At 41.4% G+C, this 72,089-nt stretch overlaps 1 protein-coding gene across 2 annotated transcripts; it reads right to left on the reverse strand.

Moving 5' to 3' along the window:
- Nucleotides 1–22,305: 22,305 nt before the first annotated feature.
- LOC109745231 (elongation factor G, mitochondrial) lies at nucleotides 22,306–39,316 on the reverse strand. 2 transcript variants are annotated; one of them, XR_006665975.2, is made up of 21 exons: nucleotides 38,740–39,309; nucleotides 36,949–37,170; nucleotides 36,070–36,191; nucleotides 35,835–35,985; nucleotides 35,516–35,587; nucleotides 33,040–33,135; nucleotides 32,696–32,784; nucleotides 32,513–32,579; nucleotides 31,702–31,740; nucleotides 31,517–31,577; nucleotides 31,292–31,401; nucleotides 31,133–31,207; nucleotides 30,987–31,055; nucleotides 27,744–27,865; nucleotides 25,762–25,887; nucleotides 25,557–25,677; nucleotides 25,352–25,452; nucleotides 24,942–25,002; nucleotides 24,576–24,714; nucleotides 24,427–24,480; nucleotides 22,306–22,644 (listed from the first exon to the last, which is right to left on the reverse strand). XR_006665975.2 is itself a non-coding variant. In XM_020304373.4 (20 exons), the coding sequence occupies exons 1-20, from the start codon at nucleotides 39,151–39,153 to the stop codon at nucleotides 22,540–22,542; spliced, it is 2,277 nt and encodes a 758-aa protein (XP_020159962.1). In that variant the 5' UTR covers nucleotides 39,154–39,316; the 3' UTR covers nucleotides 22,306–22,539. The 2 variants fall into 2 exon arrangements, 1 of the variants encoding a protein (XP_020159962.1); XM_020304373.4 differs by lacking the exon at nucleotides 24,576–24,714 and having other exon boundaries at nucleotides 38,740–39,316.
- Between the last annotated feature and the right edge of the window lie 32,773 nt (nucleotides 39,317–72,089).

The raw sequence follows: 72,089 nt of genomic DNA on the forward strand, positions 1-72,089 counted from the left end.
AAACAGAACAGTCTGTAGTAATCTGTAAATATTGAATACTTCTGTAACTGCACAAATTCTGAAAAATTAGGACAACCTGGGCAATTTCTTTACCAACCTTCTGCAAAAAGAATCAGTACTTTACCATGCTTCTGTTAAAAATTAGAATTGTTTTCCTGAGCGCAAAAGTTTCTGTTTTTTAGCAAGATCAAACAACTATCACCGTAAGCTATCCCAAAGGTCTTAATTGGCACAAACACTAATTAAAATACAAAAACACATCTAACCAGAGGCTAGATGAATTATTTATTTTCAAAACTACAAGGAAAAATATTGGGTTGTCTCCCAACAAAAGCTTTTCTTTAAAGCCTTTTACCTAGGCATTGATAATTTTAATGTTGCTCACATAAAAAATAGCAATTGAAACACGAAGAGAGCATCATGTAGCATGTGAAGATCAAGTTTAAGTCTAACATACTTCCTATGCATATGTATTTTATAAGAAAACAAATTATCAAGACAAGCAAAAACTAGCATATGCAAGGAATAAGAAAGAAACAATAGCAATATCAACATAACGAGAGTTAATTTAGTGACATGAAAATTTCTACAACCATATTTTCCTCTCTCATAATAATTACATGTAGGATCATAACCAAATTCAAGAATATAGCTATCACATAAAATTTTCTCTTGATGATCCACATGCATGCAAAGTTGACACTCTTCTGAAATAGTGGGATTATCATAAAATTAAGTCACGACCTCTCCGAACCCACTTTTATCAAAAACTTCATGAGATTGAACATTATCCAAATATGTGAGATCTAAAGTTGACACTCTTCCAAACACACTTTTAGTATTATTGCAAACATTATTATCAATCTCATATTCATCATGGGGCTTAAATAAATTTTCAAGATTGTAAGAAGAATCACCCCAATCATGATCATTGCAACAAGTAGTGGACATAGCAAAACTAGCATCCCCAAGCTTCGGGTTTTGCATATCATTAACACAATTGACATTAATAGAATTTATAATAATATCATTGCAATCATGCTTTTCTTTCAAGGTGCTATCGTGAATCACTTCATAAATTTCTTCTTTCAACACTTCATCACAATTTTCAGATTCACGAATTTCAAGCAAAACCTCATAAAGATAATCTAGTCCACTCAACTCACTAGCAATGGGTTCATCATAATTGGATCTCTTAAAAAGATTAGCAAGTGGATGAGGATCCATAAACTCGTTGCTTCTGATTTTCAATAAACACACAATTATACCAAGCAAACAAGCAAACAAACCAAGACATAAGGGCAAACGAAAAGACGAACGGAAGAAGGGAGAATAAAAGGGCAAATCTTTTCGAAAATCGTTTTAGAAGTGGGGGAGAGGAAAATGAGAGGCAAATGGCGAATAATTTAATGCAAGAGATGAGAGTTTATGATGGGTACTTGGTAGGCTTGACTTGGCGTAGATCTCCCCGGCAACGGCGCTAGAAATTATTCCTGCTACTTCTTGAGCTTACGTTGGTTTTTCCCTTGAAGAGGAAAGGGTGATGCAGCAAAGTAGAGATAAGTATTTCCCTCAGTTAGAGAACCCAAATATAACATTCTTGCATAAGGTCGGAAAATAGTAACAATTACTAAGCTCTAATATAAATCCTGAAGGTGGATGTAGAGGTCGTAAGACACCGATGTCTTGCACAACAACTCTTACTCTGTTCCTAGCACGCATCAACACCACATCCTTTGTCAGTCATTTAGCATTTGTAGTTCTTGAATCGAGATTCAAATATTAGCAATTGATCTCATACCCAATACCCAAAAATCACATTGTGGACTAGCAAGGAAATGTATAACACTCATACCCCAACTGAACTTTCCAGTATTCTTCTTTTATGCCAGATACTTGTTGCAGTTCCTCTTCCACTATCTCTTCTCCTTTGTAGAAGAAACATTCAACATTAGGAGTGGTGCCAGTATTGGACTTCCTAGGCATGGTAGTCTCACTAACACCCTTGGCCTTTCCCTTTTTATTAGACTTATATAGCCTCTTGAAGTTGGTTGTTTTATTCACCATCATCACATGACTAGCGTCCGTCTGGATCCCACTCTCAGTAGTCTTAAGCACAGTGAACACTCCACTTATACTCCTTTACTTAACCATTTTACAAGAAAAGCAAGAATTTGGATATCCCATATCTTTCAGTCCTTGCCTGTATCCAAAATAAACCTTTTTGCTTCTGGGTTATCTCATAAGGACCCCAATTCTCATAACACTTTCGAACATTAGGTTCCATGAAGGCAAGTATGGCATCTTGTAACTATGATGGAATAGTCACTTTTGGATCATCTGTAGAATTACTGGAGAGAGCATCAAGAGTTTGCAATAGGATGTGTTCCTTCTTGGCACTCTTGAGGACAATCCTCACATTACAGTATCAGTTTGTAAAGTTATTATCAGATGTATAAAAAAGTTCTATCTCAAACAAGCACCAAGTAGGAGGAATTTTGTGCCATGGATCTACAACATAAATGCATATACACTTTAGACATTGTCCATGATTAATGCAACTCAAATTAACACTTAATTAGCCTATGCTCCCACTAAAACCAATATCTCTCATAATTGATTACTAGTGATTCAAGATCCATGACTCACTTACTCTGCCATTGATGTGACATCACCCATGATAGAATAATGAGACCGGTAGGTCAACATGCCAATCACATCCCCATATGAGTCTTGTTTGTCTTTTGATGGGTGTGTTTCGAGCCCAAGATGAGCTTGCAAAGCTCGTCAAGATAGTCGAGTGCCTTGTTGCGCAAATTGTTCGCATCCGTCTCATACATGTCAAGCCGATCATGCCCATGTGACATGGCGCACCTTAGAATGGCAAGTATTCCAGGTGGTACTACACTTGGATGAACTAGTTTATATTTTCTGTGAGAGATCACCCTATTTAATAACATTTACCATGCGTCAAACAAGGTGTGAAATGGCATTAACATCACATGCGATTCATAATATATTGATAGGGTACAGCAATTATTGTCAAAGAAGGCCGGATCATCGCTATTTTGCGAATATACTCCCATGGCAACATTCATGGTTTTGATGTCATGGTAGCAATTTAACAAGAAAACTCAGTTGTGGCAATACTTTCCTACAGCAGTGGGTTTTAAACAGGAAAACTCTATCGTGGTAGTAGTTTCGATTTGTCTAGCATGGCAACAGCTTTTCAACATAAAACTCTGTCGTAGAACAACTTTTCTGTTGTCGTTGTGCAACCTTATGCCATGGATTCTCTTCAACATCTTTTGTTTTAGAACTCATTCGGTATGGTGTTGTGTTGATGTCCATCGATGCACAGTTTTCACCAGCATGTCCTTCAAAATTCTACTAATGCATTACATGGCCTTCTAGTTGACACGCAAGTCAATACAATAAATTATGACAATCATATTGGCTCCTGCTTTTTGCGTACTCATGTCACGTAGGTCATGACAAAAATATCACTACTACAAAACTCATGATCATTAGTGATGAAAACCCTCTTGACAGGGAAAGGACCATCACATTAAGATCATTTTTGGTGAAGGTCGCCGTCACAAATGGACCCCCCCCCCACCCACCGGGCGGCATCTTTGGTGATGGTCCAATCTGATTTGAGGTGAAGCAAATGAGAGTCACAAGGCATGTGCATATTGGGTGACAATTTTGACTGTCACCCAAAATGTTGGATGGGTCTTTATTTAATATAATTAGGAAGATATATCGATACGTGAAGGAGGCAGCCTCGTGAAAGGATTAACAGGCCCGAAACTGCCCCCTCCCTCCCCGGGGTGCTCACGCGGGTGTTGACCCACAAGTATAGGGGATCTATCATAGTACTTTCGATAAGTAAGAGTGTCGAACCCAACGAGGAGCAGAAGGAAATGACAAGCGGTTTTCAGCAAGGTATTCTCTGCAAGCACTGAAATTATCGGTAACAGATAGTTTTGTGATAAGGTAAATCGTAACAGGTAACAAGTAAATAAAGTAACTAAGATGCAGCAAGGTGGCCCAATCCTTTTTGTAGCAAAGGACAAGCCTGGACAAACTCTTATATAAAGCAAAGCGCTCCCGAGGACACATGGGAATTGTTGTCAAGTTAGTTTTCATCATGCTCATATGATTCGCGTTCGTTGGACAAGTCTCCCACTTATGATTAACCCCTCTCACAAGCATCCGCAACTACGAAAGAAGTATTAAGGTAAACCTAACCGTAGCATGAAACATATGGATCCAAATCAGCCCCTTGCGAAGCAACACATAAAGTAGGGTTTAAGCTTCTGTCACTCTAGCAACCCATCATCTACTTATTACTTCCCAATGCCTTCCCCTAGGCCCAAATAATGGTGAAGTGTCATGTAGTCGACGTTCACATAACACCACTAGAGGAGAGACAACATACATCTCATCAAAATATCGAACGAATACCAAATTCACATGATTACTTATAACAAGACTTCTCTCATGTCCTGAGGAACAAACATAACTACTCACAAAGCATATTCATAATCAAAATCATAGGAGTATTAATTATCATTAAGAATATGAAAATATAATCTTCCACCGGATAAACCAACTAGCATCAACTACAAGGAGTAATCAACACTACTAGCAACACACAGGTACCAATCTGAGGTTTTGGGACCAAGATCGAATACAAGAGATGAACTAGGGTTTGAGAGGAGATGGTGCTGGTGAAGATGTTGATGGAGATTGACCCCCTCTCGATGAGAGGATCGATGGTGATGATGATGGCGATGATTTCCCCCTCCTGGAGGGATGTTTCCCCGGCAGAACAGCTCCGTCGGAGCCCTAGATTGGTTATGCCCAGGTTCCGCCTCGAGACGGCGGCGCTTCGTCCCGAAAGCTTCTTCTTTATTTTTTCCAGGGTAAAATACACCATATAGCCAAAGATGGGCACTGGAGGCCTGCCAGGGGGCCCACAAGGTCGGGGGGCGCCTAGGGGGTAGGGCGCGCCCTCCACCCTTCTGCCTGGCTGGTGGGCCCCCTCTGGTTCTTTCTTCGCCCAATATTTTTTTTATTCCAAAAATAGGCTCCGTGAAGTTTCAGGACTTTTGGAGTTGTGCAGAATAGGTCTCTAATATTTGTTGTTTTTCCAGTCCAAAATTCCAGCTGCCAGCATTCTCCCTCCTCATGTAAACCTTATAAAATAAGAGAGAATAGGCATAAGTATTGTGACATAATGTGTAGTAACAGCCCATAATGCAATATATATCAATATAAAAGCATGATGCAAAATGGACGTATCAACTACCCCAAGCTTAGACCTCGCTTTTCCTCAAGCGAAAGCCGATAACGAAAAATATGTCCACATGATTAGAGATAGAGGTGTCGATAAAAGTAAAATACGGACATGAGGGCATCATGATCATCTTTAGAACAGCAACATATATTGTCATATAATTTCTTATGCTAAAGTAACAATTCGTTCACAAAGTAAAGTATGAATCCGAAACTTCATGAAAACTAACAAACTATGATCTCAGTCATTGGAGCAATTACAATTTATCATAACATCGGAAAGAGTCAATTAAAGAGCTTTTCAGCAAGTGCACATACTCAACTATCATATAATCTTTCACAATTGCTGACACTCACGTGATACTTATGGGTTTAAAGTTTCAATCGGACACAGAGAAAGATAGGGGTTTATAGTTTTGCCTCCCAACCTTTTACCTCAAGGGTAATGTCAACAATAATACTTTATGAAAACCTACATCCGAGTGGATATATATATCCGGATCTCTCCAACACATAGGGCTTGCCAAAGGAAAAAGTATAAAAAGGAAATGTGATGATCACCATGACTCTTGTATAAGGGTAGAAGATAAAAGTAAAAGATAGGCCGTTCGCAGAGGGAGGCAGAGGTTATCATGCGCTTTTATGGTTGGATGCACAAAATCTTAATGCAAAAGAACGTCACTTTATATTGTCGCTTGTGATAAGGACCTTTATTATGCAGTTCGTCGCTTTTATTTCTTCCATATCACAAGTTCGTATAAAGCTTATTTTCTTCACACTAATAGATCATACATATTTAAAGAGCAATTTTTATTGCTTACCGATGACAACTTACTTGAAGGATCTTACTCAATCCATAGGTAGGTATGGTGGACTCTCATGGCAAAACTGGGTTTAGGGATGTTTGGAAGCACAAGTAGTATCTCTACTTGGTGCAAAGAATTTGGCTAGCATGAGAGGGAAAGGCAAGCTCAACATGTTGGATGATCCATGAAAATATAACTTCTATTCGGATATAAGAAAACATAACATATTATGTTGTCTTCCTTGTCCAACATCATCTTTTTATCATGTCATATTTTAATGAGTGCTCACAATTACAAAAGATGTCCAAGATAGTATATTTATATGTGAGGCCTCTCTTTCTTTATTACTTCCTATCAATTGCAACAATGACCAAAACTATGTTTGTCAACTCTCAACAACTTTTATTAATCATACTCTTTATATGTGAAGTCATTACTCTCCATAAGATCAATATATGCTCTTTTTATTTCTATTTATACTTTCTTTTATTTAATTCCCTCAAGATCATAGCAAGAAAGCAAAGCCCTCAACTCAAAACTACTCTTTATTATATATCTCACGAACACGATTACATGGATAGAGCATAAGGCAAAACTCAAAGCTAGATCATACTAAAAACTTTATTCTACTAGATCAAGATATAACCAAAAGGATCGAACTAAGAAAAACAATAATGATAAAGATAAAGATGGTGATACGATACCGGGGCACTCCCCCAAGCTTGGCAGTTTCCACGGGGAGTGCCCATACCCATGTAATTATATCTCTTTCTTCGGGGGTGGTGATGACGGAGTTGTTGCATTCTTCTTCTCTAGCTTGCGTCTGAGGCTAAAATTTTCCTCCCTCAGATCCTCATTCTCGAGCTCGAGTTTCATTATCTTTTTGAATAATGTCGCCTTGCTGTCCTACGAAAAACGTGGTGGGATAGATCGGACCTTAGGGAGGCTTGACTTATTGAACTCCACATGCGTCGCCAGGTTGGGGTAGTGGACCGTCCTCTTCATCGGAGCTTGTCTCCTCCTTCCCCTTTGGCTCATAGTCTTCTTCTTCCTCCGTGGTCCAACCATACTGTTCCACATCCCCATATGTTTTTGGGTTTGTGATGTAATCATCCATGTAGCTTTCTTCCTCTGAATCCTAAGACGACATCTTGCTCCAAATCTGCTGCAGAAACAACTCAAATGAAAACAGAGGATTTTGCCGTCGTACGGTGGTCAAAACCTTCGGGAGACTATATAATGATTTTTACTGACCGTAAGAAGTATCGTGCAAGAAAACGGAGTCCAGAGGGCACACGAGGTGGCCACAATGTCGGGGGCGCGCCCTCCACCCTTGTGGTGGCCTCGTGTCTCTTTCGGACTACTTTTAATTTTCCTAATTTTTTAAATATTCCAAAATGGAGAAAATTTATCATTGGAAATGTTTTGGAGTTGGTTTTCTTACCGTACCACATACCTATTCCTTTTCGAAGTCTGAAACGTTCTGGAAAGTGTCCCTTATGGACTCCTCCGGGGTTACGGTATCAATTATATTGGTCTCAACATTTATGGTAGTACCTGGGATATAATGTTTGAGTCTTTGACCGTTTACCACCTTCAGAATTTTGCCTTCAGCATTGTTAATTTTTATGGCACCGGAACGATAGACCTCCTCAATAATGTAATGACCTTCCCATTTAGAGAGAATTTTTCCTGCAAAAAATCTTAAACGAGAGTTGTATAGCAAAATATAATCACCTACATTAAACTCACGCTTTTGTATCCTTTTATCATGCCATCTTTTAACTGTTTCTTTAAACAACTTGTCATTCTCATAGGCTTGGGTTCTCCATTCATCAAGTGAGCTAATGTCAAATAACCTCTTCTCACCGACAAGTTTGAAATCATAATTGAGCTCTTTAATAACCCAACATGCCTTATGTTCTAGCTCAAGAGGTAAGTGACATGCTTTTCCATAAACCATTTTATATGGAGACATACCCATAGGATTTTTATAAGCAGTTCTATAAGCCCATAATGCATCATCAAGTTTCTTAGACCAATTCTTTCTAGATCTATTAACAGTCTTTTGCAAAATTAATTTAATCTCTCTATTGCTCAATTCTACTTGACCACTAGACTGAGGATGATATGGAGATGCAATTCTATGATTAACATCATATTTAGCAAGCATTTTACGGAAAGCACCATGAATAAAATGTGAACCACCATCAGTCATTAAATATCCAGGGACTCCAAACCTCGGAAAAATAACTTCTTTAAGCATCTTAATAGAAGTGTTATGATCAGCACTACTAGTTGGAATAGCTTCTACCCACTTAGTAACGTAATCAACAACAACTAAAATATGTGTACACCCGTTAGAGGAAGGAAAAGGTCCCATATAATCAAAGCCCCAAACATCAAATGGTTCAATAACAAGTGAATAGTTCATTGGCATTTCCTGACGTCTACAATATTACCAATCCTTTGACATTGATCACAAGACAAGACAAACTTACGAGCATCCTTAAAAAGAGTGGGCCAATAGAAATCGGATTGCAATACCTTATGTGCAGTTCTATCTCCAGTGTGGTGTCCTCCGTAAGACTCGGAGTGGCACTTGCATAGGATCTGTTCCTGTTCATGCTCAGGTACACAACATCTAATAACACCATCTACTCCTTCTTTATAAAGTTGTGGGTCGTCCCAAAAGTAATGTCTCAAATCATAGAAAAACTTTTTCTTTTGCTGGTATGTGAAACTAGGTGGTATAAATTTAGCAACACTATAATTAGCATAATCAGCATACCATGGAGTATTATGAGAAGCATTAATGACATTTAATTGCTCATTAGGAAAGCTATCATCAATAGGTAGTGGGTCATCAAGAACATTTGCTAACCTAGACAAGTTGTCTGCAACGGGGTTCTCAGCTCCCTTTCTATCAATAATATGCAAATCAAATTCTTGTAGCAAGAGAACCCATCTTATGAGTCTAGGTTTAGCATCTTTCTTTTCCATAAGATATTTAATAGCAGCATGATCAGTGTGAACAGTTACTTTGGAATCAACAATATAAGGTCTGAACCTATCACATGCAAATACAACTGCTAAAAATTATTTTTCAGTGGTGGCATAATTTCTCTGGGCATTGTCTAGAGTCTTACTAGCATACTGAATAACATTTAATCTCTTATCTACTCTTTGTCCTAGAACAGCACCAACAGCATAATCACTAGCATCACACATAATTTCAAATGGTAAATTCCAATCAGGTGGCTGAACAATAGGTGCAGAAATCAAGGCTTTCTTAAGTATTTCAAAGGCTTCTACACAATCGTCATCAAAAACAAAGGGAACATCTTTTTGCAAGAGATTCGTGAGAGGCCTAGAAATTTTAGAGAAGTCTTTAATAAACCTCCTATAGGAACCAGCATGACCAAGGAAACTTCTTATACATTTGATATCTTTAGGACATGGCATCTTTGCAATAGCATCTACTTTAGCTTTATCAACTTCAATACCTCTTTTAGAAATTTTATGCCCCAAGAAAATACCTTCATTAACCATAAAGTGGCACTTCTCCCAATTCAGGACAAGATTAGTTTCTTCACATCTCTGCAAAACTCGATCAAGGTTGCTTAAGCAATCATCAAAAGAAGTTTCGTAAACGGAGAAATCATCCATGAAAACCTCAAAAATCTTTTCACAAAAATCAGAGAATATAGCAGTCATACATCTTTGAAAGGTAGCAGGTGCATTGCATAACCAAAAGGCATACGTCTATAAGCAAAGGTATAGAAAGGGCAAGTAGAAGTGGTTTTCTCTTGATCCTCTTTTGACACAGGTATTTGAGAGAAACCAGAATAACCATCTAGAAAGCAAAAATGTGTATGCTTGGGTAATCTTTCTAGCATTTGATCAAAAAAAGGTAGAGGGTAATGATATTTTCTAGTAGCTTTATTTAATTTGCGGAAATCAATTACCATTCTATAACCTGTAACAATCTTTGAGGAAATCAAATCATTCTTATCATTAGGAACAACACTAATACCTCCCTTCTTAGGGACACAATGGACAAGACTTACCCATTGACTATCAGCAATAGGATAAATTATACATGCCTCCAGAAGTTTTAGTATTTCATTTCTTACCACTTCTTTCATCTTAGGATTTAACCGTCGTTGATGATCAACAACCGGTTTAGCATCTTTCTCCAATTTAATTTTGTGCTGACATAGAGTGGGACTAATGTCCTTAAGATCATCGGGAGTATATCCAATAGCGGCATGGTGCTTCTTCAGAGTTTTCAATAATCTCTTTTCTTCATGCTCTGAAAGGTTAGCACTAATAATAACAGGATATATCTTCTTTTCATCAAGATAAGCATATTTCAGAGTACCAGGTAATGGTTTAAGCTCAAACACTGGATCTCCCTTAGGTGGAGGAGGATCCCCAAGGATTTCAACAGGCAAATTGTGTTTCAAAATAGGACCCTGATTAAAGAATACTTCCTCTATTTCCCTTCTTTCATTCATAAACATATCGTTTTCATGGTCTAGCAAATATTGTTCTAAAGGATCAGCAGGAGGAACGGCAATAGAAGCAAGACCAATAATTTCATCCTTACTAGGCAATTCTTTATCATGGGGTTGTCTACGAAATTTAGAGAAATTAAAATCATGAGACATATCCCCTAAACCAACAGTAACAATATCTTTCTCGCAGTCTATCTTAGCATTAACGGTATTCAAGAAGGGTCTACCAAATATAATGCGACAAAAATTATCTTGTGGGGAACCAAGAACAAGAAAATCAGTAGGATATTTAATTTTCCCACACAAGACTTCAACATCTCTAACAATCCCAATTGGTGATATAGTATGTCTATTAGCAAGCTTAATAGTAACATCAATATCTTCTATCTCAGCAGGTGCAATATCATTCATAATTTCTTTATATAAGGTATAAGTAATTGCACTTACACTAGCACCCACATCACATAAGCCATGATAACAATGATCTCCTATTTTAACAGAAACAACATGCATGCCAACAACAGGTCTATGTTTATCTTTCATATCAGGTTTAGCAATTCTAGCAGCTTCATCGCAGAAGTAAATAACATGTCCATCAATATTATCGACCAAGAGATCTTTAACCATAGCAATACTAGGTTCAACTTTAATTTGCTCAGGGGGTGTAGGCATTTTACTATAGCTCTTACGAACCACAGTTGAAGTTTTAGCATAATCCTTTGTTCTAACAGGAAAAGGTGGTTTCTCAATATAAGTTGTAGGAACAATAGGATCAACATTATAAGTAATAGTTTCTTCTTCAACTTTGATAGGTTCAACTGCTTTAACTTCAATGGGAGGATGATATTTAAACCACTTCTCCTTTGGGAGATCAACATGAGTAGCAAAAGATTCACAAAAAGAAGCTACTATCTGATAGTCAAGTCCATATTTAGTGCTAAAATCATGAAAGGCATAGGTATCCATAAAAGATTTAACACAATCGAACTTAAGGTTTATACCTAACTCCTTACCTTCGTCGATATCCCAATCTTCGGAGTTGTGTTTAATTATTTCCAATAAATCCCATTTGAATTCAATATCCTTCTTCATATAGGAACCAGTACAAGAAGTATCGAGCATGGATCGATCATTATGAGAAAGCCGAGCATAAATTTTTTAAATAATAATTTCTCTTGAGAGCTCATGATTGGGGCATGAATATAACATTGACTTAAGCCTCCCCCAAGCTTGAGCGATACTTTCTCCTTCACGAGGCCAAAAATTATAAATATAATTCTGATCACGATGAACCAGATGCATAGGATAAAACTTCTGATGAAATTCCAATTTCAGTCGGTTGTAGTTCCATGATCCAATATCATCCAATAGCCTATACCATGTCAATGCCTTTCCCTTCAAAGATAAAGGGAATACCTCTTCTTGACAACATCATCGGGCATACCTGCAAACTTAAATAATCCACAAACTTCATCCACATAGATTAGGTGCATATCGGGATATAATGTTCCATCTCCTGCATAAGGATTATCTAGCAGTTTCTCTATCATAACCAAAGGAATTTCATAATAAATATTTTCAGTAGGTGCAGTAGGTTGAGGAGAAACTAATTGTGGTTCCGGACGAGGTGAAGATACCCCAAACAAACCCCTCAAAGGATTACTTTCGATAGTAACAAGTGACAGTAAATTTCAGCACTATATAAAAATGTTTCCTTACCAAATTCCACATACCAAAGGTGCTTCACTCCCCGGCAACGGCGCCAGAAAAGAGTCTTGATGACCCGCAAGTATAGGGGATCTATCATAGTCCTTTCAATAAGTAAGAGTGTCAAACCCAACGAGGAGCAGAAGGAAATGACAAGCGGTTTTCAGCAAGGTATTCTCTGCAAGCACTGAAATTGTCGGTAACAGATAGTTTTGTGATAAGATAAATCGTAACGGGTAACAAGTAAATAAAGTAACTAAGGTGCAGCAAGGTGGCCCAATCCTTTTTGTAGCAAAGGACAAGCCTGGACAAACTCTTATATAAAGCAAAGCGCTCCCGAGGACACATGGGAATTGTTGTCAAGTTAGTTTTCATCATTGTCATATGATTCACGTTCGTTACTTTCATAATTTGATATGTGGGTGGACCAGTGCTTGGGTGCTGCGCTTCCTTGGACAAGCCTCCCACTTATGATTAACCCCTCTCGCAAGCATCCGCAACTACGAAAGAAGTATTAAGGTAAACCTAACCATAGCATGAAACATATGGATCCAAATCAGCCCCTTGCGAAGCAATGCATAAAGTAGGGTTTAAGCTTCTGTCACTCTAGCAACCCATCATCTACTTATTACTTCCCAATGCCTTCCCCTAGGCCCAAATAATGGTGAAGTGTCATGTAGTCGACGTTCACATAACACCACTAGAGGACAGACAACATACATCTCATCAAAATATCGAACGAATACCAAATTCACATGATTACTTATAACAAGACTTCTCCCATGTCCTCAGGAACAAACGTAACTACTCACAAAGCATATTCATAATCATAATCAGAGGAGTATTAATTATCATTAAGGATCTAAAAATATAATCTTCTACCAGATAAACCAACTAGCATCAACTACAAGGAGTAATCAACACTACTAGCAACCCACAAGTACCAATCTGAGGTTTTGGGACCAAGATCGAATACAAGAGATGAACTAGGGTTTGAGAGAAGATGGTGCTGGTGAGGATGTTGATGGAGATTGACCCCCTCTCGATGAGAGGATCGATGGGTGTTGATGATGGCGATGATTTCCCCCTCCCGGAGGGATGTTTCCCCGGCATAATAGCTCCGCCGCAGCCCTAGATTAGTTCTGCCCAGGTTCCGCCTCGAGACGGCGGCGCGTCATCCCGGAAGCTTCTTCTTTATTTTTTTCGAGGGTAAAAGACACCATATAGCCAAAGATGGGCACCGGAGGCCTGCCAGGGGCCCACAAGGTCGGGGGGCATGCCGTGGGGGTAGGGCGCGCCCTCCACCCTTGTGGCTGGCTGGTGGCCCCCTCTGGTTCTTCCTTCACCCAATATTTTTTATATATTCCAAAAATAAGCTCCGTGAAGTTTCAGGACTTTTGGAGTTGTGCAGAATAGGTCTCTAATATTTGTTGCTTTTCCAGTCCAGAATTCCAGCTGCCGGCCTTCTCCCTCTTCATGTAAACCTTATAAAATAAGAGAGAATATGCATAAGTATTTTGATATAATGTGTAGTAACAGCCCATAATGCAATAAATATCAATATAAAATCATGATGCAAAATGGACGTATCAGCGGGTGTCCCGGGGAGGAAAGTTAAAGGTATTGCAATGTTGTGTACTGAGCTTGGGCGTTAGCTAGTCCAACTGTTTATGGTGCGGGCTGGTGGTGGATCTGGCCCCCTGCCCCGTTCTAGATGGTGATGGGTGTCGGGGGCTGCGGATCTGGGATTCCCTACCCAGATCCGATGGATGGCAAGGGTTGGTGTTGGCAGCAGTGGCCGGCGGCCCTGATGAGGTGGTGGTGATGCGGCTAGTGTCTCGGCTGCTCCGGGCGGGGTGGCAGGGCTCCGAACGGATCTGGCCAGGGCATGGACACGCTGGTGTTGTGGTGGTGGCAGATTGGTTGCGGCGGCAGCTGGTTTTTTCTAGCGTCGGCCGTCTGTAGGCGGTCTGTGTCGGCCTTCGGCCCCTTCCCGCGTAGTCCGGGCGCTAACTCCGTAGAAGGGTCGGTCCGATCCCAGCTGCGGTCCATCGCTCGTCTCGCCCCCGGTGCCGCAGGATTGAGCTCGTCTTGCGCCTAGCAGCAAGACTGACCTTGTCTCGCGCCCGGCAGCAGGACCGAGCTCGCCTAGCGCCTGACAACAGGACTATGCTCGTCTCGCGCCTGGCGGCAGGACCGAGCTCGTCTCGCGCCCGGTGCAGCAGGATGGGTCGATGGAGGCCAGTTTTGGCCGGCCTATTGGGTCACCGCACTAGGGGCGCCCAGGGATGCGAAAGGCGGGTCCTTTCCGCTTGTGTCTTTGATTGGGGTAGCGCCAAGTCTTGAGTGAGGTGGTGTGAAGGTCTTGGATTCCGGGGCGGCGACACTGGTGGTGGTACCGTGGTGCTCATGGGCAGAGCCCGCAGCTTGGTGCTGCCCGGTGGCCATGGCCATGTGAGCGGCGTGGTCGCCGGGGTGTGGCGTTCGGTGGCGGTGAGGGTTGGCCGGGGTGAAAACCTGATCTTTCCTCAGACGGACCAGCGACGGGGAAGCTCGTTCCCTTCTTGTAGGCATCGTCGCAGCTCTCATTGCCTGTCGTGTTGCTCCAGGGGAAACCCTAACCCTCGGGTCAGACGGTGGCGGCGTTATGGTGTCGTAACCTTCCTAAAGGCGCCGCCCTGGAGCCCTCGGTTTGTCATATGTGGCATCATCTCTTCGTGGTGGCATGTTCACGGTGGAGGACCCCGGGTTGCTCTTGCAGTGCTAGGGGTGGTGTTGCTGCGCTCAGCGCCTATGTATCCTGCCTTGGGTGTGTGCGTGTGTTGTGGTGGCGTCGTTTGTACCTGGTTGTGGTTGATCATTGCTTTATATATAAAGCGGGGCAAAAGCCTTTTTCGGCAATATAATTAGGAACATAATTAATTATTTTTGCAGGTAATATACTTTGTGGCATGTCATTTGTTAATAGATGGGAATTGCTTGGAATAGGGATCATTCGGTTCCCTAGTAACAAAGGAATTGGGAAGGCAATACAATGACTTAGGGATGTGCTTGACTACCGGGTCCCCGGTGAGGCAAGAGGGAGGTACGACGCGGAGAGGATGGCACTGCAAGGTGACGCTTTCCTGCTACATGGTGGGGTCATGCGAGGCTGTATCACGGTGAAGCAAGTGTGATTTTAGGTGAGATATGTTTGCTAAGACACAACTTAGCAAATTTGATTGGATTTCGTTAATTAGGTGATGCAAATTGTTACGCACTTTAATGTCTTGCCGGCGATGGATCAAAAATTGATGGCTCATAAAACAAAGATGACCATAGAATATCCACAAGGTGCTAAGGAGTTTATGGGTTTCACGGTTGCTCACAAGAACCCGGCTGAAGTAATGTGGTGCCCATGCAGAAAGTATGATAATTTGATGTTGTATTCTACAGAAGAAATTGATACTCATGTAAGTATTAATGATATGTCCACAACCTATACAAGGTAAATCTATCATGAGGAACTAGTGATGGATGGTTAAAGTCGTAGTATCGATCAATGGTTATGAAAGAACCATGATGATGATGGTGAGGTATCTGATGTATCTAAGTATGATAATGTGGTCGGTCTCATAGATAACATGAAAGGCTCTAAAAGGGTTCAGGTGAGGTTGATTTGTTTGAAAAGCTCATGAAAGAAGTGAAGCGAGAGATTCACAAGGGATGCATCGCTATGACATGATTGCCATTATGAGGTCCTTCGTATCAAAACATATTCTCATATGACCAATAGAGAATTAGATGAAATATTTACGTTGTTACGTGTGGCCTTGTATGAAGTGAACTTTCCAAAATCTTCACTTAGGCTAAGAAATCTCTTTCTGATGTTGGTCTTGGTTTTGAGACAATTTATATATGCAAGTATGATGTGCTTTGTATTAGGGAGACCATGCCAACAATATTCATTGTCCTGTGTGTGGATTATCAAGGTGAAAATATGAAGATGGAAAGAGAAAGGTTCATCACAGGGTCCTTCAATACTTTCTGATAATCCCACGGTTACAAAGATTTTTTTTCTTCGAGGGAAATATCATAGCACACCCGGTGGCACAAGGACAAGAGGGTGGTTGAGGAAAATGTTATGAGGCACCACTTTGACGGTGAGGCATGGAAGGCCTTCGATGAAGCCCGTCGTTCGTGTCATGATGATCCCCATAACTGAAGTTCAGTTTTGCAATAGATGGACTCAATCCCTTTGGATACACTAGCAGTGCATAGAGCATGTGGTCTATTTTTGTCATTCCATACAATTTCCCACCCTGGATATGCATGGACCAACCCAATTTCATGATGACATTGCTCATCCCTGGAAAATATTCACTAGGACAGGATTTTTCACGTATTTATGCAGCCATTGATAAAACATATGATGGGGTTGTGGACAGGTGTGTCAACGAGCGATGTACGCATGGGAACCAATTGATTTTCATGCGGCCTTTATTTGGTCTATTCATGATTTTTCTTGCATATGACAGTACCTCAGGTCGGAGCACAAAAGGTTATTTTACAAATGTGCATTCGATGCTGATCCTTGCTATGAGGCATAGAAAAATAAAATTGGATATGTTGTCCATTGTCAGTTCCTTGACGGCCATCACCCTTTTAGAAGAAGCAAAATATTCAATACAAGCATGGGAAGAGAAAGGCACCAAGAAAGTTCATAAGCGAAGAAGTAGCGGATGGCAGAACATGTTAAGATGGAGCATAAACTAGGTAAATATCCAGGAAAACCAAGTAGGAAGAGAGTGTGTAGACCATCCTTGTAGAATCTAGAAGATAGGTCTAGAGGAGGGGTGAATAGACTCTTAACCAACCTAAGGTGTGGTTTTTAGTTTTCTTGAAGTTTAGGCAGATTTAGGCACTAGTTAAGGAACAACCAATACTTTCTATACATGCATATCTAGAGACTTTCTATACATGCATATCTAGAGATGGAGCAGCGGAGATAGTACAACATGCAATGTATGCGGAAAGTAAAGGGGTAGAGTTTGTAAGATCAAATGCAATGAAGACACGGTGATTTTGGTGTGATTCCGATAGGTGGTGCTATCGTACATCCATGTTGATGGAGACTTCAACCCACGGAGGGTAACGGTTGCGCGAGTCCACGGAGGGCTCCACCCACGAAGGGTCAACGAAGAAGCAACCTTGTATATTCCACCATGGCTTACGTCCACGAAGGACTAGCCTCACTCGGGGTAGATCTTCACGAAGTAGGCGATCTCCTTGCCCTTAAAAACTCCTTGGTTCAACTCCACAAGATCTTGGAGGCTCCCAAGTGATACCTAACCAATCTAGGAGACACCACTCTTCAAAAGTTAATAGATGGTGTTGTTGATGATGAACTCCTTGCTCTTGTGCTTCAAATGATAGTCTCCTCAACACTCAATCACTCTCTCACAGATTTGGCTTTGGTAGAAGGATGGGAGTGGAAAGTAACTTGAGGAGACTAGAAATCAAGGTTCAAATGGATGGGTTGGAATGCCTTGATCTCAACACATTAGTAGGTGGTTCTCTCTCAGAAAATGAATGGTGGAAGTGTAGTTTCATTCTGATGGCTCTCTTAGAGAGTAGGTGGGGTGGAGGGGTATAAATAGCCTTCACCCAAAAATCCAACTGTTACAAGTCTTTTGACTCAACTCGGTGACACCGATCCAAAATCTGTGTGAGGCCGACCCGTGTAAAGGATTTGAACGTTGGGCTTTTCAGTAGGACCGAAATGAGAATCTCGGTGGGACCGATATGTGAAGACCTAAGCGAGACTGTGTTTCGTTAATTCCGATCATTTCAACTCGGTAATTCCGAAGTGAAGCGATAAGGTTACAAAAACTTGGTCAATGCAAATCGATGGGACCGATCGTCATCTCAGTGGGATCGAAACTCTAGGGTTTGGCTGTGGCAATGTATAGGATCAACTGGTGAGTCCATATGGTATCTTTTCGGTGGGACCGAGTTGGCTTTTTAGGGTTTGGACAAAAGTGATTTGGAGAAAGTGGTTGAGGGTTTTTGGAGCAATATCATCGAGCACTTGAGCAATTGAGTCATGATCAAAACCTCATCCCCTTTTAATTGTATTGGCTTTCCTATTGACTCAATGTGATCTTGGATCACTTAACCAAAAAATGTAGAGTCTTGAAGCTTTGCCAATCCATGTCCTTGCCATGCCAATGTTGAACTTTTCTGAAATATACTAGATGAAAATGTTAGTCCAACAATATGTATGTTGGCATGAATTACCAAAACCACCAAGGGAGCAAATGTGCTTTCAATCCTTGATGGCACCTAAAAGTGAGCTTGTATGAATTGCCATACTGGAAGAATCTCATGTTACCTTACAACCTGGATGTGATGCACATTGAGAAGAACATATGTAAGAATATCATTGATACACTTCCTGAACTTGGTGGTAAGAATAAGGATACCATCAATGCAAGAGTTGATTTACATTGTTTCAAAAGCAGGGAGGCCTATTGGTCGAAAGAATATCCAAAAAAGAAAAATTCTTACAAGACATTCCCGGCACCATGGACGCTTAGTAAGGAAGGTAAGAAAAAGTTGTGCAAGTTTCGGCTAACGTCAAATTCTCAAATGGTCATGTTGCAAACCTAGCAACACATGTGGATGCCGAGACTGGTAAAATACATGGTTTGAAGACGCATGATTACCACATAATTCTATGAAGTATCTTACTAGTTGGTCTTAGAGGCATTGCCCCCAAAGGAGATGTATACGACTATCGCTGAACTAGGTAGACTTTTTAAGGAGTTGTGTGCAAGACATTAAGAATAGAAGTTGTGAAATGATTGGAGCATGAAATTCCTGAAATTCTTTGCAATCTTGAGATCTTCCCACCTATTTTCTTCGATATAATGGTGCATCTAGTTGTTCATCTTCCAAGGGCGGCGCTTCTAAGGGGCCTGTTCAATAGTGGTATAAGAGAATACTCAGGAAGCCAAGAACCGAAGAGTGTCTTTTTTTCTTGCGATGAAACTATCCAGCATTTGTTATTTGATTGCATTGTAGCTTGACAGGTTTGGAGTAAAGTTGGTGAATTTTTTGGTAGGCCACTCCGGGCAATGTGGAATCTATTGCTTCTCTTTGGGTGTCTGGACAGAAATTTGATACTCTAAATACTATTCGTGTTGCTATTCTTTGGACCCTGCAGAAACACAGGAATAGCATTGTGTTTAATGGTGTTTCCTGTATCTCTCTCAGTCAGATCTAGTGGCTGGTTACAAGACTGGTCAAAAAATGGGAAAGATCACATGATGTATCAGATGGACCTGTTCTGCCTTTCACATGCAACAGATAATACATACTCCATTCCAGATACCAGATATAGTTGGGGTGATGCCAGCTCCAGACGCTGCTGGCCAAGCACTTCGTGTTCTTCCCTAAGGCAGTTTTGGAGCAAGGCCCGGCACACTGATTCTGTCACGGCAAGCCCTGTCTAGCTTGATTTTGCCTTTGTATGTTAATGCATTGATGCTCCTGAGAGAATGTTTCTTTCGTTGTTGCGGTTTGTAGTGCGTTTAGTTTGCTACCTGGAACCAAAGCTTGCGTCTTGTGCTTCTTTCCATGAACGGAGCCGGGGAGCTCTCCCTGTTATATTCCAAAAATAACCCATATAGCACCATAAACAGCTGGACTAGTTAACGCCCAAGCTCAGTACACAATCTTGCAATACCTTTAACTTTCCTCTTAAATTTTGTAAACAACTTCAGCATGAGAAATCTTTCTTCATGGTCAGAGCATCTCCAGCCGTTGGCCTCCCCAGGACGCATAAAAATTGCCCCCTGGGGGCGAGCCGGCGATACAATCGGCGCTGGGGGCGGTTTTGCGCCCAGTCGTCGCCCCCATCTCGCCCCCAGGCGCCGAAATTGGCCCACTTTTCAGCCCCATTTCGGCGGATAAAGGGCTCATATGGGCGAGAATAGGCCCATATTCGACGTGGTTCGCCGTGTCTCAGCGTTCAATTATCAACATAATTTTTTTCTTATCACATATTTCATCACAGAAAAATCAAATACTTCAACAAAATAGTACAACAACAAATAGTTCAATACAAATTATATAGTTCAACAAATAAAAACTCATATTTCATCACACGTCGCACCCGGCGTCCCCCTTGAGCCTCCATAGGTGCTCAATCAGATCTTTCTGCAGTTGATGATGCACCTGTGGGTCTCGGATCTCCTGACGCATACTGAGATAGGCAGTCCAGGTTGCCGGTAGCTGGTGATCAACTTCGGCTAGAGGACCCTGCCTGTAGTATGGTTCAGTGTCAAACACTGGGTCTTCTTGCTCGCTCTCGATGATCATGTTGTGCAAGATGACACAGCAAGTCATAATCTCCCACATTTGATCTTCGGACCAGGTCTGAGCGGGGTACCGGACAACAGCAAATCGAGATTGGAGCACACCAAATGCCCGCTTAACATCCTTCCTGCAAGCCTCCTGAATCTTCGCAAACCACGCGTTCTTGCCTCCTGGCACAGGGTTTGAGATCGTCTTCACAAATGTCGACCATCTCAGATAGATGCCATCAGCTAGATAGTACCCCTTGTTGTAGTGCCGCCCATTGATCTCGAAGTTCACCGGAGGAGAATGACCTTCAACAAGCTTGGCAAAGACAGGAGAGCACTGCAGCACGTTGATGTTATTGTGAGTTCCTGGCATACCAAAGAAGGAGTGCCAAATCCAGAGGTCCTGTGTGGCCACCGCCTCAAGTACCACACTGCAACCGCCTTTGGCGCCTTTGTACATCCCCTGCCAAGCAAATGGGCAATTCTTCCATTTCCAATGCATGCAGTCGATGCTTCCAAGCATCCCAGAAAATCCTCTTCCTGCATTCTGTGCTAGGATCCGATCAGTGTCTTCCGCATTGGGTGTTCTCAAGTATTGTGGTCCAAACACTGCCATCACTGCCCGACAGAACTTGTAGAAACACTCTATGCTGGTGGACTCGGCCATGCGCTCATAGTCGTCGAGTGAATCACCGAGAGCTCCGTATGCAAGCATCCTCATCGATGTCGTGCACTTCTGGATCGAGGTGAATCCAAGTTTGCCGGTGCAATCCATCTTGCACTTGAAGTGGTTGTCGAACTCCCGGATGGAATTCACAATTCTGAGGAAGAGCTTTCGGCTCATCCGATAACAGCGCCGAAATATTTTGTCGCCGTGAAGTGGAGCATCGGCGAAGTAGTCGGAGTAGAGCATGCAGTAGCCTTCGAGACGATGCTGGTTTTTTGCTTTCACCTGCCCCGGCGCCGAGCCACCTCGCCGCGGCTTTTCATTGCTCGCCAGCAGCTGGGCGAGGGCGGCGAGCACCATCAGATGCTCTTCTTCCTGGACGTCGGCCTCGGCTTCCTCCTCCAGCAGCGCGGCGAGCGCTTCCTTGTCATCCGAGTCCATCGCCGAGGCAAGCAAATCGCCGAACACCTTGCGCCCGGTGGACGTGCACCCGCCGCTAAACTGCTACTCCGCGGCCGGAAACGCCCAGCTGCTATTGGAGGGGCTGCCGCGACGAACCTCTGCTATTTTTCTAGCAGGGAATGACTATCTAACGGTGAAGGGCGGCGGGCGGCGCCGGGATATAGCTAGTGGCGGCCAAGGGCGCGAGGGTTGAAAGGCGAGTCAGGGAAGAAAATCTTGACTTTTCACCCAAGGGTGTGGGCCAGCCGTGCTTTTCCTTGCGTCGGAGCCCCCGATCGCCCCCCAATGCGCCAGGTTCGGCCTGCGGCCGCCGGGCGGAAAAAAGGTCCGAACCAGCGCTTTTCGTCACCCTAGGGGCGCGACTAGGGTGTTTTTTGGGCGCCGGCGCCGAAAAAATATGGGGGGAGGGGGGGGGCTGTTGGGGGCGCGGCTGGAGATGCTCTCGGTCCATACATTCGGAAAGGCACTGCAGGGTGATAAAAACTTCGAAGGACGCTATAACTTTGCTGTTTCTCCATAACAATCCTGGCCTACAATATTCATGTGAGTTTGTACCAAGGGTTTCGAGATTATTACAACACACCTATTCCTGTGCTGACCACCGCACGTAATTCTACAAATATCGCCTATTAGTGATGTCCTAGCTCATCATTTGAGGGACAGTGAAAACAAAAGTTAACGAATATAATGGAATCAAAATTTGTTTTCTCTGTGCTTCAGAAGAATCAGTCCGTGCTCTTAGTGGCCTTATGTGCATTCACAAGCTGCATCTGTACATCCTGCGAGACAGTATTATGCTCCATATACTCCATTGTAAACTCGCCTTTTCCCTGCAGTACATGAACCAAAAGTTTAAGCAAGGAATTAATTAGGAACACCACCATGCTAGTTTGTTTTTATTTTCTATTTTTTTGACAATCTTTCCTTTTAATGCCAAACCAAAGACTTGAAAGATAGGGGTGTCATGGGTTTATAAAACAGGTGGGTATTTAATGACTATGTATGAAACTGCATTGTAGTATCATGAAAGGTTGAATAAACATGTGGACGAGAGAAGAGAGTAGACCATAAGAAATCAAGCAGCTCTCACAGCTCCGTGATGAGGCTTTGAACTTTTTTTATAGCAATATGGCACCTTCACCACGACACTAATACCTACCTAAATGACATTCACAGAAACACCAGGACCAAACAGTTCTCACAGCTCACTGGTGGGGCCTCGGACTTGTCCTATAGCAATATTGCTGTACATTAAGCTATGCTATTACGGTAAGTAAACAAATGCATATATGCTCTCGGAGAACATGTTCTATAGATGACTTCCCAATATAAACTATTCGATAATTGAGCATTCCAAGTAGCGAACCTAAATAGAAATAGTTTGTGCCAGAAAATTTATTGTGCACAAAAGAGGTATTGTAAAAGAACACAGTGAAATCTTCTCTATTCAAACCCAGACTGCCCTCGAACCAGATCAAACAGGGATAACCAGACACACAAACCACTTTTAACCTATATATAATGAAAAATATTTAAAGTACAACCATGATCCAACCGATGACCCAAGTACAACCAGTGACCCAGTGTGCCGAGACCTCAGACGGCTGGCCAGATTGATGACCACGCAACGACTGATAAGTGATAGCATTGGTTCTATTTTAAGGTAGATTTCAAATATTTCCATTTCCAGCATAACAAAATACTGATAAAACATAAATAAAATGTACAATGATGTCTATCTCCAACGACTGGAGGCACGGTGATGTAATTTTCGTGATGTGTATGTAAAAAGTGCATGCAGAGCGCAATGAACTAATTGCAAGGACGTATCAGAAAAAAAGGGCTAACTTGGGTGATATGACTATCATATCAAATGAACACAAAACTGGAACCGAAAAAAGAGAAGTTCATTGAAAGATGTATCCATGTTCACTTGTTGGCAAATAAATAAGGAAGTTTATACAAACAGAAAATAATTATTTGTACTTCCTTTAGTTTTGGAATTGCTGTATTAATTTGGTGCCTCAACTGCCACATAGGTCCACAACACCCTGCGTTGACTGCACGATCACACGTAATTGAACTGTGGGAAGAGAAACTCTCGACTATGAAGTAGAGGCATCAATTGCCTTCTATAGCTCTTGCAACCAAGACTGAATTTGATGTTAGGTTTGGACATGTGCGCTACATCACATCCAGGATATCTCTTGGTTTTCTCCACAATTTTTGATACTTTCACCATACACTTTTGATGTTAGAGATAATATACTAGTTCCGTGTATAGGATGTGATATTCCCCATTGTTATAAGGCTTTGTATATTGATACTGGCCCTTAGCCTCCAGGAAATACAAGTTCTTATTTCCTCACATATGGCAGGTATCACCCATGCGTGTAGCAGAATATCAATACTTCTGTAGCAGAACATTGCTGCCGCAGACTACACAGTGAAGAACGTGCCAAGTAAACAATAAGGATGGAGAGCATCTTGAACGGTAACTACTTTGCAAAGAATGCGCCGGGTGATAAAAAGCATATGAATGATCATGCTTATTGCCAAAACAAATGTTCTAGAATGAACATCAGGAGTCGTGAAGAAGAACAAAATATTACCTGTGTCATTGAGCGAAGCGCTGTCGAATATCCAAACATATTGTTTAGTGGAACCTGAAAGAGAGCAGGATGAGAGGCTAAGTCCAATAACAACGCGCAAGGTAATTGGCCTTAACATGGACATCTACATTATGAATTTCACAATATACCTGTTCCTCTTATAGTCTACTGATCTGACATGTTTATTGTGGTGCCGAGTAGGACAAATGGTAAAGGTTCTAAAGTGAAGTTTATTAGTCAAAAATGTTGTCCTGGCTGTGGTTCGTGTAGATTAGTGGAACCTCCAACCTGTAACCCGTCACCGACTCAATCAATAGAAAGCATATTTTTAATGTTACGAGGGTAATACTGCAATTGATTTCGTAATGCTTCAGTTGTTCTATTAGACACTTATCGCTACAAAGTACAGAAAAGCCAAAGATACCAACATCGATTACTACAACCACTCATGACAATACTGTACTATTATCTGTGCTACATGAGGCAAGAAACCAAAAGGAACAAGGCTTACGTACATGGCATACTACAACTGTGTCATCGCCTTCCTGGTCATTTCCAACAATAATACCTTTTCTCCTGTTTACCACACCAAACAAAAGAAATATACTTAGTATGGCTTGAAGGATTGAATTGATGAGTGTACAAAAATAAAATCCAATAGCACCCATGGAAGTCAGTTTGCCAGAATATCACAAGGTGTCAATATGTTCTGATTCCAGAACCAATTTATCACTACCATGGCCTATGGTATTCCAGCAAATTGTGCCTTTTCAGGTGCTAAGGAGGCAATTATCCTTTTAAAGTGAATTGCATGCAAGTATCTGCATTTCTTGAGTAGAATAGGAAAATTTAGCGTGACATCATGAATCATCCACTAACCATACATCTCAGTACAAGCATAGCTTGTTGGCATAAAAATACTCACTTGTTTATGTCACCAGTTACTGTGCCCTGAAACTCTGTTGGAAATTTTAGTTCCACCTTCATCACAGGCTCTAATATAACAGGTTTAGCAGCAGTATAACACTGAAAAAAAAACAAGTTTATGAATAACGCTTGCATTTGCATTGTAGTAGTGCAACAATCACTAGAAATGACATTTGCCCCCACAGGGAAGCGACTAGGCTCACCTGTCTAAAAGCATAGATAGCAGCTAGCTTAAACGCAAGCTCACTGGAATCGACTTGATGTGAAGCCCCATCAGTCAGTGTAATCCTAATATTCTCGACAGGATGCCCTATTAATGAACCCCTGCAATAGCCAGCATGCAAACAAAAATTAACACCACAAACAAAATGCAGAATAGCTGAACTAGTGTGGAAGAGATAGACTCACGAATTGCAAGCCTCCTTGAAACCCTTTTCAATCGCTGGTATAAAGTTGGACGGAATTGCTTGTCCAATAATCATGTTGTCAAATTCGAATTTACCTTCAGCATCTGATGGAAGAGGCTCAATGTACCTGCATATATTCTTGCTTATCATGAAGCTCCAAATGAAATATCCTAAATATTTATTCGCATAACCAATCTAAGGTAAGGTAAACTGGGAGCATCACTTTTCTAGTTAAATTTGGCAGGTGTTAACTCCACTTTGGTGTGCAGGTATATTCATGCCCTGAGCACATTTACAAGCTGTGGATGAGTAGAAGATCAGGAAAGCGCCAACTGTCCAGTCATCATTGAGTTTCCTCTCACATGAATTCCGCTAAAACACAACGGCAGCAAAGACCAGGAGCAGTAAGGAAATGGCATCACGGTGGTTGTGGAAACAGAACAGCGGCAGTGATGAGTGCTACTGTGCTAGGGACAGCCAATGATATAGCGCTAGGCAATACAAATCAGCAATCAGGAGCAAGTGATGAATAGCAACTAAGGTTTCAAATAAAACACACTTTGTAACTCTCCCCAATCATTACCTTATTTTCCTTATCAGTAAATACTTTTCCCAATATATCAAGGTGATGGGCGTCTACAAGGAGGTGCAGAAGCAGATGGATAAGATTATTAGGGGTTCTCCTTTGGATAGGCAGAGCAGCTGCACACAGCGATTACTGCCACGTCAACTGGAACAAGGATCGTCATCCGGTGAAGTCTGGAGGCCTCAGCAAGTCAGCATCCATGAGCTGTCCAAGACCATGATCAGTCTGAGGGTGTGTTGGGTATCAAGGATGGTACAGACCCTTTCCGCCGCTGGTGAGAGCTTGACATTCAATTCTCCAAACATGAGCGGTGCGAGCTGCATCGACCAAGTTAGGGGTTGGCGACAGGACGAGCACGGTTTTTTGGGAAGATCGATGGCTAGACGGTCAAAGCGGCTATCGAGAACACTCCTGAACTCTACAGTCTTGTTCTTAGGTGGACCAGGAGGAGGCAGACCGTGCTGGAGGTGCTGCAGGACAGGTCTTGGATCACTGATATCAAAGGGAAATATCTTCGCTTATAAGCTCCAAAAGTTGGGTAACTAAAGTGATCCTACTCAAACACCAGATCAGAGAAGAAATATCAGATTGACAGCACACTCATGACACCCATATCAGTGAACTGTGTGCACTGTTGCCACAAAAATAGACAACACAACATACGGGATAACTTCAACTGTTGTAATACACATGTGGTCACAGGAGCGTAAGCTGTGTAATCCAAAACTTTCAGATAGGAGTGCAATATAATATCCACAACAAGGAGAATTCAGTTCATAGGTAAAATGTACACGAGTGTGTTACAAAACTAGAGGATCTGGTCTCTATTTATAGGCATGAAGCGCCCCTAACGACAAATCATAAACATATTTAGTGGAACCTATACTCCTAGATTAAGAAACCATGATATAATACTAATTAACGACTAAAGAGAACATGTCATCACCAAACTGAAATTTTAAAAGGTAAGGGTAAGTATTGTATAATGGTGGAAGCTTTCCACACCGGTGAAAACATTATTATAAGTGTTCTTACATTCTCCATGTGGGTGAAGTATCTTCCATGACATTATATGAAGTGGCTGGATTACTACGTTCATTGATATTTGCTGGCCCTAGGTATCCAGCCTCCCTTGAGGCAACTTACAGCGCCAGGGTGTGGTTCCAACCTTGTTCTACTCCAGCAACACTTTCCACACCATCCAATACTCGTCTTACAAGTGGGAATAGGGAGTAGGAATATATCACCAGTAACGACGCAGCAAAAACATGTATTAATAGCAGGTGTCCCATATATATGCATCACAAAGTAACAACTTTCCGGAACTGGAAAAACTGAGATAAAAGCAAGTAATGGACATTAATTTGCAGATAATTATCTAATTTGAAAGAACTCACCCACAAACTCGCCCATATTGACCTTGACCACCAGATTGCTTTTTGTGCAAGTAATCAAATTCAGCACGCTGGGTGATCGATTCCCGGAAGTTCACACGAGGTTTCCCAACCTTTGCATCAACCTACATGAGTTAAAACATGTTACATCTATTCAATTTCAACAGATACAAGTGTACAGTGAGTCAGACATAAACATTCATCGTAAGAATATCATGCGCTTAATGAAAATTGTCGACACAGAAGCATATCAGAGAAGCTCAATAAAGCAGGCACGCAGCAATATTTCTGAACTCTGAAATGTAGTGCTCACTAGGAACACAATACATGAACATATGGGATGTCTGCTCTTGCCGGGTTATAACAAGGACATGTCATCAATATGGCCCAGCCCAGTAGCAACACATAGAAGCACCCAACCCTAATTCCTTTCAGGACTCTGGCTCCAGTCCACCCATGGCTCCAGACTGGACACTTCACGGACAGAGAGAAGATGTGACGGCAATGGGGTCTCACATGTGGACACAGTGGCACTTCGGCTATGAAGCTCCAGCAGATACCGAACTGCCATTCTTCCTATCGCGTCCATCAGCCTTGCTTTCTCTTCATTTCTTTCATTTTTTATGGGAGTGGTAGTGAAGAGCCGTATATGCAGTCCCATCTTTCATACTTCTAGATCTAACTTTTAAGCTTCCCCTCCCGATCATGTTTTCCCTTTAGTACTTTGCAAATGGAAATAGACCTAGTGGTGTGCAAAATGCAGCCACATTTGGCGTGGGTGTTTTGAGCTTGCTAGCCTCTCTTGATGAGCAAGATTTGGAAGAAGTGCTATCTAAAGGAGGTAATTTTCAGTCTTCTTGACGAACAGCCTAGGTTGCCGCTTTTAAATTTCCATAGCGCCGCCAAGTACTTACATTGGTGTTAAGAAGAATTAGAGATAGAGGACCAAAAAACTTGGATGCCTATTCACTTGGAAAATAAGGTTTGTTTCAACTCTGATTGTAGAACTTCTAGTTTGTATATCTGTTTTGATGAAGCATGACGTTTTAACCGTCTGTAATTGTTGTTGTACAGCCGCCTTGGCTCCTTGCTGCTGCCAACCTAGTGTCTTGCACTAGTTAGAACACTGCGGTTAAATGGATGGAATGTGTTTCCTAGAGGTGGAACAATTTATCCATTACTACTCCCTCCATTACCAAATGTAGTGCATATAGATTTTGTCCAAGTCAAACTATGTAATGTTTGACCAAGCTTATCTAGAGAAAAAATATCAACATACATATTACCGAACCGATATATAGATTTGGCCAAGTACAAATTTTACCAATTTTTTAGAAAAATATCAACATTTACAATACCTAATCAATATGGAGCGCGCGGGGGGGGGGGGGGGGGGGGGGGGGGGGGTACTACTTTGTTCTTTCCTAAATGATATTCTATAATCAGTGTAGTTAAACAGAGCAAGCTTTGACCATCAGCATATACAAAATTATCTTGACCCATAACATGATAACTGAAAACTATGCTTGATTTTTTGTTAATTCCCCACAGTGAATATTTACTAATGAAGACTATAGAAATTAATGATCAAAGTACCACCTTGAAGACTGTTGACCTAGAACAGACAGAGTATATGACATATGTTCAAGGATAAGACAATATATGAGAATAAAACTAAACCTACACTAATATAACAGTATCTTGAGGAGTTAATTTAAGCAATATGGGAATGCAAAAATTAGGCTGTGTAGCTGTTTGCAGCCCATGCCCAAGCCAAGCCAAAACTGCAAATGAACTTTCCACGCTGTCAAGAATAGAACAGATCAAGTGTGTTTGGTATGAGTCACCAAGTGGAATGGAATGGGTCCGACCCATACTTGGGCCTCATTCTTGTGTTTGGTACATAGCTAGAACCGGAACCGACTCGTTCCCTCTAAGGGCTCATTCGGTTTGGAGGAAATCAAAACGTAGGAATTAGGAGTAGTATAGGAATTTGATAGGATGGCACTTGCCATCCTAAGGAATTGACTTGCCTCGTTCCTACGCGCAAAATGAGCTTTGAGTGGATGTGTAGTTTCCTCCAAAAACACAGGAAATGAGTAGTATTCCTACGAAATTCCTGTACGCATTTCCTACAAACCGAATGCATATATAGGAAATTTTCCTCTAGAATCCTTGTTCCTATGTTTTTCCTATGAAAATCCTCCTAACCGAATGAGGCCTAAGGGAATATTCGGCCCAGATCCTTAACCGAGTCATTCCTCCAGATCGATGGAACGACACGGAACGCTGCCTCGCCTCGCACTCACCTATCGCCTCTCCCTCTCTCGCACGAGACCCTATCGTTTCTCCCTTCTCTCGTACTCTGCCGCCAGCTGCTCCTCTCCATCGATCCACGCCGCCGGCTGCTCCTCTCCCCAGTGACTAGACCTGATCTGCTAGGGACCAGGCGGCGGCGACTTGATCTGCTAGGGCAGGCGGAAACCTGATTCGCCGGGAGAGCGGCGACCTGATCTGCCGGGGAGGACGGTGACCTAACCTTCCAGGGGCTGTAACGGCCACCTCTCCCACGCGACCACTGCCTCACCGCCGGCTGCAACAGCGGCAACCACTGCTTCCTGCACGCCGTCCCCTAACAGATCAGGTCTCCGTCGGCGGGATGGACCTCCTATCTTGAGGTCAGCGCCAAGAGCGTTGCTGTGTTTAATTCATGCCTAGCAAATATTGCATGGTTCCATCTATGAGCATTTTTTCTCGATTGAAAAACAACTCAATGTAAGTATTCAATGTGAAGTACAATTCAAAGTAAAATACAATGGGTCGTCTGTCTGTTTGAGCAAAACTATGCCATGTTTGGGCAAAATACTTCATACTTGTTCATATTGTATATATGCACGTGAGAGGCAACCTCACTGTTTTTATGCAAGAGGTGCTGATTCATTCCGTTCTATCTCTCAAACGAAACACTGAAACGTAACAATTCCATTCTACCAAATATCCCCAACCAAACATGGGAACAGAACCAACCCATTCCAGTGGAATAGAACCATGACATTCCATTCCACTTCGTTCCCAAACCAAACACACCTTGAAACAAAGAAAAAATAAAATAGGCTGCAATGTCTGAACTAGCTCATAAAGCAAACGAGACAAGGATTTACTCAACAGTTAACAGTGCAGCTCATATAGCAAACTTTGAGTGAAGCGGGGAAACCAAGTATGTCCTTGAACTAATTGTTTGTGTACCTTGTACTCTCTCCTGATGCGTTCAACATAGATATCCAAATGCAACTCACCCATACCAGAAATAATTGTCTGCAAGTACGAAGTACGCTTCAGAAAATACACGATAATAATAGAATAAAGCAAACATAATGGATGGAAGAACAAACCTGTCCACTCTCTGGATCCAGACCTACACGGAAAGTAGGATCTTCTCTCTGGAATCGATTCAGTGCTTTTGAAAACTGAAATGTTACAGTAATTAACTATTCAACAAAGTTAAGATATAAAATATGACACATGGATCTTTAAAACAACAGATGAGTTACTTGTCCTCCAGAATCTTTAGATATCGGGTTAACAGCCAAGGACATCACAGGTTCAGCGACATGCATTGAAGTCATAGTATATTTGACCGACCCATCTGTAAATGTATCACCTGTTGATGCAAAAAGCAGGGAATCAGGCACTGAAGAAATCCAAAAGATGGTAGCATAACCTGGAAAAGTTACGGCACAGAAAAGATTCTGAATATTACGTTGCTAATAATTTACCTGACGAGCAATCAACACCAAACACAGCAACAATTTGGCCAGCATGTGCTTCTTGAATATCCTATATTGACCGCAAAGAATTAAGATACTAGCCAAAAATTGATTTTATAGTAAAGAATGGCCATCGATGTTGATCCGAACAGTTGATTTTTCAAGCGTTAACTTCAACATAACATGCAACTTACCTCCATCTCATTGGAGTGCATCCTTACTAATCGTGGAACCTAGACACAGTGAACAGCACTTAGATCAGAGAAGGCAAACCTTTTGAAACTCCCGCAACCAACAATTAAAAGTAAAGGCAAAATTAAGATATATCAGATTGAAGGCATCTATTGCTCTCCTGATATGATTACTATTTTCTACGGAAAATTTAGGCTTGAATAGTAGGAATCAATGTTCTGTAATATATAGGCTTTATTAGTTGGAACCAATGTTCTGCAACATATGCAGATTTAGATTTGAAACCAGGCAAATGATGTGCAGTTATGAAATGTCATGCCAAAGCATCTGCGTTTAGTTTACCAACACAAATATGCAATATTGCAACTACCATACTAAATATAATTACAAAAAACAAATATGTTACATAAAGTCAACTTTTTCTTCTTCTGCTGTAGCATGGCAGTATGTTCACCAGACTGGTCAGACTCACAACTGTAACAGCTCTATAGGATACACTTAAAAGCCAAGAGCACTGTAGTACACTATTTTGAATATTACTCCCTCCGTCCCAAAATAAGTGTCGCTGATTTAGTAGTCAACTTTTGTGCGACACTTATTTTGGGACGGAGGGAGTACTATTTAACCTTTTTTCTCTTTGATTAAAGTAAATCCCTCTCATTTCTTCATAGATCAATATATAGTATGCCCCTCAAAATATAAAATATTGGCATTGTCAATTGTTAAACAAGTGTGCTGAAAGAACAGTATGGTAATTTGGCAACTACAGCTTCAACGTCCTTGCTGGGACTTGGGATTAAGTCTGGGTCTTACTTTGATCTTTTTTCCTGTATTCACATTCTGTATGAAGTCACCCTTCCGAATCACACCTTCGTAGATTCTAGACGTGCAGTAAGAAATAATTAGTTGAGAAGCAAAATAATAATACCCGTCTCCAATAAGAATAACAATGCATGATAATGCAACAAAAAAAGTTCGTAGAAGATCCACAATCACCTTAGATATGTCAACTGACCAAAACGGCCTTCCTCAAGCTTAAAGGCTAATGCCACAAGTGGACCAGCTGGAGTTCCAGATAATGAGACCTAACCATCAAACCAGGTGGCAATTCGTTATGAAAGCTAATAAAAGAAAATAAGAGCTTCATCAACATAACAGGTAGATACGGTACAAACGCTATTTACTCACATAAAACTTCACACATTTTATCTACTTTACATGCTTTCCATCTCTCCTCACTTCTGGCTTTTTAGGACGAGTGGTGGAAGATGGAAGCGCATAAAGGGAAACCTATGTTCCATATCTACTATATTAAATGTATTGTGGAGACCGTGTTCTACCTTCTCTTCTGACTTGTTTTGGTCAAGAGCAATGTTCTCAACTTCCAGTGGGCAGGGTAGATAGTCAAGCACACCATTAAGAAGAGGTTGAACACCCTATAAAACCAGTCAAAAAGATCAAAACTGTAAGCAATGGAACACCAACAGCAAATTTATTGTATAGCAACCTAGCATTAACAATAGTACAATACAAATGCTAACTGCAGGTTCTTACACAAGTACTAGTGCAAGAGTGCTCATAACTGTGAACAATCTTATCTACACCTAAGCCACCAAAGTATGACAATCAGTACAATACACAATCTTAATGTGATCATTCTCGATGTCAATAGGCACCGTACACCTCTATGTTGTTGACATGCAATTTGGCTATCTGTTCTATAACTGTGCTGGCAAAGGGAGACAACAAACGCAAAGCAAAGGCTCAATTATGTTACTATCTTTCTACACTTCTTTAAAGTCAGGCTCTAATGACTTGCATGAAGTGCATGAATGAGGGACGCGGAGTTTCTGCACCCGAGCTCAAATGAGCTCAGGTGAACAGTAAAATCAAAACTAAATAAAAAAAATTCAAAAAAATCCAATTTTTTTTGGGAGAAACATTGACAAAAGTTCTAAGTGCTTGCAAAAATTCGTCATGAAATCACATTCCTAGAAGGCATGGCAAAAAAAACAAAAACAGTACTCTGAAAAAGCTACTTTCAAAAGCATTTTGAAGCACTGAATTTGTTTTTTTTGCCACGCCTTACAGGAATGTGATTTCATGATGAATTTTTGCAGGCACTTAGAACTTTTGTCAATGTTTCTCTCAAAAAAAATTGGAATTTTTTGATTTTTTTTCGATTTTACTGTTCACCGAGCTCAAATGAGCTCGGGAGCAGAAAGGCACTTCGATGCATGAGAGCAATGTTTAATCTACAGTACTCCAACAACCCAGTATAAGGTAATTACAAATAGTAAAATGGATCTGACTATCACGGTCCTAGCTCTTCGTCAGTATTTCATGTTTGCTGTTTGCTTAATCACAGTATTGTGCTCCATTTAATGCTTAAGGACGGTCCCCTGGAATTGACAAGGCCCTAAGGACAGTTATACTCCAGGCAAGATTACACGATGAGGATTGGCGGCTACAAAGATCTCAGACATTCATACATGATAGACGACACCGTAAAAGAAGACATAAAACAAATGCCTAGTTTTGTAACACTTAAAATAGCAGCAAGGTTGTATGCCTTTGATTGTTTGCAACAATGTGCCTTACTCCAGAAATGCTGCTGACTGATTAAGTAATCAAACTGTTGTAACAAATCTTCTCTTTAATTGAACATTTTATGCTGATCATTTTGTCAAATGTTATTCTTGAATCTTTTTCTTTAGTTTTGATCGAGCGGTATTTAGTTTTGCGCCAGCCACTTAGGTGGTACCTAGGCTGCGCCTAGGAACTGCACTGCAAGGGAGCAGAGTAGAGCTTTTGTTGGGGCTTGAAGGCGAGGCCGCAAGGGCGGCACTTCAAGAAGAGGCCACAGCAGCAGATGAGCTCGACACCAAGGCTGGAACACAGAGGCATTGGGAATTTTGAGATCGAGAGCAAGGTTGCCTCGGTGAAGATCGAGAACAGCCATTGCAGGTCCAGGTGATGGCACAGGGAAAATGGTGACTCAGATCTGGTCGATAAAGGCCCGTGTGAAAAAACCTAGCTTCCTAGCACATCTTCCAACAAGATTTCACTTTCTCAAACTCAAAGTAACATTTCTTGGGCGCTTAGTCTTAAATTGTAACCATTCTTGCATTGTAAATAGATGACATCCTCCTAGAAAGTGTGTGATTGAACTTCTCTGACTTCAACTCGTGCATATGGGAAAATAGTTTAGAGTGAAGTGAAAATGGCATCAGTAGTTTTTCATGAAAAATATTTTGAAAGCAGTGTTATTTTCTATTTTTACTAGCATATTCATAATAGTAGTAAGAGTAAGTCGCATGTTGGAAACTGTAGACCTGTGCCCCATGTCCATAACAGTGTCTATTTGCAAAGAGAGAGACTATAAGTTTACTTCTTATATTATTAATACAAATTAAATAAGGTTGTGTCCTTTTCAGTATTACAGACACATGAAACTGTAAATCTTTACCTCTTATAAAGATCTAAGTTCGTGGCGTTCCATCCACCCAAGTTACTAGGAATTGCCACAGTTGTCATCCATTCTATCGAGGACATATATAGTTGATTCGATTAATGTATATTTTGAGATACAAACTTTATTTTACAAAAACTCAGGGACTATGGTGGGGCAAGCTTTTAAACAACTACTCCCTCCGTCCCATAATATAAGAGTGTTTTTGACACTACATTAGTGTCAAAAACGTTCTTATATTATGGGACGGAGGGAGTAATAATCTATAACAAAAAACAACTTCCGAGAATTTAGCTAGTAAATGAAAAAGAACCAGATAAAGAACGGAAAATGCAGTCATGGACCTTATTTTTGAATGCACTTCCCATGTAAACTGGTATGAACTTGCGCGCTACTGTTGCCCTTCTGATAGCAGCCTGGTCGAAAAGAAAATAAGACACCAAAGGCAATATTTAATCACACAAACTGCAATATTCAAGGGGGTAAAATCGTTCTATTCCTTCAAAATGGTTGCTTTTAGCAGCTACAGCTACATCCGTTTTAAAAGATGTAGCTACAATCTGGAATAATTTTCAGATGGATTGTATGCTTATATAGTCATTTCATGAAATGGTATATACGCATATAGAAACAACAGAAAATAATAATGGAAGTTGGATGAACCTTAAGCTCATTAGCTGTTATTGGCTCATCATTAAGAAAAGCTTCTGCAAGCTGGTCATCGACTTCTGAAACAACTTCAATAAGTTCACGTCTCTTGTCCATTACAAAATCTTGCATGTTGGATGGGACATCAGATGTAACAACCTCCTGTCTGCACATTACAAACAATGTGTCATCTGAGATTCCAGATACCAATAACCCTCACAACTAAATGCTTGTAAGAACAGGGACACACCCACTTCCACCCTCGAACTTCAAAGCCTTCAACTCCACAAGATCAACAAGGCCCTCAAACTCCTCTTCCAATCCTATCGGCACTTGTACAGCTGCACTCTGGTGCCGTAGTTTGGCCCGAGCCTTCAATAGAACACAAAAGCAAAATGCAGTTATAGAAACTGATAGCAACAACAGACAAGTGCAAGACACCTCGCGGAACTATAAAAACTGAAAATTATCAGAAAAAAATGGCAAGCCTTAAAATAAGCACAAAAATGATGATTTCCAGTAATATCAAAATGCAGCAACTCTAGCATTAAGATGTAAGCTTGGTCCACATTGCAGATACTAAAAAATAATGCAAAGCCAGCCCTTGCACTTGTGAAGCCCTTGCACTTTGCAGCAACTCTAGCATTAAGATGTAAGCTTGGTCCACATTGCATTAAGATGTAAGAATTTTTAAACTGGATGCAAGATAAAAGATGAGCTGATTTAGCAATGAAGGGCATAAAATATTCGAAATGAACCCAGGACGTCAGTGCATTTCAGATAGCACTTCAGTGCAAAGCAAAGTAGCAAATACTTGACTGCTACTTCATCAGAATTCAAATGCAATAGGAAGAGTATTTATTGCCTTGACCTTCCCTGTGTTAAACACGATAAGAATACTAAGCTAGCAGTACAATACTAACATGGCATACAGAAGTGTGTCCTCACAGAAAATACAACATAAAGACATGGAATGAAATGATAACACAGACTTTTACCCACTCCCACCACGAGGGAAAAATCCAGCATGGAAAGAGAGAAGGGACCATTTGCATAAGCCTCTCACCCCTCTTAGTATCACAAGAGAGCACCAGTGCATATAGACCACAGAAGTCAGACTCATGCTCACCTGGTTGAGAACTTTCCATGGATCAGCTCCCATGCGGTCCAACTTGTTAATAAATGCAACCCTTGGAATTTCATATCTTTTCATTTGTCGATCAACAGTAATCGATTGACTTTGTACACCACCAACACTACATAGCACAAGTATAGCACCATCAAGAACACGGAGGGCCCTTTCAACCTCAACAGTGAAATCCACGTGACCTGGGGTATCAATGATATTAATCTGCAACGATGGAACACAAGAACAGTGTAAGATGGGTCAAAACAAAAGCATTCAGACAAGACAATACAAGGGATAGTGATCAATGGTTGTATACATGACAACAAAAAAGGTTGCTTCTGGGGGGCAATTCTAAAGTTCTACTGGTACTAGATTCGTGCATGGTTTTGGTGTATCTGCTTCAACCAATCATACTGACCCCAACCCACAGATCCTAGTTTGAAGCCCAGTGGCAGGGGGAGCTGTGTTCCGGGAAACAGCTATTAAAGAAGCGGGTGGGACTAGCACGAGTTGACTCGGGTAGCTCATTCAACCCACATCGATAGTTGCCACTTGCCATGAAATAGATGTCTATCAAAACCACTCCTTTGATTCTTTCAAATGGTCTACTGTCATGAAGCAATTACGTCTCCAATAATAATAGCTCGGGAGAATTCACATGTGGTACTCCACTTGAACAAAAATAATGGCTATTTGGTAGTTGCTGGCAACTCGTCCATGTTCGGCAATTTACATCTCTATCATGTGGATATTTGCCATTTGCTCCATTCCTCGCCTGACCACGGTTTTGGTATAGTTAATGGGGCTACTTCATTTGTGGCATCAACAATGCTGACGTGTTTAAGAATGAAACCACCAATCACATTCTCCTTGCATCTTTTTCTTTTGCAATTGCATGAATGACATCACATAGTATTCTTGATTGATGGTTTTTAAAATTTTCTTCTCACATTTCATATTGCCTGGACATGCTGTGGAGAAAGCAAAAGCCAACAGCCAACCTAGTTAAATTAGCCCCCATCTTTATATACCTAACTCCTGAGAAGCAGCAATAAATTGTAGGGAACACCTTGCTGGCGCAAATCTACAGCCTCAAAATTGTTGAGTAGACCACTTTAACATGATGCAGTACACGCATTCTAGAGACACCAAAGCTACGGCAGCAATATACTTCTGCGGTACTCAAAGAGGAAAGATCTGGTTCAAGAGCTCGATGAAATATCAAAAAGATTACAAGGACAGAGTGAAAGCACGAAATTGCATAGGTTCAATTGCAACTAATGAATAGTAGTATGGCAACTAATTATTGTCCACTTATGATAAATAAAACATAAATATTAGTGTGAAGCATAAATATTGGTCAGCTTGGTTTAAATATTTAAATTCCATGTGACAGGTTAATACTTGAGTTCGTACACATACTACATGTTAGTTAAAACTAAAAATTGATATATCCAGGAGAGAATAAGCTTTGCTAATCAATTACCAAATATCGTAGCGTTTGGTGTATGACCTTGCACACCAGCCAATTAAGCTTTTCAACCATATATGTTAGTGCTTAAAGGAAACAAGGTTACATATGCTATCTGCCTCGTAAAACAGTTACAGTTAGCCCCAAATGTTGGAATGGCGTTAGGTAACAGCATTATTATTCCACAGTTGATTTGTCATATGATTGGACATTAACTCAAACCCCAATGCAATTTTCTTTAACCAGGAATAAAACAATAGTGATCAGAAGAGGGAAATGGATCAGCTACAAGAATGAGCGAGAAGAGGAGAGAAATGGACCTGGTATCCATTCCAGGTACAGTAGGTAGCTGCCGACTGGATGGTGATGCCCTTCTCGCGCTCGAGGTCCATGGAGTCCATCTTTGCGCCCACGCCGTCGCGGCCACGCACCTCGTGGATCTCGTGGATCCGGCCGGTGTAGTACAGGACCCGCTCCGTCAGCGTCGTCTTCCCGGAGTCGATGTGCGCGGAGATACCGATGTTCCGCATCCGATCCATGGACTCGCGCCACCGCGCCAACTCCTTGTCGTCTCCCCGCGCCCGCAGAGCCGACGCCGAGGACATCGCCCGACGAGCCGACGCCGCTGCGGCCGCGGCCGCGGGCGAGGGGGCGTCGGCGAGGGGCTGGAGGAGGAGGGAGAAAGGGCGGAAGGAGGAGAGGAGGTGGGAAGCGGAACGCCGGGCCATGGCCATCGCCGCCTAGGAATTATCGGCGGCGGCGGCGGCGGCGGCGGCGGCGGCGTGGAGGTTTTGGCCTGGTTGAACTAAAACCCTAGGGAGTTGGTGTGAACAACATGCATCGTAGAGAAGTCAGAATTCAGAAGTGCCTCTGGGCATTGGGGCGGACTGACGGCGCAGGACAAAGCTACGTCGGCGAGACAAGTCGTCGAATGTGTTACGCTGATTGCGTGTGTTTGTAAATTACAAACTGTTACTAACTCCCTCCTGATTTATTGGTCCCTTCATATTCAGTGCCAAATTTTGATCATAAGTTTAACTAATAAAATGTCAATGCATGTCATCGCAAATTATATCAATGAAAACTATGTTCAAATAGGAATCTAACGATATAATTTTTTATGACATGCATTACCATTTTGTTAATTAAATTTATGGTCAAAATTTAACACAAATTACAAAGAGGACTAATAAATCAGGACAGAGGTAGTAAGTACTACTCATATCCATTCCATAATATAATGATGCGTCCTTGTTTTTCAGGATCTAAGTTTAATCATAAATTTAACCAATAAGACCGACTGCGGTACCTCCGTCCGGGTTTATTAGGCCACTTTGTGCTTTGGGTCTAATTTTGACCATGTAACAGAAAAAATATAAAGTACATCATATAAAAAGTATATTGCACGATTTGTATTTGAAAACGGTTTTCAAAGGTATAATTTTTGTGACATATAGTTTACATTTTATTAGTTGAATTCATGGTCAAACTTTGGCTTAAATAAAAGGGGTCTAATAAACCTGGTCGAAGGAAGTATTAGCCAAATGTTCGTTGGACGCTGATCTTTGAAAGATGGAGGCCAATGCACCCAAAATGGAAAAACAAATTTAGAAAAAACAAAAAAAAAGTCATAAAACTATGAAACTTTTCTGCAACCTATGTAATACTCGTGTGAAAAAAATTACGGAGGAATGACTCTCGTGGTATTCTAAAAAATGCATGTCCAAAAAGGCCCTCAGGAAACTTTTCACTCGGTATTAACACAAGGCAAATAAATACATGGGGCAAACCAAAAACAACAAAACAACCAGAAACAAAGTGAAATGAAGACCGAATTTGGTGCGTGATTGAAATATGTGGTTACTAAACCAATCTACTCCCCTCGAATGGATATCACGACAATATTAAGTCATGTTTGTTACAAAAAAGTTTTAAAAAATTAGTCTTTTCGATATTTTTTATTTTTCCAATTCGGATGCGAACGGGACCCGAGACCCATTGGCTATTTCTGAATGTTTGCTCCCATTTCATATTTCGACTGATTTGCTAGAACCAATGGGTTGTTTGCTTGCCATCCTGATAGATATTTCTCTGGCTAGAGTGAAACCTAAAGCTAGCCTAGACCTTGTTTGGTTTGCACCCTCAGTTTTTTTCCTCGCCTGGCGTGAGATCGTTCTGCATGAATGGTTTGTTTGGTTCATGTCCTCGTCACAACATGCCTGGCCTGGAGCCTGCCTAGATTCATGGGGAAATTGTTTCTTGTTGTTTTGGACGGGGAAGCCGGCTTGGCCTCGGAACTTGAGCGTTGTGGTTAGCCTCACTGAGCCGTCCATTTTTAAGCAATTGGGCATTCGGTATGGATGCTAATTACTGCCTAAGACCATCATCCATGGTACATCAGCAATACAGTTCAAGATTTCCTTTTTTAGCACACTTAACTATTCATGGGGCCAGACTTCAACATATTTTCTTCAGACTAGTCTGTTCAATCAATATTCAGGTTAGCCTGTTCATACAATAATTTCTAGTTGTTCATGGCTGGGCTAAGCAACGGTGAAAGGATCGAGAAGAGGTGTCTAGAGGGGGGTGATTAGACCCTCAACAAAGAAAAGTAGCAGTTTTTAAGTTCTTCAAGTTAAGGTGGAGTTTTAGCACAAGTTTAAACATTCACAATACATTTCAACCAAGCATGGTAAGAGTATATGAGCAGCGGAAAGTAAAGCATGCAAGTTGTAAGAAAGTAAAGGGATGGGATTGGAGTGTGCAAACGCAATTGAAGACACGGAGATTTTTGGCGTGGTTCCGATAGGTGGCACTATCATACATCCACGTTGGTGGAGACTTCAACCCACGAAGGGTAACGGTTGCGTGAGTCCACGGAGGGCTCCACCCATGAAGGGTCCACGAAGAAGCAACCTTGTCTATTCCACCATGGCCATCGCCCACGAAGGACTTGCCTCACTTGGGTAGATCTTCATGAAGTAGGCGATCTCCTTGCCCTTACAAACTCCTTGGTTCAACTCCACAATCTTGACGGAAGCTCCCAAGTGACACCTAACCAATCTAGGAGACACCACTCTCCAAAAGGTAATAGATGGTGTGTTGATGATGAACTCCTTGCTCTTGTGCTTCAAATGATAGTCTCCCCAACACTCAACTCTCTCTCACAGATTTGGCTATGGTGGAAAGATGATTTGAGTGTAAAGCAACTTGGGGAAGGCTAGAGATCAAGATTCTTGTGGTTGGATTGGAATATCTTGGTCTCAACACATGAGTAGGTGGTTCTCTCTCAGAAAATGAATGCTGGAAGTGTAGGCACGTTCTGATAGCTCTCACCTGAATGGAGAAGGGGGTGGAGGGGTATATATAGCCTCCACACAAAATCTAACCATTACACACAATTTACCAAACTCGGTGGGACCGAATAGTGAAACTCGATGAGACCGAACTGGTTCAAAATGTGAACGTTAGAGTTTTCGGTGGGACCGACATGATCAACTCGGTGGGGCCGATGTGCTAGGGTTAGGGTAAAACCTCAACCCGGTTTGACCGATTACAAAAACTCGGTGAGACCGATTTTGGTAATAAGCAAACAGAGAGTTGGTCAAGCAAACTCAGGGGGACCGACTGCATCTCTTGGTAAGACCGAAATAATTGCAACAGGCAACAGAGAGTTTGCAAGCCCATCTCAGTGAGACCGAGATCCCGTCGGTGAGACCGAACTGATTAGGGTTTCTGGCAGTGGCTATGTCAAGTGAACTCCGTGGCGCCGGATAGATCAAATCGGTGGGGCCGAGTTTGACTTTAGGTTTAGGACATATTTGGAATTGAGAAAGTGGTTGAGGGCTTTGGAGCATATCACTAAGCACTTTGAGCAAGTAGACCATTAAGCAACACCTCATCCCCTTTTAATAGTATTGGCTTTTCCTATGGACTCAATGTGATCTTGGATCACTAAAAATAGAAATGAAGAGTCTTGAGCTTTTGCCAATCTTCTGTCCTTAGCATCTAAAAGGGGTTCCACATCCTCTTACCAATGCCACGCCTTTGTTGAACTTTCTGAAATGTACTAGATAAAAATGTTAGTCCAACAAGAGATATGTTGACATTAATTACCAAAATCACCCAGGAAGCACTTGTGCTTTCAATCTCCCCCTTTTTGGTAATTGATGACAACATACATCAAAGTTTAGATAAAGATATGAAGAATAACAAGTAAAGCTTTGGAAGGACATGTAACATGCATAGGCTCCCCGTACATGTATGCAACCATGTGAAGATAGAATATAAGAGCATGTGAATGCATAGACATGTCAGAGCAAGCAACGAGTTACATGTATCTTGGCTATATGCATCGGAGCAAATGATGTAGATACAGGAAATATACCTTCATGTTCATGAGTCCTTCTTGCAAACAATATGTACATCAGCAAGAGATCATCATGCACATGAGTGTGATGCATATACTCTGAAGGAAATATGCCCTAGAGGCAATAATAAAGTTATTATTTATTTTCTTATTTCATGATAAATGTTTATTATTCATGCTAGAATTGTATTAACCGGAAACTTGATACATGTGTGAATACATAGACAAACAGAGTGTCGCTAGTATGCCTCTACTTGACTTGCTCGTTGAATCAAAGATGGTTAAGTTTCCTAGCCATAGACATGAGTTATCATTTGATTAACGGGATCACATCATTAGAGAATGATGTGATTGACTTGACCCATTCCATTAGCTTAGCACTTGATCGTTTAGTATGTTGCTATTGCTTTCTTCATGACTTATACATATTCCTATGACTATGAGATTATGCAACTCCCGTTTACCGGAGGAACACTTTGTGTGCTACCAAACGTCACAACGTAACTGGGTGATTATAAAGGTGCTCTACAAGTGTCTCCGAAGGTACTTGTTGAGTTGGCGTATTTTGAGATTAGGATTTGTCACTCCGATTGTCGGAGAGGTATCTCTGGGCCCACTCGGTAATACACATCACTATAAGCCTTGCAAGCATTGTAACTAATGAGTTAGTTGCGGGATGATGTACTACGGAACGAGTAAAGAGACTTGCCGGTAACGAGATTGAACTAGGTATTGAGATACCGACGATCGAACCTCGGGCAAGTAACATACCGATGACAAAGGGAACAACGGATGTTGTTATGCGGTTTGACCGATAAAGATCTTCGTAGAATATGTGGGAGCCAATATGAGCATCCAGGTTCCGCTATTGGTTATTGACCGGAGACGTGTCTCGGTCATGTCTACATAGTTCTCGAATCCGTAGGGTCCGCACGCTTAAAGTTCGGTGACGATCAGTATTATGAGTTTTTGTGTTTTGATGTAACGAAGGTAGTTCGGAGTCCCGGATACGAACACGGACATGATGAGGAGTCTTGAAATGGTCGAGACGTAAAGATCGATATATTGGACGACTATATTCGGACACCAGAAGTGTTCCGAGTGATTTCGGAGAAAACCGGAGTGCCGAAGGGGTTACCGGAACCCCCCGGGGAAGTATTGGGCCTTAGTGGGCCTGAGGGGAGAGAGAGGGCAGCAGCCCAGGAGGTGGCGCGCCCCCTCCCATGAGGAGTCCGAATTGGACTAGGGGAGGGGGGCGCGGCCCCTCTTTCCCTCTCCCTCTCCCTCTCTCTCCTTCCCCCTTCCCTCTTCCTAGTTGGACTAGGAAAGGATGAATCCTCTTCCTAGTAGGAAGAGGATTCCTCCTCTCCTTGGGGCGCACCAAGGCTGGCCGGCCTCCCCCCTTGCTCCTTTATATATGGGGGCGGGGGGAGCACCCAAAGACACACAAGTTGATTGTTCCAAGCCGTGTGCGGTGCCCCCCTCCACCATAATCCACCTCGATCATATCGTAGCAGTGCTTAGGCGAAGCCCTATGTCGGTAGCATCATCATCACCGTCATCACGCAGTCGTGCTGACGAAACTCTCCCATGAAGCTCTGCTGGATCGGAGTTCGCGGGACGTCATCGAGCTGAACGTGTGCTGAACTCGGAGGTGCCGTACGTTCGGTACTTGGATCGGTCGGATCGTGAAGACGTATGACTACATCAACCGCGTTGTGCTAACGCTTCCGCTTTCGGTCTATGAGGGTACGTGTACACACTCTCCCCTCTCGTTGCTATGCATCACCATGATCCTGCGTGTGCGTAGGAATTTTTTTAAAATTGCTACGTTCCCCAACAGTGGTATCCGAGCCAGGTTTTATGCGTAGATGTTATATGCACGAGTAGAACACAAGTGAGTTGTGGGCGATACAAGTCATACTGCTTACCAGCATGTCATACTTTGGTTCGGCGGTATTGTTGGATGAAGCGGCCCGGACCGACATTACGCGTACGCTTACGCGAGACTGGTTCTACCGACGTGCTTTGCACACAGGTGGCTGGCGGGTGTCAGTTTCTCCAACTTTAGTTGAACCGAGTGTGGCTACGCCCGGTCCTTGAGAAGGTTAAAACAACACTAACTTGGCGAACTATCGTTGTGGTTTTGATGCGTAGGTAAGAACGGTTCTTGCTCAGCCCGTAGCAGCCACGTAAAACTTGCAACAACAAAGTAGAGGATGTCTAACTTGTTTTTGCAGGGCATGTTGTGATGTGATATGGTCAAGACATGATGCTATATTTTATTGTATGAGATGATCATGTTTTGTAACCGAGTTATCAGCAACTGGTAGGAGCCATATGGTTGTCCCTTTATTGTATGCAATGCAATCGCCCTGTAATGCTTTACTTTATCACTAAGCGGTAGCGATAGTCGTAGAAGCAATAGTTGGCGAGACGACAACGATGCTACGATGGAGATCAAGGTGTCACGCTGATGACGATGGTGATCATGACGGTGCTTCGGAGATGGAGATCACAAGCACAAGATGATGATGGCCATATCATATCACTTATATTGATTGCATGTGATGTTTATCTTTTATGCATCTTATTTTGCTTAGATCGACGGTAGCATTATAAGATGATCTCTCACTAAATTTCAAGGTATAAGTGTTCTCCCTGAGTATGCACCGTTGCGAAAGTTCTTCGTGCTGAGACACCACGTGATGATCGGGTGTGATAAGCTCTACGTTCAAATACAACGGGTGCAAGACATTTTTGCACACACGGAATACTCAGGTTAAACTTGACAAGCCTAGCATATGCAGATATGGCCTCAGAACACTGTAGACCGAAAGGTCGAGCGTGAATCATATAGTAGATATGATCAACATAATGATGTTCACCATTGAAAACTACTCCATCTCACGTGATGATCGGACATGGTTTAGTTGATTTGGATCACGTGATCATTTAGATGACTAGAGGGATGTCTATCTAAGTGGGAGTTCTTAAGTAATATGATTAATTGAACTTTAAATTTATCATGAACTTAGTCCTGGTAGTATTAGCATATCTATGTTGTAGATCAATAGCTCGCGTTTAGCTCCCCTATTTTATTTTTGATATGTTCCTAGAGAAAACTAAGTTGAAAGATGTTAGTAGCAATGATGCGGATTGGATCTGTGATCTGAGGATTATCCTCATTGTTGCACAGAAGAATTATGTCCTTAATGCACCGCTAGGTGACAGACCGATTGCAGGAGCAGATGCAGACGTTATGAACGTTTGGCAAGCTCGATATGATGACTACTTGATAGTTTAGGGCACCATGCTTTACGGCTTAGAATCAGGGCTTCAAAGACGTTTTGAAAGCCACAGAGCATATGAGATGTTCCAAGAGTTGAAATTAGTATTTCAGACTAATGCCCATGTCGAAAGGTATGAGACCTTTGACAAGTACTTTGCCTACAAGATGGAGGAGAATTGCTCAGCTAGTGAGCATGTGCTCAGAATGTCTGAGTACTGCAATCACTTGAATCAAGTGGGAGTTAATCTTCCAGATAAGATAGTGATTGATAGAGTTCTCTAGTCACTATCACCAAGTTACTAGAACTTCGTGATGAACTATAATATGCAAGGGATAACGGAAACGATTCCCAAACTCTTCGTGATGCTGAAATCGACGAAGGTAGAAATCAAGAAAAGCATCAAGTGTTGATGGTTGACAAGACCACTAGTTTCAAGAAAAGGGCAAAGGGAAGAAGGGGAACTTCAAGAAGAACGGCAAGCAAGTTGCTGCTCATGTGAAGAAACCCAAGTCTAGACCTAAGCCTGAGACTGAGTGCTTCTACTGCAAAGGGACTCCTCACTGGAAGCGGAACTGCCTCAAGTATTTGGCGGATAAGAAGGATGGCAAAGTGAACAAAGGTATATTTGATATACATGTTATTGATGTGTACTTTACTAGTGTTTATAGCAACCCCTCAGTATTTGATACTAGTTCAGTTGCTAAGATTAGTAACTCGAAACGGGAGTTGCAGAATGAACATAGACTAGTTAAGGGTGAAGTGACGATGTGTGTTGGAAGTGGTTCCAAGATTGATATGATCATCATCGCACACTCCCTATACTTTCGGGATTAGTGTTAACCTAAATAAATGTTATTTGGTGTTTGCGTTGAGCATGAATATGATTTGATCATGTTTATTGCAATACGGTTATTCATTTAAGTTAGAGAATAATTGTTGTTCTGTTTACATGAATAGAACCTTCTATGGTCATACACCCAATGAAAATGGTTTGTTGGATCTCGATCGTAGTGATACACATATTCATAATATTGAAGCCAAAAGATGCAAAGTTAATAATGATAGTGCAACTTATTTGTGGCACTGCCGTTTAGGTCATATTGGTGTAAAGCGCATGAAGAAACTCCATGTTGATGGGATTTTGGAATCACTTGATGCTTGCGAACCATGTCTTGTGGGCAAGATGATTAAGACTCCGTTCTCCAGAACAATGGAGCGAGCAACTAACTTATTGGAAATAATACATACTGATGTATGCAATCCGATGAGTGTTGAGGCTCGCGACGGGTATCGTTATTTTCTGACCTTCACAAATGATTTGTCCAGATATGGGTATATCTACTTGATGAAACATAAGTCTGAAACATTTGAAAAGTTCATATAATTTCAGAGTGAAGTGGAAAATCATGGTAACAAGAAAATAAAGTTTCTACGATCTGATCATGGAGAAGAATATTTGAGTTACGAGTTTTGTCTTCATTTAAAACAATGCAGAATAGTTTCGCAACTCATGCCACCTGGAACACCACAGCGTAATGGTGTGTCCGAACATCGTAACCGTACTATATTAGATATGGTGCAATCTATGATGTCTCTTACCGATTTACCACTATCGTTTTGGGGTTATGCATTAGAGACAGCTGCATTCACGTTAAATAGGGCACCATCTAAATCCGTTGAGACGACAACATATGAACTGTGGTTTGGCAAGAAACCAAAGTTGTCGTTTCTTAAAGTTTGGGGTTGCGATGCTTATGTGAAAAAGTTTCATCCTGATAAGCTCAAACCTAAATCAGAGAAATGTGTCTTCATAGGATACCCAAAGGAGACAGTTGGGTACACCTTCTATCACAGATCCAAAGGCAAGACATTCGTTGCTAAGAATGGATCCTTTCTAGAGAAGGAGTTTTCTCTCGAAAGAAGTGAGTGGGAGGAAAGTAGAACTTGAGGACGTAACTGTACCTACTCCCTTATTGGAAAGTAGTTCATCACAAGAAATCTGTTCCTGTGACTCCTACACCAATTAGTGAGGAAGCTAATGATGATGATCATGTAACTTCAGATCAAGTTACTACTAAACCTGGTAGGTCAACCAGAGTAAGATCCACACCAGAGTGGTACGGTAATCCTGTTCTGGAGGTCATGTTACTTGACCATGACGAACCTACGAACTATGAGGAAGCAATGATGAGCCCAGATTCCGCGAAATGGCTTGAGGCCATGAAATCTGAGATGGGATCCATGTATGAGAACAAAGTATGGACTTTGATTGACTTGCCCGATGACGGTGAGCCATTGAGAATAAATGGATCTTCAAGAGAAAGACAGATGCTGATAGTAGTGTTACTATCTACAAAGCTAGACTTATCGAAAAAGGTTTTTGACAAAGTTCAAGGTGTTGACTACGATGAGATTTTCTCACTCGTAGCGATGCTTAAGTCTGTCCGAATCATGTTAGCAAATTGCCATATTTTATGAAATCTGGCAAATGGATGTCAAAACTATATTCCTTAATGGATTTATTAAAGAAGACTTGTATATGATGCAACCAGAAGGTTTTGCCGATCCTAAAGGTGCTAACAAAATGAGCAAGCTCCAGCGATCCATCTATGGACTGGTGCAAGCATCTCGGAGTTGGAATATACGCTTTGATGAGTTGATCAAAGCATATAGTTTTATACAGACTTGCGGTGAAGCCTGTATTTACAAGAAAGTGAGTGGGAGCACTACAACATTTCTGATAAGTATATGTGAATGACATATTGTTAATCGGAAATAATGTAGAATTTTCTGGAAAGCATAAAGGAGTTTTTGAAAGGAGTTTTTCAAATAAAGACCTCGGTGAAGCTGCTTACATATTGAGCATCAAGATCTATAGAGATAGATCAAGACGCGTGATAAGTTTTTTCAATGATTACATACCTTGACAAGATTTTGAAGTAGTTCAAAATGGAACAGTCAAAGAAAGAGTTCTTGCCTGTGTTACAAGGCGTGAAATTGAGTAAGACTCAAAGCCTGACCACGACAGAAGATAGAAAGAGAATGAAAGTCATTCCCTATGCCTCAGCCATAGGTTCTATAAAGTATGCCATACTGTCTACCAGATCTATTGTATACCCTACATTGAGTTTAGCAAGGGAGTACAATAGTGATCTAGGAGTAGATCACTGGACAGCGGTCAAAATTATCCTTAGTGGAATAAGGATATGTTTCTCGATTATGGAGGTGACAAAAGGTTCATCGTAAAGGGTTACGTCGATGCAAGTTTTGACACTGAGCCAGATGACTCTAAGTCTCAATCTGGATACATATTGAAAGTGAGAGCAATTAGCTAGAGTAGCTCCGTGCAGAGCATTGTTGACATAGAAATTTGCAAAATACATACGGATCTGAATGTGGCTGACCCGTTGACTAAACTTCTCTCACAAACAAAACATGATCACACCTTAGTACTCTTTGGGTGTTAATCACATAGCGATGTGAACTAGATTATTGACTCTAGTAAACCCTTTGGGTGTTGGTCACATGACGATGTGAACTATGGGTGTTAATCACATGGTGATGTGAACTATTGGTGTTAAATCACATGGCGATGTGAACTAGATTATTGACTCTAGTGCAAGTGGGAGACTGAAGGAAATATGCCCTAGAGGCAATAATAAAGTTATTATTTATTTCCTTATTTCATGATAAATGTTTATTATTCATGCTAGAATTGTATTAACCGGAAACTTGATACATGTGTGAATACATAGACAAACAGAGTGTCACTAGTATGCCTCTACTTGACTAGCTCGTTGAATCAAAGATGGTTAAGTTTCCTAGCCATAGACATGAGTTGTCATTTGATTAACGGGATCACATCATTAGAGAATGATGTGATTGACTTGACCCATTCCATTAGCTTAGCACTTGATCATTTAGTATGTTGCTATTGCTTTCTTCATGACTTATACATGTTCCTATGACTATGAGATTATGCAACTCCCGTTTACCGGAGGAACACTTTGTGTGCTACCAAACATCACAATGTAACTGGGTGATTATAAAGGTGCTCTATAGGTATCTCCGAAGGTACTTGTTGAGTTGGCGTATTTCGAGATTAGGATTTGTCACTCCGATTGTCGGAGAGGTATCTCTGGGCCCACTCGGTAATACACATCACTATAAGCCTTGCAAGCATTGTAACTAATGAGTTAGTTGCGGGATGATGTATTACGGAACGAGTAAAGAGACTTGCCGGTAACGATATTGAACTAGGTATTGAGATACCGACGATCGAACCTCGGGCAAGTAACATACCGATGACAAAGGGAACAACGTATCTTGTTATGCGGTTTGACCGATAAAGATCTTCGTAGAATATGTGGGAGCCAATATGAGCATCCAGGTTCCGCTATTGGTTATTGACCGAAGACGTGTCTCGGTCATGTCTACATAGTTCTCGAACCCGTAGGGTCCGCACGCTTAAAGTTCGGTGACGATCGGTATTATGAGTTTTTGTGTTTTGATGTAATGAAGGTATTTCGGAGTCCCGGATATGATCACGGACATGACGAGGAGTCTCGAAATGGTTGAGACGTAAAGATCGATATATTGGACGACTATATTCGGACACCGGAAGTGTTCCGAGTGATTTCGGAGAAAACCGGAGTGCCGGAGGGGTTACCGGAACCCCCCGGGGAAGTATTGGGCCTTAGTGGGCCTGAGGGGAGAGAGAGGGCAGCAGCCCAGGAGGTGGTGCCCCCCTCCCATGAGGAGTCCGAATTGGACTAGGGGAGGGGGGCACGGCCCCTCTTTCCCTCTCCCTCCCCCTCTCTTTCCTTCCCCCTTCCCTCTTTCTAGTTGGACTAGGAAAGGATGAATCCTCTTCCTACTAGGAAGAGGATTCCTCCTCTCCTTGGGGCGCACCAAGGCTGGCCGGCCTCCCCCTTGCTCCTTTATATACGGGGGCGGGGGGGGGGGGGCACCCAAATACACACAAGTTGATTGTTTCAAGCCGTGTGCGGTGCCCCCCTCCACCATAATCCACCTCGATTACATCGTAGCGGTGCTTAGGTGAAGCCCTGCGTCGGTAGCATCATCATCACCGTCATCACGCCGTCGTGCTGACGAAACTCTCCCGTGAAGCTCTTTTGGATCGGAGTTCGCGGGACGTCATCGAGCTGAACGTGTGCTGAACTCGGAGGTGCCGTACGTTCGGTACTTGGATCGGTCGGATCGTGAAGACGTATGACTACATCAACCGCGTTGTGCTAACGCTTCCGCTTTCGGTCTACGAGGGTACGTGGACACACTCTCCCCTCTCGTTGCTATGCATCACCATGATCCTGTGTGTGCGTAGGAATTTTTTTGAAATTACTACGTTCCCCAACAATACTTACCTTGTGGTCTTGAGCTGGCTTTGGAGGAGGTGAACTTGAGAAAAGAGGGTTAGATAACACAAGAACACCTACTAAACAAAGCAAATTGAGAAAACCACAAAAGTACCAAGATTGGGATGACATGCAGTGAGTGAGTACTTAGTACTCTATTTGGATATAGACATGTCCCCAAAGAATAAAGATATGCAATGAATTCCAAAGATTTCCTTCCCTTGGAAATGAGCTCTTTCTCCCCCTGAATCTGATATCGGATAATGGGAGAAGATAGGGAAAAGAAAATCAGAGCAAAACAATCATAACAACCATAGCACATACTAACATGTCTTTCCCCTCTTGAAGACATGTGACTTCTCTCCTCTATGGATAATAAGAATCTGGAGAAGCTTAAGGTGTGCATTCTCTCTTATGTGATAAGCTTTGATGTGCTCTCTCTCTCCCCCTTTGACATCAATTTCCAAGAAGGGATCTTCTGGAGCATGAGTCAAATAGGTTTGGTCCTTGAGTCACATTACAAAGCAACATGTAATATAAGATGCTGGTAGAGGACAAGAATAATCGAGTGGAGCTGGAACAAATATGCAGGATGCAAATGGAAAAATGCTTTCTCAGCATTGAAATCGGTAACACCGAGTCCTTTTCTTCGGTTGCACCGAGTTGTTTCGGTTCAGCCGATAAGAAACAAATCGGTGAGGCCGAATTCAACACAAAGAGAAAACAATTGTCATCTCAGCTCACTCGGCAAATAAGATCTCACAAAGATTTGCAAGGAATTAACTGAAAGATTTGCAAGGAATTGGATGCAGGGAATGTAGAACATAACAGAGAAAAAGAAAAGAAATCTAGATGAAGTGAAAGGGAAACGTGCTAGGCACAAATGTAAGAACACAAAGAAACACTAGAGAACTTCATCTAGAGAGGGGCAGCGACAAAGTCACCTATGTTAGAGTATATTGACTGAGGAGTCAAGTGAGAACACCTAATCATAGGTCATACTCAATGTTTAAGCTCGAAATGGGGTTACCATTTTTTGATTAAGCATTTTGACGTATTCACATCTCGTTGAGTTGCTTTGACCCATGACTTGGGGTAAAGCTTCTCTAAGATGGAATGACATACCTTGGGTGGTGGTGTTGATCTTGATCAGGTAGTTGAACTTGTGTAGGATGCTCAAGGTTGATATAGCTCATCAATGGTTGGGAGCCCCACTTGTAATTTGAGTTCATCTACCTACATGGGTTAGTCCTGCAAGGAAGAGCACTTGTGTATCCAAAGTGACAATCATGAAATTTGATATCAAATGATATTTGATATAGAGTGATGTCGCTTGAAGCTACGTTAGTTTTTCCCAAAGAGGAAGGGATGATGCAGCACAGCGGCGGTAGGTATTTCCCTCAGATATGAAACCAAGGTTATCGAACTAGTAGGAGAACCAAGCAACACAACGTAAACAGCCCTTGCACACAAATAACAACCACTCGCAACCCAACGTGTTAAAGGGGTTGTCAATCCCTTTCGGGGTACGGCGCCTGAAGATAGGCAAACGGACGTGAGATAATTTTGTAGTAAATTGATAGATCGAACGCCAAATAAAATAAATAAGGAAAAATTGCAGCAAGGTATTTTTGTATTTTTGGTTTAATAGATCTGAATAAAAATGCAAAGGAAAAGTAGATCGCAAGCAAATGTATGAGAAAGAAGACCCGGGGGCCGTAGGTTTCACTAGTGGCTTCTCTCGAGAAAGATAGCAAACGGTGGGTAAACAAAGTACTGTTGGGCAATTGATAGAACCTCAAATAATTATGACGATATCCAGGCAATGATCAATACATAGGCATCACGTACAAGATTAGTAGGCCGACTCCTGCCTGCATCTACTACTATTACTCCACACATCGACCGCTATCCAGCATGCATCTAGTGTATTAAGTTCATGGAAAAACGGAGTACTGCAATAAGAACGATGACATGATGTAGACAAGGTCCGTTTATCTATATGGCGGTAGATATAGATCTCTTCTTTTTATCCTTAGTAGCAACGATACATACCTGTCAGTTCCCTTTCTGTCACTGGGATCGAGCACCGTAAGATCGAACCCACTACCGGGCACCTCTTCCCATTGCAAGATAAATAGATCAAGTTGGCCAAACAAAACCCAAATATCAGAGAAGAAATACGAGGCTATAAGAGATCAAAGAAACTCAAATAACCTTCATGGATATAAAAAGATATGACTGATCATAAACTCAAAGTTCATTAGATCCCAACAAACACACCACAAAAAGAGTTACATCATATGGATCTCCAAGAGACCATTGTATTGAGAATTCAGCGAGAGAGAGAAAGAGCCATCTAGCTACTAACCACGGACCCAAAGGTCTACAAGGAACTACTCACGCATCATCGGAGAGGCACCAATGGAGGTGGTGAACCCCATCCGAGATGGTGTCTAGATTGGATCTGGTGGTTCTGGACTCTGCGGCGGCTGGATGAATATTTCGTCGACTCCCCTAGGGTTTCTGGAATATTGGGGTATTTATAGAGCAAAGAGGCGGTCCAGGGGGCACCCGAGGTGGGCACAACCCACCAGGGCGCGCCTGGGCCTCCTGGCGCCCCCTGGTGGGTTGTCCCCTCCTCGGGACTCCCCAAGGCTTAACTCAAATTTCCAAATAAAAAATGCATAAAGTAAAAGAAAGGCCCTTCACAGAGGGAAGTAGGGATTTGTAGAGGTGCCAGAGCTCAAAGCAAAAAACTTAGAGATAAAAACATTTTGGGAGGTGTATCTATCCCACCAACGAAAATGACTTAGAGTTCCGAACACTTTCCATGCTAGATATGCCATAGGCGGTTCCCAAACAGAAAATAAAGTTTATTCCTTTTTCCACCATACTTTCACTTTCCATGGCTAACCGTATCCACGGGTGCCCTCCATACCAACACTTTCCAAGGAATTTATTATTTGACCACATAAAGTAAATTCAATTTTTTTGCATTACGGGACTAGGCATCCCTAATACCTTTGCCTTACTCTTGTTCAATGACAAGTGAATAAACACTCATCCTGAGAACAACACATCTAGCATGGAAAATATTAGCCACCCGTTACCGTTTCACGAGCGAAGCAAACACACAAAAGAGAAGTTTATTTTGAAAATTAGATATGGCACATGCAAATTTGCTTAGAACGGCAAAAGAATACTGCATATAGGTAGATATAGTGGACTCATGTGGCAGAACTGGTTTAAAGGATTTTGGATGCACAAGTAGAGGTCATACTTAGTGCAGAATGAAGGCTAGCAAAAGATTGGGAAGCTACCAACCAAAAAATGAATAATCTCATAAGCAAGCATTAAGCATAATTAACACCGAATAATGCACCACAAGTAGGATATAATTTTCACTGCATGATTATTGACTTCCGTGCATGCATAGGGAATCACAAACCTTAACACTAATATTCTTACTAGAGCACAATTACTCACCAACATAACTCACATATCACACCATCATATCTCAAAACTATTACTAAGAATCAAGTTTATTTTGTCCAATGATCTTCATGACATTTTTTATTTCTTTATCCTTCTTGGATATCTATCACTTTGGGACTAATTTTCATGTGTTGCTTTTCATAAGCTCAAACAAATATAAGTGAAGAACATGAGCATAACAAATTTTCTTTCTCTCAAAATAATTTAAGTGAAGCAAGAGAGAATTTATTCAAAATTTTACTAACTCTCAAATAAATCTAAGTGAAGCAAGAGAGCATTTCTTCAAAAATACTAAGCACACCATGCTCAAAAAGATATAAGTGAAGCACTAGAGCAAGTCCATTGCTCATAACAATTTAAGTGAAGCATAGAGAGCAATTCGAACAAGTCATGACATAATTTTGGCTCTCTCGAGTAGGTGTGTCCAGCAAGGATTGATGACTTAAAACACAAAATAAAACAAGCAAAGACCCATATCGTACAAGACGCTCCAAGAAAAACACATATCATGTGACGAATAAAAATATAGTCTCGAGTAAAATACCGATGGTCGTTAGAAGAAAGAGGGGATACCACTAGGGGGCATCCCCAAGCTTAGTTGGTTGCTCATTCTTGGATAATAGCTTGGGATGTCGGGGCATCCCCAAGCTTAGGCTCTTCTATCCTTCTTTCATCCATCGTAAGATAACCCAAAACTTGAAAACTTCAATCACACAAAACTCAACAAAACCTATGTGAGATCCGTTAGTGAAAGAAAGTAAACCACTACTATAAGTGTTGTATCAAACCAATTCATATTTTGTTTTTGCATTATATCTACTCTATTCCAACTTTTCTATGAAAAAAACTCATTAAAGGAAACCATAGAGCCATCAAAATAAGCACACAACACAAAGAAAACAGAATCTGTCAAAACAGAACAGTCTGTAGCAATCTGACTTAAACGAAAACCTCTGAAACTCCAAAAATTCTGAAAAACTAGGACGACCTGAGCAATTTGTATGTTAATCTTCTGCAAAAATAATCAGGGCAAAAGCTCTTTCTTATAAAAAATAAGAATTAATTTCGTGAGCAGAAAGTTTCTATCTTTTTCAGCAAGATCAAACAACTATCATGCAAGAAGATCCTATTGGTTCTAATTGGCACAAACACTAATTAAAACATAAAAAATACAATCATAATAGTAGCATAATTGTGTAAATACACAAGAACAGAAAGCAAAAAGCAAAAATAAATTTTATTCATTGGGTTGCCTCCCAATAAGCCTATAGTTTTACGCCCTTAGCTAGGCATAAAACAAGGATCTAAGTTTTGTCATCTTTGGTTCGAGATCCATAAGATGCTCTCATGATTGTAGGGTGGATTAATTCTAGTTCTAGTAAAGCTTTCCATGCCCTTCCTCAAAGGAAATTGGAACTTAATATTGCCTTCTTTCATATCAATCACGGCACCGATAGTGCGTAAAAACGGTCTACTAAGAATAATTGGACAAGACGGATTGCAATTAATATCAAGAACAATAAAATCTATGGGCACATAATTTATATTTGCAAGAATAAGAACATCATTAATTCTTCCCATAGGCTTTTTAATAGTAGAATCCGCCAAGTGCAAATTCAAAGAACATTCTTCAAGATTAGTAAGACCAAGCACATCACATAAAGATTTCGGAATTGTAGAAACACTAGCACCCAAGTCAGACAAAGCAAAACACTCATAATTTTTAATCTTGATTTTGATAGTAGGTTCCCACTCATCATGCAATTTTCTAGGAATTGAAACTTCTAATTCCAATTTTTCTTCAAGAGCTTTCATCATAGCATCAACAATATGTTTAGTGAAAGCTTTATTTTGTTTATAAGCATGGGGTGAATTTATCATGGATTGCAACAAAGAAATACAATCAATCAAAGAGCAACTATCATAATTAAAGTTTTTATAATCCCAAAGAGTGGGCACATCACTAGCTAAAGTTTTGACCTCTTCAAACCCACTTTTATCAATTTTCTCAACAAGATTTTCACCCTCCGAAATATTGGGATGCCTTCTACCTAAAGTTGACTCTTCCCCAGTCCCTTTTTCATCATTCTTAACTTTACTAAACAAGTAATCAATAGAAGAAACACCAATCATTTTAAGATCTTCATCATCTTTGCAAGAGTAATCACTAGAAAAAGCTTTCTCTAAAAATTCTCTTTTAGCTCTAAGCATATCAGTTCTTTTCTTACTTTCATCCATAGAAATATAAAGAGCTTTAATTGATTCATCTACTTTAGGCACAAAATTTTTCATCTTGAGATTTTCCACATCATGAGCAATTATATCAACACTTCTAGACAAATCATCAATCTTATTCAACTTCTCTTCTATGGAAGTGTTGAAAACTTTTTGTGTGTTGATAAATTCTTTAATATTATTCTCAAGATCAGAGGTGTTATTATTATTATTATAAGATTGATTTCCATAGGAATTACCATAATTATTAGAGGAATTACTAGGAAAAGGCCTAGGATTAAAATTACCTCTATAAGCATTGTTGTTGAAATTATTTCTAGAGATAAAATTCACATCAATGGCATCACTATTTTTCTCAATCAAAGTAGACAAAGGCATATCATTAAAATCAATAGGAGCACTTTTACTAGCAACCAATTTCATAAGAGCATCAACTTTATCACTCAAAGAAGAAATTTCTTCAACCGAATTGACTTTTTTACTAGTAGGAGCTCTTTCGGTATGCCATTGTGAATAATTTGCCATGATATTATCAAGCAATTTGGTGGCTTCACCCAAAGTAATTTCCATAAAAGTTCCACCCGCGGAGGAATCTAAAAGATTATGAGAAACAAAATTCAATCCCGCATAAAAAAAATTATGATCGTCCAAAGATTTAACCCATGAGTTGGGCAATTCCTTAGCATCATTTTCATCCTTTCCCAAGATTGTGCAACATGCTCGTGTTCAAGTTGCTTGAAATTCATGATCTGGGTTCTAAGGGAAATAATTTTTGCGGGAGGAAAATACTTAGTGATAAAATCATCTTTGCACTTATTCCAAGAATTGATACTATTGCGAGGCAAAGAAGAGAACCAAATTTTTGCAGAATCACGCAAAGAGAACGAAAATAATTTCATCTTGACCACATCATTGTCCACATCTTTTTTCTTTTGCATATCGCATAATTCCACTAAGGTATTAAGATGGGACACGGCATCCTCATTAGGAGTATCAGAAAATTGGTCTTTCGTAACAAGATTCAGCAAAGCAGTATTAATATCACAAGTGAAAGGACATGTGGTGCCCCCATGTGTGGTTTTAGTAATTGATGACATTCTCTATAGACTAATGGTTGCATTGAGTTATATTTGAAGGATTTTTCCATAGGCATTTCTTGAAGTACATGTGTTGGTTTCAAGGAGTTTATGAGTTGACCAAGGTGGTATTAAGGAATTATCCAAAGATTGGTCATAGAGTTGGAAAGAGTCAAGGTTGATCAAGACTAAGTATAGAGAGTGATTCAAGTTGATCATCACACCAAGCGTAGAAGATACACCGAGTGGGATCAAGTGATCTCATGGTATAGTAAGCATTGTCCATTGTGCTTTGTGTACTAACCCATGGTCTACGTGAGAGTTCTATGTGGGGTTAGGTACGTGTTCATGGGCTTGCGTCAAGAGGAAGATATCACTCAACCGATGGAGAGGATGACATCAAGTGGTGATCGCCATCAAGAATTCCGTGCACAAGTTCAAGTGGAGCATCACGACGAGATCAAGTGCTTGATGCTTGCCGTCCATTGTGGTGTCAATGGACTTGTGAATATGTGCCGAAGAGTGGCTCACCGATAGTGGAGTATGGGGGAGCAATCATCTAGTCTTCATCGACCCAACACAATCAAGAAAGGTGGTCCAACTTGAGGGAGTCAAGATCGTCATCATCTAGCTCAAGTGGACTTCATGCAAGGAAAAGGTTTGCCCTTGATAGGTTTTGTATTTTACCGGTCTCATGGTGATAGTTTGGAGATCGGGTTATAGGATCGATAGCCGTACTATCAAGGGGGGCTCTCAAGTGAGTAGCGTGATCGTATCGTTTGTCAAGAGCTCAAACCATTGCATCCTTGCATCATCTTTCTTGATTCTTATTTGTATTTTATTTTTAGGTTTTAGAGCTTGTGGTTATCTTCGTGACAAGCTCTAGTACATCGAAAACGGATTTCATATGCTTCTTCTATCGCGTTTTCAGTGTTGGAGGTTTTACCGGTCTTTTTCGAGGAAGGGTTATCACCATTTTCTCTTGGGCCTTTTATAATTTCCTTATTATTGTTAGCTCTATCAAGATTGTGTTAGCCCTTGTCTCTATCTTTCCAACAAACTTGGTTTCGTTGAATTCGGAGCCCGTTTGCAGAAGTTGTGGCAGTTTTGGTGTTCTGAAAAGGCTGCAGCGGTAGTACCGCGGACAGGAGCGGATGTAATTTTTTACTACTGCTCTAGAGCGGTACTACCGCGGCTTCTACAGCGGTAGTACCGCTCCGGACCAAAAACTCGTCACAAGTTCAGCGGTGGTAGGCACGGATGTATTTTTTTAGTACCGCTCGCAAGCAGCAGTACCGCTACCCCTTGCGGTAGTACCGTGAGGTCGAGCGGTAGTACCGCTCTGTGCGGGCTGTGAGCATAACGGTTGGATTTTTTCCCACCTATAAAAGGGGGTCTTCTTCCCCAATGAACTTTATCTCTTGAGCTCGTGTTCTTCCCCCATTGTTGATCTTCTTCGAGCTTGCTAACTCTCAATCCCTCCATGGATTCTTGCTAGTTTTTGAGGGAAAAGAGAGAGGAGATCTAGATCCACATTTCAACCAATCACTTTCTTCTCTATGTGAGGGGAACCCCTTGGATCTAGTTCTTTGAGTTCTTAGTGTTCTCCTTCTTGTTCTTCCTCTCATTTTCCTCCCTAGCATTAGTTGCTTCGGTGGGATTTGAGAGAGAAGGACTTGGGCACTCTGTGTGCCCTTGCCATTGCATTTGGTGCATCGGTTTGAGATCTCCACGGTGATACGTGGAAGTTACAAGTTGAGAAACTTATTACTCTTGGGTGCTTGGTACCCTTGAGCTTGTTCCTCTTGGGTGCTTGGGCGCCCTAGACGGTTGGTGGTGTTCGGAGCTCAATCATTGTGGTGTAAAGCTCCGGGCAAGCGTCGGGGTCTCCAATTAGGTTGTGGAGATCGCCCCGAGCAATTTGACGGGTTTCGGTGACCGCCCCCAAGGGTTTACAAAGTTGGGTTTGGTGACCGCCCCCAACGGTTGCCATTTGTACGGGTTCGGTGACCGCCCTCAAGGGTCCCTTAGTGGAATCACGACATCTTGCACTGTGTGAGGGTGTGAGGAGATTACGGTGGCCCTAGTGGCTTCTTGGGGAGCATTGTGCCTCCACACCGCTCCAAGCGAAGATTAGCATCCGCAAGGGTGTGAACTTCTGGATACATCATCGTCTCCGCGTGCCTCGGTTATCTCTTACCCGAGCTCTTTACTTATGCACTTTACTTTGTGATAGCCATATTGTTTCTTGTCATATATCTTGCTATCACCTAGTAGTTTATCTTGCTTAGCATAAGTTGTTGGTGCACATAGGTGAGCCTAGTTGTTGTAGGTTTTGTTCTTGACAAATTAACCGCTAGGTTTATTCCGCATTTGTTCAAGCCTAAACCGTAATTATTTTAAAGTGCCTATTCACCCCCTCTAGGCGACATCCACGATCTTTCAATTGGTATCAGAGTCTCGTCTCTCTTTGTTAGGCTTAACTACCTAGAGAGTAAAGATGTCGACTAGGGGATTAGGATTCTCTGACACTCTTAGTTTCGATGGCACAAATTTTGATGTTTGGGTAATTAGCATGCTTAATCTCTTTAGGGTCATGGACCCAAATTTAGAGCGAATTGTAGATATGGGTTTTTCTCCTTCAAAGGATCCCCAAAGATTATCTTTAGAGGATGAGAAAAACTCTTATCTCAATGCTCAAGCTTCTAATGTGATTTTCGATGCTTTGAGCAATGTAGTTATATTTCAACTCATGCCGTTCCGGGATGCTCATGAGTTGTGGACAAAGCTTCAAGATAAATATGGCATGTCCAAGATTTGTGGGGATGATTGTTCTCCCTCCACCTCCGGCCGTGTTGCTTTCTCAACTTCTACTACACCACCCACATGTGGTTTTGCCACAAGGTAATGATATGGTGAGTAGTGGTGGTCATTGCAATGATGATAGTGTGCTTATCATTGATGACTCTTCATCACTATCTTATTGCAATGCTCCATCTTTGGACTTTAACACTTCGTGCACCTTACATGTTTCTCATGCTTGTGTTGATAGTCCGTGCATATCATGTAGAAATTGCTTGACTAAATCTCATGATGATATGCTTGCTATATCTTGCTGCCATGATAAAAATGCATGTATTTCCTCGAGTTGTTGTACTAACAATGTAGAGGAAATCCAACACTCCATGGAACAAGATGTGGTCTTGAATGGTGCTTCAAGGGATCCTACATCATCATCTATTGCATTTTGCCTTATGGCCAAGGCTTCAAAGGTATCTCCCACTTTGAATCCCAATATATCTTGTGATGATATTGATTATGGCAAGAGTGATGATGATGTCGATTATGGTGAAGATAATGATGATGTTGCCTCCTTAAAAATTAAGGGGGAAATGATTTTTAAAGCTCTTCTTAAGAATAAAATTGCTCGTTCCAGCTTCATGGAAATCATGTCTATTGCTATTGAGGGCAAGAAATATATTGATGAGTTGGAATCTCGTCTTGAGGAGCATGAGGTCACCATTGATAAATGGAAGGTCATGAGCGTGATTACGCTAATGATATTGCGGACCTCTCTCAAGCTCTTGAACTTGAACAAACCACCAAGGAATCTCTTGAGGAGACTTTTGCTCTAGAATTATCTAGAGTGAAGGAATCTCATGATAGAGATCTTGAGGTGGCCAATGTTTTTGAAACTAAAAATGCTAAGCTTGAAGTTTCTCATGCTAGACTCCTTGAGGATTTTGAGCACCTTGAAAATGGCTCAAGGGTCATCAAGGGTGAGCTCATCAAACTCATCGAGTCTCATGACCAACTTGAAGCTTCTTATTTAAAAGAGCTTGCCAAGTTGTCCTCTCCTATTGTTGTTAATGATGATGCTTGTGCTACAAACTCTATTACTTGTGAAGCGTCCATTTTGAAGGAGAACGTTGAGCTACGGGCTCAACTTGAGTTGCTATCTAGCAATTATGGGAAATTGGAAGAAAGCCATGAAAAGCTCTCAAGCTCTCATGATGATCTTCTAGTATCCCATAATGTGCTAAAGATAGCACATGAGGCCATGATTGCTAAGGTAACATCTAGTGAGCCTCATGTGGACACTAGCACTACTTTTAGTCAAAATGCTATATTGCATTGTGCTAGTCCTCGCGATTCATCCATGCATAACATTGGTACATCTTGTGATGAATTGCTTTCCTTGCCTTCTTGCTCTAACAATGAAGCTTGTACTTCCTCTAGTGCTTGTGTTGAGACTAACCATGTAGAGGAAATCAAAGAGCTCAAGGCCCAAGTCACTTCTTTGAAGAAAGATTTGGAAAAGTGTCATGAAGGGAAGGCCGTACTCAACAATATCTTGAGTGTACAAAAATCCCCCAATGACAAAGGTGGACTTGGATTCAACTCCAATAAGAAGAAGAAGTCCAAGAGCAACAAGAAGAAGGGCCAAAAACAAGTCAAGAATTCGGCCAAGATCATTTGCTTCAAGTGCAAAATTGAAGGGCATCATGTTAAATCTTGCCCTTTGAAGAAGAAGGCCACTAGTGACAAGCAACAAGGGAAGCGGCCACAAGTTCACTCTCATTCTCAACCTCAAGTTGAAGAAAGGCCTCTTCCCAAGAAAACTCAAGCTAATGCTTCTCAAGTTGAGAAATCAAGTGAGAAGAAAGTAAAGAGTAGACGTTGCTACCTATGTCGTGAAAAAGGTCACGTCGCTTCTTCATGCACAAATGGTACCTTATCCAACCCTATTCTAATTGATGATATCTATTCTCTTGGGAAGGATAAGGTTGGCAATGTGTTTGCCAAATTTGTTGGTGCTCAAAGTGGTGTCAAGAAAAGAACCATTTGGGTAGCCAAGCCTATTGTGACTAACCTCTTAGGACCCAACTTGGTTGGGGACCAACTAGCTCATACTTGATCAGTAGGTGTACTTTGAGGTCTTTGGAGACTTGGCTACATTATGAAGAATTAAGGGGACTTCATCATTCTTATTGTCTCAAGCCAAGTCATTCGGATTATCAAGTTTCTATCTTATATCCAATGTTCCTCCTTGCAGTAACTCGTGCTTAAAGTGTTTACGTTGATAGTTACTTGCCCCTTTGCATGTTTGGTTTCGTTCCTTGCATGTGTTTGTATATATTGTGCTTCCAACTTGATTATCTTGAGCAATCAAGTATGTGTGTGTTGGTTTGCACATCATGTACGTGTGTGTCATGCGTTGAGCCTTTTGCATCTTATTTATTTCTTAGTTGGCTCCTGTGAGAGATTAATGGAATATCCCATTATGGGGGAGTGATGTGCTTTGTGCACCTCACAATCCTATAAGTGTGTGTACATGAGTAATACCATCTAGTATTGATATTTCAAGATTATCTAGTCGCTATGTGGTATGTCTTCTCATGAGAAATTCAAATTCTAAATAGTCCATTAATTATCTCTTGTTGGATCCTTTTATTTGCCTCTTGTTTATCCTTAATTGGTATCACATTATGGGGGAGTAATATGCTATGTGTATATTACTAGCCTAGAAAGTGTGTACATTTGAGATATTGTCACCTAGAGTTGATATTGTAAATTATCTTGTTCCTAGGTAGCATGTTAGCTCTACAAGTTGCAATTTGCTTTTTGTTTTGTGTGAAGATGATGTCGGATATCCTTGCTATCTACCACCGGGAATTATTTCCATTTACTTCTTGTCTTTTGACAATTGGTACACACTTGTGTGGTAGAATTTATTGATCATCTTTACATTGGCTTTTGCTTTTATTTGCCTTCTCTCTTGCCAAGGAATGTATCAACTCCCTTTGTCTTGCATACCACTTGTGGATCTTGTTTATTTCTTGATCTTGTCTAGTGTTTTCTAGATATAGTGAAAGTGGTGATCCCACCTTGTGCATTTTGTATTCAAATGCAAATTCTCTATAATGCACTAGTCTTGGGGGAGCTATCCTATTTTCTATAAAACACTCATCTTGCGATCCTTATCAAGTGTGTGTTGGTGGAAGGCAAGCCGTTTTCGTTTTGGTACTTTGTGCCATCATGAAACTTTGTAGAGAGCTTGGTTTGTTTGGAACCATCCTCTCTTTTGGGAGTTTGATATCTTTTATTTTGAGTGTATCAATGGATATCTCATTCCTTGATGTATCTTTTATGGATATCCTCCAAGTGATGTTTTATTCATTTGGTATCTTTTCTTCACTTGGTTTTTCTTTGTCATTTGGTATCGGTTCTTGAAGGTCTTGAGCATGCATATTTACTTCATGTAGTCTCTGTGGCATGCCTTCTTTATTTGACCCAATATATAGGTAAACTCCACCAAGTTTCAAATTGGATGAGATGTGCATGAAATTCATTTCCTTCTCTATATGCACATATTTATGTGGAGTTTGTCCTATGTATATTGGTGTTTCTAACTCTTTGGTCCCAATGAGTTTGGGTACCATTTTGTTTGTGTTGTTGTTCTAGGAACAATTGGAGATGCATTGGATGCTCGGCTCACTCACAAGGAAGGTGGTGTCACCATGTGCTTATTGGAGTCAAGCTAGGATTCTCAATGAACTACTATCTACTACCTTCAATTGGTTTCTTCTACATCCTTCCAATCATATCTCGGTAACAAGTATCTACTCATGCATTATTTTCTTGCATTCAACCTTGTGTAGGTTGCATCTTGGCATGCTATTCATTCCATATTGTGATACTTGTTTCCTTTCTCAAAGCATCTCAACGACGATCTCATGTTGCTAGTTGTGATGTCTTTGATGGTTGTATGGTAGGAATTCATTTATATACAATAAGACCATATCTAGCCATGTGCTATGCTTCCAAGCAAATATCTTATTGGTATATGTATGATTTCCTTTTGGATATCTTGTTCCTTGTGTTGTAACTATTTCGGGTGTACATCCTTATTTGTAGATATATATCATCATGATTTCGTCTACCTAGAATCTTATACACTTGAGAGAAGTTGCATATCTAGTTGATATCCTTTCTTTCACGTCCACCTTGTCATTCTTATGTTATTTCTTTGGTGGCTCCGTGAAAGCTTTTGCCTTGAGTGCGTGTCTTCTATCATTGCATCTTGATGCACTCTTGTGTGGTGAAGATTATTTTCCTCATGCTTATCTTTACGAGGCTTTTGCCATCTTAATTGGTATCCCTCGTCTTGATGAGGCTTTCATCTTCTATCTTCACCACGGGCTGTCACAAGCATAGGTTCTTTATATGCTTATTAGTAAGCTTGTGAACCCATTTCCTAGTTGTGTGTGGGAATGATAGGCCTTGCACCGTGTGCCGCATTCTTTCAAGACTTTATTGATGCTTAATGCTCATCCGTACATTAGTCTTCTCAAGTGCATTGCCTTGACTCACACACATCATTTTGGTTGAGCCCATTCTTAAGTTGCCTCTTTTACTTGTTGCTCAACCATGTGTTTGTTGCAAGTACTAGGCTTTGTTTCCTATATGCTCACTTGCGCTTGTTGTAAGTTTCTATTGATTTTGGGGGAGCTATGATCCTATTTTGTGCACTTTGTATCCAAATACAAATATTCTTATGTGTGCACAAATCATGGGGAGCTTCTCTAGTTTCTTTAGAACACTCCTTTGCTCATATCATAATATCCTTTATTCATGTGGCTCGTAGGATCTTTGGTCTAGTTGGTTCAATTGATATCCTTTGATTGCTTTCTTCAATTGGTATCTTTTGATTGCTTGATTGCTTGTGTCTCTCTTTGTTATGTCCTTGTGGCATATCATTCTTTAGCAATCTTTGTGCCTCAATATAGTTTGTGTTCCTCCAAGTATTTACCTTTGGATATGTGTATGGCATTCCACTATCTTGTTGAGAAATACACAATTTATGGAGGAACACTTTTTATATTGGCCTTCTAAGCTTTTCACCCATTTTGGCAATCGATGCCAATGGGGGAGAAGTTTCAGAGAGTTTTGTGGAGAAGGTTTTCAGAGTCTTCGTTTCAGAGAGTTTGTGGAGAAGGTTTTCAGAGTCTTCTCCTTGCTTTGGTTTTGTTCCTGAGCATTTGCATCTCATTCTCCTGCATCATTGGTTGTTGCATTGCATGGTGATGCATAATTCCTTATATAATCTCTCTTGAAAGTGATTGTCATCAATTACCAAAATGGGGGAGATTGAAAGGACATGCGGTGCCCCCATGTGTGGTTTTAGTAATTGATGACATTCTCTATAGACTAATGGTTGCATTGAGTTATATTTGAAGGATTTTTCCATAGGCATTTCTTGAAGTACATGTGTTGGTTTCAAGGAGTTTACGAGTTGACCAAGGTGGTATTAAGGAATTATCCAAAGATTGGTCATAGAGTTGGAAAGAGTCAAGGTTGATCAAGACTAAGTACAGAGAGTGATTCAAGTTGATCATCACACAAAACGTAGAAGATACACCAAGTGGGATCAAGTGATCTCATGGTATGGTAAGCATTGTCCATTGTGCTTTGTGTAATAACCCATGGTCTATGTGAGAGTTCTATGTGGGGTTAGGTACGTGTTCATGGGCTTGCGTCAAGAGGAAGATATCACTCAACCAATGGAGAGGATGACATCAAGTGGTGATCGTCATCAGGAATTCCGTGCACAAGTTCAAGTGGAGCATCACGAAGAGATCAAGTGCTTGATGCTTGCCGTCCATTGTGGTGTCAATGGACTTGTGAAGATGTGACGAAGAGTGGCTCACCCATAGTGGAGTATGGGGGAGCAATCATCTTGTCTTCATCGAACCAGCGCAATCAAGAAAGGTAGTCCAACTTGAGGGAGTCAAGATCGTCATCATCTAGCTCAAGTGGACTTCATGCAAGGCAAAGGTTTGCCCTTGATAGGTCTATATTTTACCGGTCTCATGGTGATAGTTTGGAGATCGGGTTATAGGATCGATAGCCGTACTATCAAGGGGGGCTCTCAAGTGAGTAGCGTGATCGTATCGTTTGTCGAGAGCTCAAACCATTGCATCCTTGCATCATCTTTCTTGATTCTTATTTGTATTTTATTTTGAGGTTTTAGAGCTTGTGGTTATCTTCGTGACAAGCTCTAGTACATCGAAAACAAATTTCATATGGTTCTTCTATCGCGTTTTCGGTGTTGGAGGTTTTACCGGTCTTTTTCGAGGAAGGGTTCTCACCATTTTCTCTTGGGCCTTTTCTAATTTCCTTCTTATTGTTAGCTCTATCAATATTGTGTTAGCCCTTGTCGCTAGCTTTCCAACAAACTTGGTTTCGTTGAATTCGGAGCCCGTTTGTAGAAGTTGTGGCAGTTTTGGTGTTCTGAAAAGGCTGCAGCGGTACTACCGCGGACAGGAGCGGATGTAATTTTTTACTACCGCTCCAGAGCGGTACTACCGCGGCTTCTATAGCAGTAGTACCGCTCCGGACCAAAAACTCATCACAAGTTCAGCGGTGGTAGGCACAGATGTATTTTTTTAGTACCGCTCGCAAGCAGTAGTACCGCTACCCTTTGAGGTAGTACCGCTACCCCTTGCGATAGTACCGTGAGGTCGAGCGGTAGTACTGCTTTGTGCGGGCTGTGAGCATAACGGTTGGATTTTTCCCCACCTATAAAGGGGGTCATCTTCCCCAATGAACTTTACCTCTTAAGCTCGTGCTCTTCCCCCATTGTTGACCTTCTTCGAGCTTGCTAACTCTCAATCCCTCCATGGATTCTTGCTAGTTTTTGAGGGAAAAGAGAGAGGAGTTCTAGATCCACATTTCTACCAATCACTTTCTCCTCTATGTGAGGGGAACCCCTTGGATCTAGTTCTTGGAGTTCTTAGTGTTCTCCTTCTTGTTCTTCCTCTCATTTTCCTCCCTAGCATTAGTTGCTTCGGTGGGATTTGAGAGAGAAGGACTTGGGCACTCTGTGTGCCCTTGCCATTGCATTTGGTGCATCGGTTTGAGTTCTCCACGGTGATACGTGGAAGTTACAAGTTGAGAAGCTTATTACTCTTGGGTGCTTGGTACCCTTGAGCTTGTTCCTCTTGGGTGCCTGGGCGTCCTAGACGGTTGGTGGTGTTCGGAGCTCAATCATTGTGGTGTAAAGCTCCGGGCAAGCGTCGGGGTCTCCAATTAGGTTGTGGAGATCACCCCGAGCAATTTGACGGGTTTCGGTGACCGCCCCCAAGGGTTGCCAAAGTTGGGTTCGGTGACCGCCCCCAAGGGTTGCCATTTGTATGGGTTCGGTGACCGCCCTCAAGGGTCCCTTAGTGGAATCACGACATCTTGCATTGTGCGAGGGCGTAAGGAAATTACGGTGTCCCTAGTGGCTTCTTGGGGAGCATTGTGCCTCCACACCGCTCCAAACGGAGATTAGCATCCGCAAGGGTGTGAACGTCGGGATACATCATCGTCTCCGCGTGCCTCGGTTATCTTTTACCCGAGCTCTTTACTTATGCACTTTACTTTGTGATAGCCATATTGTTTCTTGTCATATATCTTGCTATCACCTAGTAGTTTATCTTGCTTAGCATAAGTTGTTGGTGCACATAGGTGAGCCTAGTTGTTGTAGGTTTTGTGCTTGACAAATTAACCGCTAGGTTTATTCCGCATTTGTTCAAGCCTAAACCGTAATTATTTTAAAGCGCCTATTCACCCCCCTCTAGGCGACATCCACGATCTTTCAACAAGTCTCTGCACTAGTGGCGGGTGGAGCAAGCGGAGTGCCAATAAAATCATTGTTCTTGGTACTTGAGAAATCACATAACTTGGTGTTCTCTTGAGTCATGATGATCACACAACAAGATTGCACTCAAAAACAGATCCGGCAAGAAAATGGCGAATGGAAAAAGAGAGGCGAATAAAACGGCATTTTTTGTGAAGTGGGGGAGAGGAAAATGAGAGGCAAATGGCAAATAATGTAAATTGCGAGGAGATGAGATTTGTGATTAGGAACCTGGTTATGATGAAGATCCTCCCCGGCAACGGCGCCACAAATTCCTTTTAGTGTCGCTTGAAGCTACGTCGGTTTTTCCCCAAAGAGGAAGGGATGATGCAGCACAGCGGCGGTAGGTATTTCCCTCAGATATGAAACCAAGGTTATCGAACCAGTAGGAGAACCAAGCAACACAACGTAAACAACCCCTGCACACAAATAACAACCACTCGCAACCCAACGTGTTAAAGGGGTTGTCAATCCCTTTCGGGGTACGATGCCTGAAGATAGGCAAACGGATGTGAGATAATTTTGTAGTAAATTGATAGATCGAATGACAAGTAAAATAAATAAGGAAAAATTGCAGCAAGGTATTTTTCTATTTTTGGTTTAATAGATCTGAATAAAAATGCAAAGGAAAAGTAGATCGCAAGCAAATGTATGAGAATAAAGAAGACCCCGGGGCCGTAGGTTTCACTAGTGGCTTCTCTCGAGAAAGATAGCAAACGGTGGGTAAACAAATTACTGTTGGGCAATTGATAGAACCTCAAATAATTATGATGATATCCAGGCAATGATCAATACATAGGCATCACGTCCAAGATTAGTAGACCGACTCCTGCCTGCATCTACTACTATTACTCCACACATTGACCGCTATCCAGCATGCATCTAGTGTATTAAGTTCATGGAAAAACGGAGTAATGCAATAAGAATGACGACATGATGCAGACAAGATCCGTTTACCTATATGGCGGTAGATATAGATCTCGTCTTTTTATCCTTGGTAGCAACAATACATACGTGTCGATTCCCTTTCTGTCACTGGGATCGAGCACCGTAAGATCGAACCCACTACCGAGCACCTCTTCCCATTGCAAGATAAATAGATCAAGTTGGCCAAACAAAACCCAAATATTGGAGAAGAACTACAAGGCTATAAGAGATCATGCATATAAGAGATCAAAGAAACTCAAATAACTTTCATGGATATAAAAAGATATGACTGATCATAAACTCAAAGTTCATCAGATCCCAACAAACACACCACAAAAAGAGTTACATCATATGGATCTCCAAGAGACCATTGTATTGAGAATTCAGCGAGAGAGAGAGAGCCATCTAGCTACTAACTACGGACCCGAAGGTCTACAAGGAACTACTCACACATCATCGGAGAGGCACCAATGGAGGTGGTGAACCCCATCCGAGATGGTGTCTAGATTGGATATGGTGGTTCTGGACTCTACGGCGGCTGGATGAATATTTCGTCGACTCCCCTAGGGTTTCTGGAATATTGGGGTATTTATAGAGCAAAGAGGTGGTCCAGGGGGCACCCGAGGTGGGCACAACCCACTAGGGCGCGTCTGGGCCTCCTGGCGCACCCTGGTGGGTTGTCCCCTCCTCGGGACTCCCCCAGGTGCAACCAGGGCCCAACTTCTTCCTTCTAGTCCGTAAATTTTTTTCGTAAAGTTTCGTGGCATTTGGACTCCGTTTGATAATGATTTTTTGCGATGTAAAAAACATGGAAAAAAACAGCAACTGGCACTTGGCACTATGTCAATAGGTTAGTACCAAAAAATAATATAAAATGACTATAAAATGATTATAAAACATCCAAGATTGATAATAAAACAACATGGAACAATCAAAAATTATATATACGTTGGAGACGTATTGAAAACATACAAATATAGTCATTACAGTAGCAATAATCATGTTGACTCACAAAAAATAAAAAGGGAATAATAAAGATAACTATTGGGTTGCTGATGTCTACTATGCAACTTTATTCTTGTAGACACCCATTGGGCCTCCAAGCGCAGAGTTTTGTAGGACAGTAGCAATTTTCCCTCAAGGGGATGACCTAAGGTTTATCAATCCTGAGAGGTGTAGGATGAAGATGGTCTCTCTCAAATGGCCCTGCAACCAAATACAAGAAATCTCTTGTGTCCCCAACACACCCAATACAATGGCAAATTGCATAAGTGCACTAGTTCGGCGAAGAGATGGTGATAAAAGTGTAATATGGATGGTAGAAATATATTTTTATAATCTGAATAAATAAAAACAGCAAGGTAAGAAATAGTAAACGGGCACAAAAACGGTATTGCGATGCTTGAAAACAAGGCCTAGGGTCCATACTTTCACTAGTGCAACCTCTCAAGAATGCTAATATAATTGGATCATATAATCACCCCTCAAAGTGCGATGAAGAATCGCTCCAAAGTTCCTATCTAGCAGAGAACATAAGACGGAATTGTTTGTAGGGTACAAAACCACTTCAAAGCTATTTTTTCCGATCAATCTATCCTAGAGTTCGTACTAAAATAACACGAAGCTATTCTTTCCGATCGATCTAACCAAGAGTTCGTACTAAAATAACACCAAAGCAAATTCAGATTCATAGTATTCAATCCAACACAAAGAACTTCAAAGACTGCCCCAAGATTTCTACCGAAGAAACAAAGACAAGAACGTGCATCAACCCCTATGCATAGATTACCCCAATGTCACCTCAGAAATCCGTGAGTTGAGTGCCAAAACATATATCAAGTGAATCAATACGATACCCCATTGTCACCACGAGTATTCAATTGCAAGACATATATCAAGTGTTATCAAATCCATAAAAGTATTCAATCCGATAACAACGAAATCTCAAAGGGAAAAACTCAATTCATCACAAGAAGATAGAGAAGGGAAAAGACCATATGATCTGACTATATTAGCAAAGCCCGTGATACATCAAGATCGTGACATCTCAAGAACACGAGAGAGAGAGAGAGATTAAACACATAGCTACTGGTACAAACCCTTAGGCCCGAGGGTGGACTACTCTCTCCTCATCGTGGTGGCCGCTGGGATGATGAAGATGGCCACCGAAGATGATCCCCCCTCCGGCAGGGTGCCGGAAAGGGTCTAGTTTG

This window comes from Aegilops tauschii, chromosome 7 (assembly GCF_002575655.3).
Source record: "Aegilops tauschii subsp. strangulata cultivar AL8/78 chromosome 7, Aet v6.0, whole genome shotgun sequence".
Lineage (NCBI taxonomy): Eukaryota > Viridiplantae > Streptophyta > Magnoliopsida > Poales > Poaceae > Aegilops > Aegilops tauschii.

Bases quoted from the DNA above. Each gene is read 5' to 3' on its own strand.
- LOC109745231 (XM_020304373.4), bottom strand. From the start codon at position 39,153: ATGGCCATGGCCCGGCGTTCCGCTTCCCACCTCCTCTCCTCCTTCCGC. The intron at 35,986-36,069 runs GTGTGTCCCTGT...TGTAATGTGCAG, and splicing joins AAGTTCGAGGGTGGAAGTGG to ACAGGAGGTTGTTACATCTG. The intron at 31,208-31,291 runs GTAACTCATCTG...GTAACATTTCAG, and splicing joins CTAAAGATTCTGGAGGACAA to TTTTCAAAAGCACTGAATCG.